The sequence below is a fragment of the Nicotiana sylvestris genome, chromosome 2 (genome assembly GCF_000393655.2).
Source record: "Nicotiana sylvestris chromosome 2, ASM39365v2, whole genome shotgun sequence".
Taxonomy (NCBI): Eukaryota; Viridiplantae; Streptophyta; class Magnoliopsida; order Solanales; family Solanaceae; genus Nicotiana; species Nicotiana sylvestris.
Window position 1 is genome coordinate 65,605,059 of NC_091058.1, and position 72,089 is coordinate 65,677,147.

At 39.0% G+C, this 72,089-nt stretch overlaps 1 protein-coding gene across 3 annotated transcripts; it reads left to right on the forward strand.

Annotated features, from left to right (window-relative positions):
* Positions 1–1,737: 1,737 nt before the first annotated feature.
* LOC104239746 (uncharacterized) lies at positions 1,738–14,326 on the forward strand. Of its 3 annotated transcripts, none has more exons than XM_009794466.2 (6): positions 1,738–1,864; positions 5,278–5,329; positions 7,268–7,400; positions 10,510–10,705; positions 11,296–11,315; positions 13,869–14,326. In XM_009794466.2, exons 3-6 carry the CDS (start codon positions 7,285–7,287, stop codon positions 13,897–13,899), a joined length of 363 nt encoding a protein of 120 aa, XP_009792768.1. In that variant the 5' UTR covers positions 1,738–1,864; positions 5,278–5,329; positions 7,268–7,284; the 3' UTR covers positions 13,900–14,326. The 3 variants fall into 3 exon arrangements, with proteins under 3 accessions (XP_009792768.1, XP_009792770.1, XP_070024044.1); XM_009794468.2 differs by having other exon boundaries at positions 1,820–1,902; XM_070167943.1 differs by lacking the exon at positions 1,738–1,864 and adding an exon at positions 2,335–2,353.
* Positions 14,327–72,089: the final 57,763 nt, after the last annotated feature.

Below are 72,089 nucleotides of genomic sequence, written 5' to 3' on the forward strand. Positions count from 1 at the left end.
AGGGAGTGCGTATGATTGAGATAAGTGATTCATTCGAGAAACATGTGAGTTGGAATGTGATAAAAGATTCACAATATTATACGGAGACAATGTTGCATGCATAGCCCAATTAAAGGAAGGATTTATAAAAGGAGATAGAACGAAAAATATTTCACCATAATTATTCTAGACACATGATCTTCAGAAAAATTGTGACATTGATGTGCATCAAATTAGTTAAAGTGACAATCCAGCATATTGTATTTACCAACTTCAACTTTTGAGAATATGGTATACAAGATTGGAATGCAGAGACTCAAATATTTAAAATAAGGTTTTCTTTAGGGGAGTAAAATGCGCGTTGTACTCTTTTTCCCTTACTAAGGTTTTTCCCACAGGGTTTTCCTTATAAGGTTTTTAATGAGGCAGCCAACAATGTATATTACTAAATATGTGTACTCTTTTTCCTTCACTGAATTTTTTCCTACGGAGTTTTTTCTAGTAAGGTTTTAATGAGACATAATATCTTTTAATGAACATCCAAGGGAGAGTGTTATGAATATATTACATTATGGATATTCACTTAGTACTCCGTTGTAAATAAGCTTCCTGAAGAAGCTTATCCATATGGGACTCCGCCGTAAATATGTTTATCTATTTAGTACTCTATTGGAAATAAGCCTTGAAGAAGCTTATCAATTCGGTACCCGGTTATGGATAAATATTACCCCCGGTCGAAGATGATTCATACCGGGTATAATAAGCTTATCCTTTCGATACTCGGTTATGGATAAACATTACTCCCGGTAGAAGATTATCTATACCGGGTATAATGAGCTTATCCTTTCAGTACTCCGTTATGGATAAGTATTACCCCCAATAGAAGATTATCTATACCTGGTATAATGAGCTTATCCTTTCAGTATTTCGTTATGAATAAACATTAATCTCAGTAGAAGATTATCCATATATGGTATAGTAGCAGCTTACACAACAACTTTCTTTCTTCTATAAATAGAGGAGATTTCAGTTTATTATGTACATCAGTTTGAATTCGAATAATATATCAGTTTCTCTATACTTGTCTTTACTTTACATTTTTTATTTTATAACAAAGAAGATATTTTGAAAGTTTTCTTAGAGAATTAGGAGAAAATAAAACTTCACAGGCATGAAGAGGGTGAAGGGTGGGCCAAAGTTTTTGTTTTTTTAGTAACAGTAGAAAAGTGGAGAGAAAGGAAATAGTTGTAGAAAAATAAAGAAAAAGAATAAAATGTTATAAATAGAATTTTATTTATGGTGAATGTCTATATTTAGAGAGATTGTAGGGTTCGTTACTTGGTGGCTAAGTCACCCTCTTCCTATAAAATAGAGGGTTCTACCCCATTGTAATTCATCCCATATCAATAAGAATTTCCTCGCTCTCTCCACTTTTCTCTCCAATACTCCTCTTCTTCTTTTATTATTTTATAACACGTTAACCAATTGAGTAGAAACTTTGGGATTAACATAATGATTGTCAATTATTCTATGAACTTCCTTCATGATTAAATTCTGGATTTAAGGTAAGTATTTTACTTTTCTCTTTCAAATTCTTGACATTCTATAATTTGATTTTAAATACAAGTAAAGACAGATAAATTTTGTTTTCAATTCTAATGGAGTTTGAAAGAAATTATAACCATCCAAAGTGGTAAAATTTTGATGTATGATCAATTTTGATTCCTCTTATTTTTTTCCTTGTTATTAATAAGGCAGAGCTTGGGGTCGTCAGGGGCATCTTGGGGAAGATGTGAAGGGTTATTCTGGGAAACTTGGAGGCGTATATCCCTCAAAAAAATCGCTGCCCTAACACAGCTGGGAAGTAAATTTCTTTTTCTCTCAGGTGATCTGCTTTTCCTTGCACTTCGGTGGATTATTGTGGTACTTATATTTCTTTCTTATCTTCTACTTGTTATCTTCTAAAATCGAACACATCAGAAAATCATAAAGTGAAATTTTAATTTGGAACTGATCTCACTGCCTTTTCTATTCTCTGGAATCAAACTTGACTGTAAAACCTAGCTTTGTAGCAAGAGGAAACAACGTAACTTTCTTAATCTAAAGTCTATTGTCACCCTTCTCTTGGACTTTTGGGTAACTATTTGATGTTAAGCTTGAATTTTTTCCTCCACTCTCTTTTTTTTTGCGTTCAAGATTTTATTGAAGAAGAATTGGGTAAAAGTCCTTAGGCAAAACTATTGTGTTTGATAAATTTCTTAAAAGAAACTAATTTTTCATTGAACTTCCAGATTTCTTTTCTGAAGGAGTAGGCTGGTTAGATATTTTTTTCCCAACTCACCGACATTCATGTTTGCAATTTCCAATAGATCTGGTAAATTATTTGCTATAGATTTTTCATGTTGTCTTATTTAGATATAAGAATTCGATAGCATCAAATTCATTTTACTTCACACCGGCCTCAAGTGGCCTGTCATTAGCTAATTCCAGTGCAATGTGAGAATAATTCTCTAGATGAACATTTATCATGAAAAAAAGTTACAAGTTCAACAATGGCTTGCTTTCGATTAAAATATCATACATGGTGAAAACATATTGTAATTTGGCAGCATATGACTGTATACTTTCTTCAGATCGATTACTTCAACTAAAATTAGTAGAAGTTAACTGAAGAGATTAGCTGCAAACGAGATAAAAACCTTATGAAATTATAGCTCATAGAGTCAATTGAATCATAAATGAATGAGAGAATACTGTTAAATCAGGAACAATTGAAAGAAATTTTCACAAAAAAAAATGTAGTTGCTGATAATGGAAGTAGGCTTGCTAAATAATTAAATACAATTTAAATATGCACACTTAGGATCATCTGCTCATTTAATACTCGAAAATTAATTTGTGAAATGAGCAATCCATGCCTAAACTTCTATAGCTAACAAGATAGATAAGTAGAGTTTGTGAAACTAATTACCTGGCTTGTTCTGCTTCTATGTAGGGTTCATTTTTTAGTTAGTCCATTTGTGGCTATCTAGGAAAACTTCAAACAATTTCTGCATCTTTGGATTAGAGGTCAACTTAAGAGTTTTTCCAAAATCCTTTAGAAGTGAACCTCTTTTTGATTAGTGAAATAAGTATTAGGTCTGGTTCTTGGATATGAACTTTCTGAGTAGCAAATTAGTAGTAGAATATCTTCTGCTTTATGTTGATCTCAGGTATCTGCTAAAAATAATTTATGCTTCTGAATGAAAATTAGTAGAATAATTGAGATAGGGCAGAAGTAGAAAATTTATTTCGCTGACTCTTTTGGTTTTCCTTTTTTTTTTTGAATTGCTATATATTACGCTTCATTTTAGGTCAGGATGTTTTAACATTGTGGCTGTTCATACAAGTAATTCTGTTTATTGTTCTTTTCTGTCCATTTGTTTGCTGCAATTTTTTGCAACTCAGTGGCACTCTTATGATGTATCGTCAATTTATGAGTAGTCTCTCTTTCAGGTTGTGTCTACAGATAGAAGTTGTATTTATTTTTTCTACTTTTTCCTTACCTTTTTCCTTATTTTTGCTGTAAAAACCATATATCTTTTGCCGTTCTTGTCTGCCATGATGAAGATATAGTATATACTACACATGAACAACTCATAAACATGCATGTGCGGTTATATCTGACTCATGCTGCAGAATATGCGATATTAATTCGAATTGTCAATATCGGACCATGTGAGAATACATGTTCCCGCAAATAAATTCCGACCACTACAACATTTGACCACCCCGGAACAATGTGGCCTAGACTAGTAAAAAGTGTGGCCTTTGATCAAAGGCTACACTTTTCGACTTTAGGCAACGCTTTATTTGGGGTGGCCAAAACAAGCGTAACCTTTGACCTAAGGGCATGCTTTTCAATTGTTTCCTTACAAGCCACGCTTAAAAGCGTGGCTTATTAGATAACAAAGACAACGCTTACTACACCCAATATGGCAACACTTTTATACCTTACAACTACACTCTGAAAGCGTGACCTTTGTTACCTTATAGGCCACACTTGTTAACCGTGGCTTCTAAAGGAACACTTACAAAGCGTAGTCTTTGCTTATATACATGGTAGACGTAGAAACATATGGTCACACTTCTAAAGCGTGGCTATTTTGGCTAAGGTATACAATTTATATATTTTTTTTTTTAAAATTTACATTTTGCATATATCCTGTAATTAGAGTTATTTCAAGCATATGCATTATTATCATATATTTTGATGATATAAAGAACTAAATGAGCTAATAAGTACCCAAAAAAAAATTCAAATTAATACACATAACAATAAAACAATGAGTCAAAATGCCCATTAACAATAAACTTTACAAAAGTGAATATATTCATATAGTATCATGAGTATTAGACAACCTAATTATCCAAAAATTCTTCGCATTCACATTAAGATCAAATTGACTTTCCTCCACCATTTCGAATTGCATCATCCACATTCTCCTATACATAAAAAGAAATAATAATCAAATAGAAACTAAACTTTGATCGTTCGTCAAGAAGAACAAAGACTAGGATAACAATAGTAGCACCTGTTTTGCATATTTCTTCTAACATATCAATAAAAATTGAATAATGAGTAACCATGCAATACAAGAAAACTTATAATTACCAGTTCACTTTTTTTTTTTTTTTGAGAAGGTAAATGTTATTAGCAGTTCACTTTATGAAAGCTTAGGAAGAGAAGAAGTCCATGTTTGGTTTTACTTTGATCTTTTATGTGGCTTTTGATCAGTGTGTTCAAAAGCTGATCCACATAATTGCATGTTATGTGAAAGTATTACTTCTTAACCTTTAGATCATATTTTCAAAGTAAGAACAGTGGAAACACAATTTTGTTGACAAAAGAAGATACTACTCAACTTATTCTTATCCTAATCAATAGAGGGTAAATAGTTTAGTTTCTTAGATATGGTGTTAAGAAAGAACCAGGCAACCAAAAGTCCACTCTCATCTGCAGGCCGTCTTGCAAACTGGCCATTAACAGTCGTCTCGAAGGACAATAGAGCAAAGACAACAATAAGTTGAAACTCGCCACATTTAGTGGCTAATCTTTCTATAGTTGCTAAAATTACTCTAAGATCTACATCACCTAATTCAAGACAAAATATTTCGACAATAAACTCAATACAAAGTAGAAAGCATTTAAGTTTGGTGGAAATGTGGAGTCTAAATACCTTTTCACGAATTGGACCATGGGTTGATCCAGAAGAGTGTGGAAGATTTTGGCCTCTTACAGCTGTGTGCTACTTGCAGGTGAATTGTGCGAGAAGAAAGACTTTAATCCCATCTCTACTCAGCTTTCAAGGTACCTCAGTTAAGCTTTCATATATTTGTACGATTGCTTATCTCCTTCTCTTTTCCCTTTTTGCTTGATAATGACTTCTCAACTTCTGAGATCTTGAAGTTCAACTGTGTAAATACTCAAGAATTTGAAAATTTTAACTTCTTATAATTCATTCTACCGAAATTAGTCAATTGAGTTGGGAATTTTTGAATTTAACTTTTCTACCGAAATTAGCCAATTGTGTATATAAATCTGAGTTGGGAAATTTTGAATTTAACTTTGTGTGAGATCCATTAATAAAAGTTTGAATCTTTTTGGCAAATTCTTAAAGTATTGTTGAATGAATGAATGAATGAATGAATCAACCATTCAAATCTGAGATAATTTGATTTGAACTGGGCGTGAGATGCACTGAAGAAGTTTGAATCTTTTGTAGGATAAAGTTTTGGTAAATTCTTGGGTTATGCTGATTGAATCAATCTGTCATTCTGACTCAGATAGTTTGAGTTGAACTGGGTGTGAGATGCACTGAAGAGAGTCTAAACCATTATGCATCCCATAGGATATTTTTCCCTGGTGAATTTTGCTGGTTGAATCAATCCTCGGTAGAAACTTTGAATCTTTATGCATTTATGGAAATCTTTTTGGTGAATACTTAAGTTATGTTCATAGAACCATATTAACTGAGATAGTTTGAATTGAACTGGATGTGAAATACATGGAAGAAAGTCGTCTTCTTTAAGCGTTTCTTGGAATTGTTTTGGTAAATTCTTAACTTCTGTTGATTGATTTGGTCCTCCTTGTAATTGAGATAGTGGGTAACCAACAATGTTAACAAAAGTCATTGCTCCGTCACTTAAGGTGATGATGCGAGGGTTTAGTGGTTCCTCGGTGAAGCCATGCATTTTAGAGAAGTTTGTGCTTCAAACAATAGCGCACTAAGGGGTTGTTTGGTAGGATGCATTAGATAAGTTAATGCATGCATTAGCTTTGTGTATTAATAATACATTGTTTGGTAGACATTTTGAACCTATGCATTAGTTATGCAAGTATTAGTTATACATCCTATTTGGTATTATCCTATGCATAACTAATGCATAAAAAACAATGGTATTAGCAATGCAATGGGTTTTAATGCATGCATTAGCTTAGTTAAAGACAAAATTGTCCTTCAAAATTTATGCTTGATTAAAATATGCTAGTTAGTATATTAATGCAAGTTCAAAATAATCCAAATAGTGAGAAATAAAATTATATCCCTAGTAAATAAATAAATACTTAGCATATTTTCTTTTATATAAATAAATATTTAATTTTATTTTACAATATAGGTAGACAAATAAAATAATTTTTTAAAACTTTTTCATATAAAAACATTTCTCAACATATGTTTCTTTTAAAAAGTTAGAGTGTGGACTAGTTTTGAGGGCATTTTTGTAAACAAACAATTCTTTTAGAAACTGTGCAATGCTTTAATACATCAAACCAAACACTGGATAAGAAATATGTCAGCATAACTAATACCATCATAACTAATGCAAACATAACTAATACCAGCATTACTAATACACCCTATTCAGCATTATTCTTATGCACCCTACCAAACGACTCCTAAGTGATTCTAACGAGAATCAGTCATTTATTTGAGTCTTATCTTTGAGGAGTTGGATTAATATCGACATTATTATATATTGCAAGTTGACATTTATAATTTAATTGCAATTTAATTTTGGTGTACAATTTACAGATGTTAATTTTTTTTTTTTTAATTTCCCGTAAATTGTGTGCTTCACTTATAAGTGTGGCTTTTCTTCTCGCTTTTCACTTCAAACCCCATGGTCCTTATTGCATTTTTGCACTTTTCACCATCACTGGTTCGAGTAACCAGAAAGTTCTATTCTTGTTTTGCTGTCTGCATCTAAGTTTCGCACTCTTATCGTTTTTGGCATTTTTTTGTAGAATTGCAGAAGGCCGTGATGTCGGGGCATGATAACTCAAATGGGTCTTCAGAAAAATCCAGCAGTGGTATGGATGATTTGCCAACTTTCAATGCTGAGAATATGCAAAACAACATGAAAGTTATTTTATACAGGTTGGTTGATACTATCTTTAGGTTCAGTGCAGTGTTTTATAGTCTCTTATGGTTTTACTATTTCTTGAAGATTTCAAATAGTTATAATTAGCTATTCTGGACGTACGTTAATACATACTATGTTGGTGGTCCTCAATCATGTGAGATTGATGTTAGCACAACTGGACTACTGGTTGAAGTTATATGCATTTGTGTTGGAATTAAATCCTTCACTGAGGCATTATTTGTATTCTTTTTCTTATAATCGAGAAATCCTCGAGGTCCAGTGGCGTAAGATTCGAAGCTCGGTGGATAATAGACCTCCCCCTTTACCCTTCTTCCCTTTACCTCTGCAACAGAGTTTGAACCCGTGACGCTTACCTAATCCACACATCACGCTTTGCGCTCTTACCACTAAACCAAAACTTTGGGGCTTATTGATTAACAGGAAGTATCTATGTTAAATTTGTTAATTTTGACCAAGATAATGTTTTAGAGCTCAAGTTCAAACATATGGACTTATTTTTAAGAAGCGCAAGAAGTCCAAGAAGCTCAAGATTGATTTCAAAAAGCCAAGATTCTTTCCTTTTTAAAATATGATTTATTGTTTCTTTACAATAAAGGATTTCTTGTTTCCTTTTATTGGTAGGTTTAGACTTTCTTTATTGTTTTCCTTTTAGAATAAGCATTTTTCCTTTTGTAGGATTTTAGTTCTTTTTCCTTGTAGAGTAGGAATTTTACTTTCCTTGTCTTTAGCTATTTGATTTCCTTATTAGAATATGAATTGTAGTCATCAAAGAAGAGACCCTAGACCTATATTAAAGGTTCTCATGCCTTGTAGAAGGAATTCACGTTTTTGAGATTTGTCTTTATTTGCAATAGAATGTTCTTCTCTATTTTATCTTCTTTATCCTTGTTTTTGTTCCAAGCATGGTGGTGATAGTCTTTATCAGTGTTATCAAAGGCGTGCATAAGCCCTAAAGCGAGGCTCAAAATATGTTGAACGCTTCGCCTCGCTTAGCGTGCGCTTTATTGTTGTCATTAAGGCTCTAAGCATACTTTTCTTGCCAATGAGCATAATCCTGAAAAGGCGATATTAAGCAATTGATATTTTACTTTATCGTAAATTTTCTTCAATTTCTTTGTCCTTATATTTGGTATTCATACTTATTAATATTAGTCTTGGACTACACTTACATATTTGTAGTTTTTCTCCATTTGCGCCTTTCTTCATTAAAGCCCACGCTTTATTTGCGCTTTGCGCATAAGGCCCTAATAGATCTTAGAGCTTTTTTGCGCTTTTCGCCTTTAATGACACTGGTCTTTATCTTGTTTTCAATTGCGTGTGGTGTTTCTTTACCACATTAATTAATTCCAAGTGGTGAATTTAGGAACTTTTTAGTTCTTGATCATTCAAGAACATGTTTCTTGATCTAAATTCGTTCATTTAATATCTTAGAATCAGAACTTTCACTGAACCGGTACAGCCTCAATATTTACTTGTTTTGAACGAATAAATAGTTTTTCTTGTAGTTCAGATCATCATCGTTCACCTCGTTTTTGAATCATCAGATTCCGAGTCCTAAAACTTGAGATACACCGTTTCTTGAAATCAGCCCATAAATCACGTTTTCGTTTCAAGATCTTGATCCTGCTCGATTGGTTCTTTGTTAACTCGAAGAATCGCATCAATTTGCTATCAGAGCTATAATTTGGAGGTCCAGGTTGACGAATTTATCTTGGCCAAGATTATGTTTTAGAGCTCACGTTCAAACATATGAACTTATTTTTAAAAAGCGCAAGAAGTCCAAGTAGCTCAAGATTGATTTCAAGATGCCAAAATTCTTTCCTTCTTAAAATAGGAATTATTATTTCTTTACAAGAAAGGATTTCTTGTTTTCTTTTCTTGGTAAGTTTAGTTTCTTTTCCTTGTAGAATAGGGATTCCTTGTCTTTAGCTATTTCATTTCCTTATTAGAAAAGGAATTGTAGTCATCAAAGAAGAGACCCTAGGCCGATATAAAGGGTTCTCATGCCTTGTAGAAGGAATTCATGTTTTTGAGATTTGCCCTAATTTGCAATAGAGTATTTTTTTCTATTTTGTCTTCTTTATCCTTGTGGTTCCAAGCAAGGTGGTGCTAGTCTTTATCTTGTTTTCAATTGTGTGTGTTGTTTTATTATCACGTTAATTGATTCCAAGTGGTGACTTTAGGAACATTTTAGTTCTTGATCATTCAAGAACACGTTTCTTGATCTAAATTCGTTTGTCTAATATCCTAGAATCAGAGCTTTCATTGAACCGGTACAACCTCAATGTTCACTTGTTTTGAACGAATAAATAGTCTTTTTTATAGTTCAGATCGTCATCGTTCATCTTGTTTTTGAATCATCAGATTCCGAGTCCTAAAACTTGAGATACGCTGTTTCCGGAAATCAGCCCATAAACCACGTTTTCATTTCAAGATCTTGAAATAATATCAAGATCTCAGTGCTAACGTCTTTTCATCTTTGAGCAATACTTGGAATGATTTTTCTGTATTATGGCTTTTTGGGTTGGGTTCCTTGAGTTTTTATTTTCCAGTGCACTAGACTATAGCTCGTTGCACCTAAGCAGAAAGGAAATATCTGTTACTCTTGTTAAGTGCCATGTGTTACTATAATGGCTTGAGTCAAATATCCGTTCCCTCAATCATCAAAGAAACAACCTAATACCCAACACCAAAAACTGGAGATTATAATGGTATTGATGAATGAATTTTACCTTTATAAGTTACAATAATCGATGAGAAGTAGTTTTTTGAATTATTTAAGAGTTTATACTGGTTTTCAATGCTAATGGAAGTCCTGGTACTATGCTTCTTATTTTGCTTCTACAACAAAACAATCCCAAGTTCATAAACTTATCATATATAAGAAAAACAAAACCAACCTTTTGTGCTGCAATTATCTATCAAGAAATGTCAATACTTGATTATTCAATTGGAACAAAAGGAAGAATGAAAATGTGAATGGAGACAGGCAGTTGATCATCTATGAACAAGTAAAGTTGGGTTCTTTTTGTCTTTCTGAGCTATTATGCTTTTTCCCTGTCATTGGACATTTTCAATTTATATTGAGCATTATGTTGTTAGCCGCACATTCATGGCAATCATTGGTGGTGTCATTGCCGGCATTCTGGGACTTACTAGCTTGACAGGCTTTATCTTTTATTTCCTTGTCATGGCAATAACTTCGGTAGCACTCACAGCAAAGGCCAAGTTTTCAATCCACTCCTACTTTGACAGCTGGAACAGAGTCATACTTGATGGATTTTTTGGCGGGCTTATGGTACCTCTTTGATTCGATACTTCTAATAAGATGTCTTCTTTGTGTATTTTCGTTTGTTCTAATACTTGATTAAGAATCAATTCATCTATTGCCTGCCCAACCACCCCTATGGGAGAAAATATTGTAAAATTTACTTTCATTTCAAAATCATAATTTTTTTTGAAAAGCCCTGATTAATTTACTTTACCCTGCCTTATTTTTTCTCCCTTATTACCCTTTTGGAAATTTTTCTCATTCATTTTCCCGGTTATGAATTCTTCCCAAATCTTTTCAACTTTTATTTCTTCAAATTTCTCTTGCAGTTAACCAATTACTGGATCATATTATCTGTATCTTAGTGATATTTTATTGGTTAGAATCATGTTTATCAGTATTCCTATAGATCTTCGTCAATTATTTGGGGAGATGAGATTGATTTCTATCTTGGTAGAGCCTATGTTGTACCTTCTTGTTTTAAGGTAGTATCCAGCATAAAAATTTCACTGCTTGATTGCTGAGAGGAATTTGCTGTCTTTGCATGACAATTTGAAATTTAAATTTAGCTTCATATGCTTAATTTGACACTGACTTGACGTTTCTGTTCTTTGCAGTCATTCGTGCTCTTCTGGACGTATCCTAATTTGTTGTAGTCTTTCGACAAATAGATTTATAAATTATTTTATTCCCTCTTGATAAAACTATCTGAAGGTATTTGGCTTATCATCTCCGCCCCAACATGTATGTCTTTTGCCAATATTCTCAAGTTTTACTTAAGTAACAAGATAGGGTGTAGAGATGACCATGCAGATGTTATCAGGTTATAGTTGGGAACATGTTATCCTCTACCTCCCCTCCTCTGCCCTAGGAAATAACCATATTCTGTCTTTTACCTTTGCTTCTTGGACAAATTGTTTTGGATAAGTTTAGTTGAGAAAAGAATTGTGGGAAACAAAAACATAACTGGATATTTTGTTAACATTTATAGTGCTCTCAAATTTTTTTGAGATGATAACAGTTTTATATATTCAAAAGGCACAAAGGCTGTGCTGGCCATAATTACAGGATGTTGTACCAAAATATACATCTAAAATTTCTATCCTATTACAGGGATCCTAGAACATCTATTATAGCTTCTGGATCCTCTGTATAATCCTGCTTACAGGGATCCTAGAACATCTATCCTATTACAGGGATCCTAGAACATCTATTATAGCTTCTGGATCCTCTGTATAATCCTGCTTACACCAAAATAAAACAACAAAGAGTCCATTTTTATCTTCTGAATTGAGCTGCCCTTGTCTCAAAACACCTTGAGTTCCTTTCTTTCCAAATAGACCACCATATGCAAGCAGGAATTAAATCCCATCTGTTCTTCTGAGCTGAGGGACTACTCCCCTTATTCCAACATGACAACATTTCCTTTGTGTTGTTTGGCATGACCCAGTGTACCCCTGCTAGTGCTAGAAATATATTCCAAACTTGTACTGTCACTGAACAATGTAAGAAAAGGTGATTAATAGTTTCTGCCTCCCTTCCACATAGATGACATCTGGAACAGAGTGGTAGACCCCTTTTCATCAGGTTATTTTCTGTTAAACAGGCCTTTCTAGCTACCAGCCAAACAAAACATGCCTCTTTATAAGGAGTCTTTACTTTCCAAATATGCTTCCAGGGCCAAAACTCAGTTATAACGTTAGTTTGATTGATCGCTTGATAAGAAGATCTAACAGAGAAACTACCTGACTTGTGTCCCAGCCCCCAAACCTTGTCATCATTCTGAGTGACACCTGTGAATTGATTGATTTTGTTGAAGAAGTCTGCAATTCTAATGATTTCCCATTCATTCAATAATCTCCTAAAGGTGAGATTCCACCCTTGGACAGACCAAACTTCATTGATGGTGGCCTTCTGTTACTGGTTTATAATGAAAATGTCTGGATACATTGTCTTCAAAGGTTGCTGCCCCATCCAATTATCTTGCCAGAAGAAGATTTTTTGCCCATTTCCCACTCTATGATTGATTTTATTGCTAAAAATCAGCCACAAATTTCTGATGGTCTTCCAAACACTTACTCCATAGACATTGTTCACTGCCTTAGTTTTCCAGGGTCCTTCCTCACCATATTTGTCTGTGATTACCCTCCTCCATAATGAGTGTTCTTCATTTGTGTATCTCTAGAGCCATTTCACGAGAAGGCTTTGATTTTGTTTCTTCAAATTTTTAACTCCCATGCCACCCTGTTTTTTGCTTAAGGTGACAGTTTTCCATTTAACTAAATGGAACCCTCTACTAACTTTGTTGCCTTGCCATAGAAAGTTTCTCCTTAAAAAAATCCATTCTTTTTTCTATCTTTGCCGGGATAGGAAACAATGACATCATATATGTAGGGAGAGCATCTAACACACTATTTATAAGCACTAATCTACCTCCTAATGAGAGGTATTGGCTTTTCCACCTAGCAAGCCTCTTCTCACATTTTTCCAGAACTCCGCTCCATATATCAATGGATTTACTTTTTGCCCCAGAGGCATTCCAAGATAAACAGTTGGGAGGGTACCTATTTCACCTCCAAGAATCTCAGCGAACTGCTGAATTTGTTGAGGTTCATTAACCGGATATATTAAACTTTTCCTCCAGTTTATGTGGAGTCCTGATATCCCTTCAAAAATTGTCTAGACTACTCTTAACATCCTTATCTGATCTGTCTCAGCATCACAAAGAATGATTGCGGTCGTCTGCATAAAGGAGATGAGTGATCTCCAAACTTCCCCCTTGTCTGTTGCTAACCTTGAATCCCCTGATCCAGTTGTTCTGTTGGGCTGTTTCAAGCATATTATTCAGCCCTTCCATAGCAATAATAAATAGGAAAGGAGATAACGGATCCCCCTGTCTTAGACCCCTGTATGATGGAAAGAAACCTTCTGGACTCCCGTTAACCAAACACTGAAAATCTTGCTGTGCTTATGCAAAATCTGATGCAGTTAATCCACTATAGCGCTCTCAATTTTTTTTTCATAGAAAATTATTTCTTAACCAACCAAATTGAAAAAACAAAGGAGAGGCCGTAGCGGTGCCAATATTTTCATTGCATTTCTTGTGTGGGTTTTATGTATCTTTACCATATCGTCCCTTGCATCGTGTTGCATCGTATATGCATTCCTGTAATTCCTTGACATGCAAAAGATTCGCATATGACATTGTGCATATATTCTGAGGATACCTTCCCATGCGAGATGAAGACCTTTGCTATCCCAAGAAGATGCTATAGACATTTTCAAGTTCAAAGTGGTGGGTATTCAAAGTTTGCACCCATGATATTTTCGTTCTATTAAGCTTGCAAGAAAGTTTTAGAGTTGGGAGTAGTTGAACATTTGATCTTGAGAAAAGTTTTTGGTCAGATAATTTATATTCAGGGTTTAAAAGCTCAAGTAATTGCATAAGCAGTTGAACATTCCATATCACTGCTGATCTAGTGATTTCCTTTCCCCTTCTACTACCCTGCCATAAAGCAGCTGTATTTTTTAATAAGAAAAGTTGCAAATTTAAGATGTTTTTCAAGAATGTAATTACATCAACATATATTACCTGGTATTTATCAATGGTATGTATCTCCACTGATGTGGAAATAGATTGCCAGATAAGATCTGCCTGAGAGTTGTAGGGTGTAATGATGCCTATATCTTCCTCCAATATACCTCTACTCAACAACCTACGCACTATCTGTAGGCCAAAATCATTATGCAGAAATTGTAGCTTAATATATTTCTTGTGATCCGATGCTAATGGTCATTAATGTTCACGAAAGAAGCAAGAGACATTCATACCTCAGCAATGATATTTACTTCCATTGGGTTATAGAGAGCTGGTAATCTTAGTGAAATCTAATTGTTCAGGTTCAACAATTGAGCCTTATACTGTTCTTAATAAGCACTACTATGGTTTACTTCCATTGGGTTATAGAGAGCTGGTAATCTTAGTGAAATCTAATTGTTCAGGTTCAACAATTGAGCCTTATACTGTTCTTAATAAGCACTACTATGGTTATACTTTTGACTACAGATTGGCTTTTGGAAAGGTAGAAAATATAGGTTTTGATTGGATTCCGCAGTCATGTGGTTTGTTCTTACTTTCCGATGCCAATAAATTTATGTATTGTACAAAAAGAATTGCAGTTTTTCAATGCATGATTGAATTGAGATGCAGCTAAGGAGAGAGGCCCTGTGAATTTCTACAATTAATTCAGGCTAAAATCGAGCTTTAGGGTGTGTTTGGTATGGAGAAAATGTTTTTCAATTTTGCTATATTTGGTTAGTTTTTTCATGGACTTATTTTCCTCCAATTGATTGGAGGAAAATAATTTGCCTACCAAAAGAAAGAAAATATTTTCATAACTCTTTTGCAACATTCCTTATCCTCCACCTTCCCTCAACCTCACCCCACCCTTACCCCCCACACTTAACCCCCACCTTAACTCCCACCTCTTGCCCCTAACTTTGCCATTGTCACCCCGACTTACTATCCTTCCTTGTCCTTATCCATTTGTGTCTTGTAGTGTTTGTCTAAATTATATATTTTTTAAAAGATACTTTCTGCCACCTAACCAAATACAAGAAAATCACTTATTTTTCAAAATAAAAATAAAAATTCAGAAGAATATTTTTTCCTTCATACCAAACATCCTTAGAATGCAATTTAATTCATATGAAGCCACGTGAGGCCCTCACAAGTGAAGCAAGGTTCAAGAATACAAGAAAAATATTGTACGAACATATTAATGCTTGTATAACATGGCCCGGGGGTACATAGACGTATGAATATTAAGGTGTGTTAAGAATGGAAGATGGAAATTTTGTTCTTAGAGCTAACAAAATGATCGTTAGTTGATTTTCATTTTTATATACCAAAAAACACTCTAGGTGATTCTAATACGTGAACCGTGGGGAGGGGGGCACCTTAATATAATTATTAGTATATAATAAACCTTTCGGTCTATTTTAATTGATTTTTTTGGTCTTTTTTTGTAGTTCATAATATTTAATTTTTTTTAATATCAAGAAGGAATTAACTTCTTTCTCCAAAATTATTTTTGGAGTAAAGAGTCTAAGAATATTTGTTATATCTCCCATGAACAAATTAAGGTTAATCAATTTTATTATTAATTAATGTTAAAAGTGAATTTTTTAATATGTATGAAAATAATCAAAAATTCAATTAAAGTGGACAAGAGAAAGTAGAAACTAACATTTAATGAACTTAGAATGTTGAAAGCAGTTATGGTGATATTCACCAAGCATTTCGGGCAAGGACGTGTCGCGTCCAAAGCAGCATCCAAAAGTGAGCTGCCAAGCATCAAAGCATGCAAAAGCAGTGAAGTGTAGATGTAGCGCCAACCTTCGTGTCCCGCAATCTATCTGCATAGAATAGGAGAATGCAAATTAATGTGATAATATTAATTATCACAATAAAAAATTAACAAGTATCAAATTTTAAGATAAAATTAATTAGATTAGTTAATAACTAATTGTTCTTTTTTTTTAATTTGAATTAAAAATAATTAAATACCATATATTTTTAAGAAAATTATTATATTATAAAAAATGTTGATAGGTTTTTTTATAAAATAATAAAAGGCTTATCTCTTTATACTTTTGATGTCTCGATCCAAATTTCATTTCAAATCGTGATAGCGCCCAACACCCTAGTTAGGCAAGCCAATCCTAACAACTAGTGAGTTCTCAATTATTTTATTTAAACGTTTCCAACATTCACTTAACTTATATTTAAACCAATCGAAAATCAACAATTGCATAACAATAGAAATGCAACCCCAAGATGATAGTCTACAGTGTGTGCCAGGAACTAGTGTCACAAGTACTAGGGCAACTAATAGAATATACAAAATACCGTTATCCTACTGCCTGAAACAGAATAGACAGTACATAACAGCAACAAAAGAAGAGAACTCCGGTATGCTGCTGAACGACTCAGGAGGGACAGCTCACTGTGAGATCTCGATCAGGAATCAGGAACGCACACCAGAGGGGTAACTAGATGCACCTGCCTCAGATCCTGTACAGTTAAGTACAGAAGCGTAGTATGAGTACATAAACAACATGTACCCAGCAAGTATCTAACATCGAAGAAGTAGTGACGAGGGATCGATTTGACACTTACTAAGGTCAATATCAATAATATATAAGGCTTACACAAAGCATGGTTAACATGATTATAATAACAATCTCAGAATAAAGGAGAAAACGATATATCAATTTCAGTCATGTCATATAACAATTTGTACTTCAAAGCATTTAAACAGAGTAAGTCATGGGCAAATTCCACATAAGTAGCATGCACACATTATGTCGAGGTCATACGACCCGATCCAACATAAAAGTAACTGCGCACTGCCAGAGGGTCGAATGGCGCGAACCATAGATACATCTATTTATATCGAGGCGATCGGCTTGATCCACAAATAGCAATTTTTATGAAGAAGGCACATAACAACACATTTATAGTCAAGTAAATTCATACAAGTTCCCAAGTAAGTGCGTACATTCATTTATATTTATTTTTCAACTCCTAACATGTCCTAAGTGATCTCATTAGAAACCAAGAACATAAGCATTTACAAGTATGACATGATACATGTCCTAAACTACCCGGATATTTAGCATGATAGTAGCTACGCACGGACTCTCGTCACCACGTGCGTACGTAGCCCCCACAGACAATCACATACATTTATTTAATTTACCTAGGGGTTTATTTCCTTCTTACGAGGTTAGAAAGGAGATTCACCTTGCTCCAAAGCTTAGTTTCATGTGTTCAATTAATCAATCGTTAGGCTTGATTTGGTTATAGCTGATATGGTTTGTAGTACAGATTGAAAGGGATCGGGGTAGGATGGTAATTTCAGTAGTTTCAGGGGTATTTTGGGATTTAAAATCTTAAAAAATGATTAATTTGAGTGCTTCGTCCACTAAGCACTAATAATATTAAAATAATACATTGTTTAATACATAGTGGGGGACAAGACATGTGGTAGTGAGAACTAATACATTTGTTTAATATAGTGGGGGACAAGACATTTGCTAGTGGGGAACAAGGCAGAGTGGGAAACAAGGCATGCAAGTGTGGGGAACAAAACATAATGGTATGAAAAGCTTAAAAAGGATTGATTAAAATATGTTGCCCATACCTGTTTTGGGTTATAAATAGGTTCGTTTCAAGACAGAAAGGGGGGGGGGCTGGTTTTTGGCAGAGGACAAATAATTGGTTTTCTCTTCCAGTTTTTCTTAGAGTCTAGGCTGGATTTTTAACATAAAAAGTTCAGTAATTCGAGAGTAAAAAACAGGCTGGTTTTTAATCCAAAAGGTTCAGTGTTTGGAGAGCTAAGAAACTGAAAAGTGGGTCTCTTCTTTTACTGCTGAATATCAGAACTAGTATTGTTGCTGTTTCATTGGTGTGCTGTTTGGTATTTCTGGGGTTTCAATTGGTTCTTCCTGAGTTTGCTATTGGTTATTGGCTACTGTTCTCATTGAGTGTTGCTGGAACTCTGTTGGTTCCTTCTTTTTTTAATCTGCCACTGGGTTGTTCTGTCACTGCATTGCTGTGTTATTACTGTTGCTGACTACTCCTTCATCTTCTTGTGTTTCCGTTATCCAGGTACATGTTCTACAGCTCTCAAATTTAAAGGAAAGGAAGTAAAGAGTTGTTGGAATGGATTTCTGAAAATAACTATTTCTTTGTGATTAATTTGATGTATAAACAGTAGTTCACTTGATATTTCATAGTATGTATTGGAATGATTTTGAAATGCATAAACTGGACTAATTGAATCTATTTCTACAAACATGGAATATCAATTGTAGTTAATCTTAGTTGGTGATTACTAGTTATGAAATATACTGTATTCAATTCTTTTGTTCAGTAGTCGTGAAACAGTGTCAAATAGTTTTATGTCACAAAACAAGTTCAAATAGTTTATGGAAATCATCATGTTAGTTTAATAGGTCTAATTCTGAAATCGCGAGTTCACTTGAGTAAATAACATCATTTTAAATAGTAATGTAAATAAGGTTATTAACTAATGTTAGTTCTCGAATGTTAGTGATTAATGTTAGCTTGATGTCAGTTTTAAGCATTGATGCATTTTTCAACAAATCGTAAAAAGAGCTCAAAAATGGCTTTATATTCCACATAGTTAACTCCAATAATCCAATTCATATAATAAAGCTAAAGTTGAACTGGTTCGAAATGGTAGCTGGTTTGTTAATATTTACAACGGCAGGCGGCAGATCTTAAGTTAGATAGCGGGTTCAAACTAGAAGGTGTTTCCTTTTGTTTGGACCCAGACTTGAAATTGAAGCTCGAACTTTTGGTGAGAGATTGACTGGGGCAGCTTTGGAATGGCATAATCGTTAAGATGTTGGTAAGTGGCCTACATTGGGTGACATGGCTCAAGATTTTATTCGATATTTTCAATACAAATCAGGCGTTACCTCAGACCGCTCTTCCATATCTAGAATGGAAAAGAAGCCGGAGGAAAGTTTTAGGGAGTTTGGGCTTAGATGGAGGGAGCAAACTGCTCAAGTCTGTACCCCGATTGGTGAAAAAGAAATGGTTGAGCTTTTCTTACAAGCCTAGGGGCCCACCTACTTCAGTCATTTGATCCCGGTCTTGGGTAAGCCTTTCAATGATGTGTTAAAAATGGGGGAGATGGTAGAAGAGGGAATCAAGTCAGGCAAAATCATGAGTTATTCGGCATTGAAAGATACTACGAAAAACATTCAGAACATCCTAGTAAGTTTGGGTGGAAGAAAGAGAAATAGAAAAGATGATCTGATGGGCCTTCCTGCTCAACACTTCCAGCCTCGACATCGTCCCCGTGGATATTCTTGTGCACCAGATGACCCTCGCCAATGCTACTTCTCTCCACAGAACTCCCAAAGTAATACATCACTTTCCCAGTACCCTGTCCACAATGCACCACCATATGCTCCACACCCATAAGGCCCGTGATAGCCCACACCACTTCCCCAAATGTCTTATCCGCCTCCACGAGCCTACCAAAACCCTCTTGGATGATATTTCCGTCCTAATCAAGCATTTAAGAATGAGACGTTGTAGAGAAATAAAACCTTCACTCCATTGGGAGAGTCATATGCCTGTCTGTTCCAGAGGCTAAGGAAATTGGACATGTTGAAGCCGATTCAGATAAAAATGTCAAACCCTCTTCCAAAGAAGTTTGATTTTTCTCAAAGGTGCGCATATTGCTCAGATGCCCCGGAGCATGACATAGAGAAGTGTTGGCATCTGAAGAAAGCAATTCAGAAGCTTATTGATGCAGGTGACATTGTCGTACAAAATCCAGATGCAGCAAACACTAACCAAGGGCCATCGCCTGTGCGTAATGAGACACATGTGGTGGGTATGATTTATTTTGAAAAGGGATATGAGAATTCTTCTGAGATCCTTGGAGGTCCATGCGCTACGAAGCTTTCAGCGCTATCAGAGGTTGATCCTAAGAACGAGCAGGCACAGGGAACCCAAAAGCAATTTGTTAAGAACAATGTGATGGAGATTTGTGAAGATCCTAGTATTGTTGATGCAGAAGTCAATGGCTAAGATGCTGAGTTTGGTGATTGGAAAGACGCTCTTTTCTTGTCTAGCCAGGGAGGAGTTTTGGTGGTTTATTTTGTTGTCATTTCTGTTGTCCGGGTTATTTCCAGGGTTGTAATCTGGATATTGTCTTGTAACTCAAACCTTTCTATCCTTTTATTTTGCCTAGTTGTTTAGTTGTAGCAGCTCGTTTAATGTTGTCTAGGTTTGTTCTAGGTTTGTAACCCCAGTTTAATTTGCTTGTTTTGTTGTTCAAATCCTTTCACCAGTTGTCTAATGCAATTTTCTTTTTTCTGTAACTGCTAGTCATTTTTGTTTAGTTCTCTTTTCTTTTATAGTTCTTTTCCTGTTGACTCTAGTAACATGACATGCATGCATAATTCTCAGCTTGGTTTTAAAAGTCAATTTAGTCATGAAGTAATGAAGCAATTTTGAAGATGTAGGGACATGCGAGGGGAAATAAGCAAAGGCATTTTGAGATCACTTCAAGCCCGAATTGTGTGAAACTGGAGCAGATAGAGCATAAAGAAACCCTATTAAAATGCATCATGCCGCATCGGGTCGAAGCTAAAGGCAAGTTTGCCCCAAATTTGCAGGGGCCGTTCGTGGTAATGAGAGTGAGAGTGTTGTCCAATGGTGCTTTGTATTTAACAGATGTAGAAGGCAAATGTGTAGAAATGGCTATCAATTCTGATGCGGTCAAAAGATATTATGTATGATTACTTTGGTTAAGTTGTGTTTGTTTGTACTTGGCATGTTTTGAAGATTGGAATGACGAAGGCATTTTGTTTTGCTATCTAAACACTTTATCCTCTGCTACCCTTTTTGAGCCTTATTTATTTCTTTTTCATACCCCTCTTTTGGAATCAGTAGTAAAGTTCAGAAATGCAAGTGCAAAATGTAAGTAAAGGACAAATAGAAAGAGAGAAAGAAAAGAATGAAGAGAGAAAGAAAAGAATGTAAAGAAAAAGAAAAAAAAAAGAAAAAGAGAGGAAAAAACAACAAAAAGAAAAACAAAAAGAAGAAAAGAAGAGAAAGAAAAAGAAAAGAAAAATCACAACAAACAAAGTAATTCCTATGTCATGAACTACATTCGACCTGATTCCTTTTAAGGATATGTAGGCAACATCACGGTTCGGTCTCATCAAAGTAAAAATTCAAACGTCCCCAAGCAAAGGAACTGGGGCAGAAGTTGTGATTGTTGTAAGAAATCTGATTCTGAAAGTTGTAATCTTAAACCCATTTGAATTGTTTTGAGCCTTTTGATACACTTTCTTTCTAATCCTATCCAAAAGCCCACATTACGATCCAAAAAAAGACCTTCCGATCAGTTTTCGAGAGATGCCAAGTCGAGCAAGTAAAGGTAATTCATATCAGGGACAATACTCCGGTCCAAACAAGGAAAACTGAAAAATGAGAGAGTCTTATTGGTGGAAATCCTCATAGGCACCGTAAGGCGATGAAAGTTGAGAGATATAAAAAACGAGAGAGTCTTATTGGTGAAAACCTTCATGGGCACCTTGAGACAACTGTAAGTTGAGAGAAAGAATAAAATTAGAGAGGCTTGATGGTGAAAACCCTTCAGGCACTACAAGTCGAATAAGGATTATGAATCAGATTGGATAATCAGAGCATTGAAGCCCAGTTTCACGGGTTAAGGGTACAACAAGAGTTGAACATCAGACTTGCTTGACAGAATAGGCCACAGATGCATGTCATGGTCATTAGAGTTGGTATCCACATCTGATAAGTTTCTACTTTGTAGTTTTCTTGGTAGGAATCATCTCTTTCCATTGTCCTTTACTCTGTTCCTTTTGTCTTGTTTACTTCCTCTTCCTGAGTCTGTTTGGTCAGAACAAGTGAGAAATGACTCCAAAATCTTCCACCAGCTTTCCAATTGCACCAAACGAGGTCTAGCCAACACATCAAAGTGTCATAAGTTAGGAAAGAACAACAAGCACACTTAGTTGGTAACAATCAACATGCTTTGGGATCCATATGAAATAAAAAGGTTTGGTACATATCAATTCATGAACAATGCAACAGATGGAGGGTGTTATGTGAATGGATCAAAGGTATTTTTGGTGAAACACAAAGGTTTAGTAAATGTCAGATCACGAGCAATGCAACAGATAGAGGGTATTGGGTCTGAACGGAGAAGAGGTACTTTCTGTGATAAGGATGATAGAGAAAATGGATAGTCAATAAACAAGCAAGGTCTTCAAAATGGAAATCAAGTTATCATGGGAAGTGAAGGAGTAATCTCCCTCAAAGCCAAGGCCACAAACCAACCACCGCATTTTAAACTAACAAGATTTTTCTTTGATTGAAACAGGGGCAGAAAATTTTGTTTGTTTTGGATAAACCCTCCATAAGGAAAATCAAGCACCAGACGGGTTTGACCGTAAATTCTAAGGACCCTCCTGGAAAATGGGACCTAATTTAAAATTCAAAACATTCATGAGTAGCAAAATCTAGCATAGATGTACCCCAAAGGAATATAAGTTGGCTTCAAAGTTTGCATGTTTAAGATAGGATTCAATTAGGAATTGTCAGGACCCTCCTGAATAATGGGACTTAGCTTTCAGACTTCCATTAGATAACAAGATTTAGCGTAAGCTCCGTTGTAGGGTAGTGTAACTCAGCCGTAAAAATTGTCACTCTTAGGATAATACTTGATTTTTGACTTTCAGGACCCTCCTGGATAATGGGATGTAGTTGTAAGACCTTCTTAGATAACAATACTTAGTGGAAGTCATACCTTTAGAAAACATAATTCAGCTTTTAAAACTGTCATTTAACTAGGAGTTTTCAGGACCCTCCTGGATAATGGGATCTAGCTTTCAAATTCTTAGTAATATTTGATAACATGATTCAGTTTAACACTCACAGATGTGCCCAGCTACCAAACTGGGGCAGAAAAGTTTCTTTGTTTTGTCTATTTTGTTGAAATCAGGCACCCACTTGGAGAGCACGGGAATACAGTTCAAGTTCAGCAATCAGACGCCCACCTGGAGAGCACGGGAATACAGTTCAAGTTCAGCAATCAGGGCCCACCTGGAGAGCATGGGAATACAGTTTAAGTTCAGCAATCGGGCGCCCACCTGGAGAGCACAGGAATACAGTTCAAGTTTAGAAATTAGGCTCCTACCTGGAGAGCACGGGAACACAGTTCAAGTTCAGCAATCAGGCGCCCACCTGGAGAGCACGGGAATACAGTTCAAGTTCAGCAATCAGGCGCCCACCTGGAGAGCACGGGAATACAGTTCAAGTTCAGCAATCAGGCGCCCACCTGGAGAGCACGGGAATACAGTTCAAGTTCAGCAATCAGGCGCCCACCTGGAGAGCATGGGAATACAGTTCAAGTTCAGCAATCAGGCGCCCGCCTAAAGAGCACGGGAATACAGTCAAAGTCTTGGCAATCAGGCGCCCACCTGGAAAGCAGGGGAATACAGATAAAATTTTGGCAATCAGGCAATCACCTGGAGAGAAAGGGAGAACAACACCAGTTTTAGGGAAGGGAAACAATTTAAGTGTCGATAATTAGGCGTCCACCTAGAGAAAAGGAAAACATCTCAGATTATAATTCGACTTCAGTAATCAGGCGTCCACCTGAAGAAAAGGGAAAGCATCTCAGATTACAATTCAAGTCAGCAACAAAAGAAGCTCGCGGCAAGAATGCGAGTCAACAGTCCGAGCTGATCAACAAAAGTTAGTCACAATAAAGAAAAAAAAGAGAAAGGCAAGAAGTTAATCCAAATGCAAAAGTTGATGAAAGATATGAGCTTCTCAAGACATGGTTGAGGTCACAAGCACTACATGTCCGGTCTTGATCTGAAAATCTGAAGAAGAACGAGCTAGCACTTGCAATTAGCAAGCGTCAAGGTTCAAATCCAAAGTCTGCATGAAGAACCATTCAAGGCTCAAGATCAAGCTTCAGAAGACTTATAGATAGGAATCTTGTAACTCATAGTTGACAGGCTTAGCCAGTCTTTTTCATCTTTTGATTTTTGATGTAATAGCAGGACTGCGGACCGGAACCCGGCAGAATGGCACCTCGACCGGCTCTCCACCTCGGCATACTCCATCATCTCACTCACCTCTGAACTACACGTGGCCTGATTCCTTTATAGCCAAGAATATATAGGCAACTCAGATACCAGGGCTCGATCACATTGCCTTTTTCTCAGTTTTAGTCTCTCCCAAATAAGGGTCAGGTCAAAAAACCTGTCTAGTCGTTCTTTGTCTGAAAACTCTTCGCGTTTCTAGTCAAAGAGGGACATCTGTAGACATGTGATTTTTGACCCTCCCCAATTTTTTTATATTTTAGCATGTAAATATTTAATTTAGGCATAATATCGCTATTTCAACTAATTCTTACTCTTTTACTTTATTTTATTACAAGAAAAATGAAAATTACAAAAAAATATTTTAGTTTATGTATTTTTCATAAATTAAAAAAAATACAAAAATAGTACCTTATTTTTATCTTTATATAATTTCGAAAACACAAAAATAGTTTCATGTTTAGTTTAATTAATTAGGATTAGCTTTGGCATTGTGTAGTATTTCTATCTTATTTTAAAAGGAGTCAATTAAGGTGTTAGACCAAAATTTTAAGAGTTTTAGAGCCCAATTCTTGGCCCAATATCCAATACCCATTAAGCCAATCCTAGGGACCCTTCTAAACTCTTCTTTGGAACAAAAAATAAATAAAAAAATCCTAAGGACTTAACACAAAAGACCTAGGGACTAATTGGCAAAATACACAAAATGTAAACCTAGACTCTAGACCTATAAGACCCTAAGGAGCTGCAATACACAGGGGGATACACAAAATAGATGCCCAAAAAATCTGAAGGAGCAAAATACACTATGAAAAAAGAGTCTGAAAAAAGCTGCGCAACTTTTCAACAAGGAAATGACCCCCACCCCCCGTCTCTATCTTCTCCAAACGACCACCATCAGTCATCTTCTTCAGCAGCATAAACCAACTACACATCCCCCACCCCATGTCTTCGTCCTCTTCAGACTGAAGTAATGCCATTGAAGACCAGAAAATAGACCCCCCTTCATCTTCTCCACCCTTCAAATCCCTCACCCTTAAAAGCAAAACCAGCAGCAGCTATGAGAAACACCAAAGACGAAGAACGCTCCTCCCCGCCAGACCACTACTCCTAGACCATTCCTAAGAAGCAACACCCGCAGAAAATCTGCCAAAAACGGACAGTGAATAGAGGGAATAACATAGAATAGAGACGGGATTTTAAGAGAAAAATTTGACGGAAATTGGGGTTATATTCTTGTGTTAGCGAGGAATCGTGTTTCGGAATGGACTGTGTAAAGATAAATCTCTACCTCTTCTTTTCAAATTTCAATTTTGGTTGCAATTTGGAGGTTGTTCACGGTGTTCAGGCTCAGGCTTTGAGGTGTCGATCGAGGTTTTCCGGACTTGTGCAATTTCAATCGAGGTCTTCCGGTCCGGGTTTCAATTCATATACCGCTATTGCTCGAGGTTCCAACCACAATTTCTGCTCATTTTTTGTGTCTTTGGTTTGGCTGTGCAGATGTGAATTCTGTTCGAAAGAAGAACAAGATTGCACTTCAGTCTTTCGCTTTCAGTCTCGATGTGTAATTTGAGTAGTTAAACTTACGTGATCTAATTTGAAAGGAATTCTCCATTGAGTAGAGATCATGTGTATAAGTTTATGTTTTAAAGGATTTAGAATTTCAAATCACCTAATCATCTTTTAGGATTGAACTAATTAATAAGAATTAATTGTAAATTCCATATTCAACCAGCAATTCGTGAGTTCTGATAAGACACTGCTTGCTTTTTCTTTTGTAAAATCCATTATCAAGGATGAGATTTTGACGTAAATAGATCAACATACCCAAAACGTTAATCAGAGTCAGTTAAGCATAGAGGTTTGAATGAACATTAATTAAAATTTGACATGTTCTCTTTGTTTATGTGCTTATGTTAAATTTACAAATCTATATGGTTAGGTATATGACATTCTTATTTTTAGGGTTCTTAAGTCTCCATTGTGTGTTGCTTGGTTCAGAAGGTTTAATTAGCTATGAAAATGACATGTTTGGTATGAATATCATTTCTTATTCCTGCAATGTTCCTCATGACTGTTTGATCAATAAGAAATACTTTCTTTAATAACAGATGTATTTATTTGAACACATTATGAACATTTGTAGTTTGTTTTTGTTGAGTAAAGCCCCTTTGGAATAATTTGAGGCATGCCATGCCAAATAAATTCCCAAAACACATGGCCCTCACTTAATTAATTTTTAATCCTTAGAAATCGAGGCGTGCCATTTAGCAAATTTTCCGTAGCCCTTGCAAAGTTGCAAATGTGTAGTTGCTTAGGCGCATCATTTTGATAATTTACCTTCCTAAACTCAGGTGCGCATTTATGTGACCCAAATCCAAATCTCAACAATGTTATATAAAATGTGTTGCGGACCGCGGGTGTTCTTATGTGGCGTGGTTCAAGACATATTTTTAATGATGTTGCAATCTTTCTTAAAAATGATTAAAAGCGGTTTTAAGTTAAAATGCATGAAGGTTAAAACATGTAATAAAATCAGATAATCAGGCCAATTATAACAGTTGAGCGACCGTGCTAGAACCACGGAACTCGGGAATGCCTAACACCTTCTCCTAGGTTAACATAATTCCTTACCCGGATTTTTGTGCGCGAACTGTAAAACAGAGTCAATCTTTTCCTCGATTTGGGATTTGAACCGGTGACTTGGGACACCATAAATTATCCCAAGTGGCGACTCTGAATCTTTAAATGAAATAATCCTGTTTCGATTGTCCTTTAGTTGGAAAAACTCCCTTATATACCCTTCTCGGGGGTGTAGGAAAAAAGGAGGTGTGACAGGTATACAAATAAGTTGTACGGAAAAGTAGGCATGCTTGCAGTTCAAGTAAAAGCTCAGTAGTAAGTAAATACAACATAACCAGTACATAGTATAAAGCTCAGGAAATCACTAAGTAACAATGCACAAATAGTATGATCAATGTTCTATATACTTCCACTCACAAGCGCTCAACCACTCGGTACTGTATATGGCCACTCGGCCCAGGGAAGATCCATCCTGGAATATATACACATCACTGACCGTAGTCATCCAGTACCCAGGAAGGCCATCCGGCCCCATGGAGAAGATCCATCTCCAAGTATCAATACTTCGGAAAAGATCCATGTTCAAGGAAAATCCATCTTTCAATATCATCAACTGCGCTCACTAGGGGTGTAAAGACTCCGGAAGGGATTCTCTTAGCCCAAGCGCTATATCAAGCCAACGAAGGCATGATAAATATCTCGCTGAGGCTTGCAGCCCGATCCCATACTGTCACTCAATATCAGGCTCTCAGTCTCACTCAGTTATTACTCTCAAATCTCACACACACGGGCTAAAAAATGTCATGATACTAGCTCGAACAATGATATGATATGTCAAATAGCAATAATCGAGATTGAGGCATGATATAATACGCATGAACAGGACTGAGTACAGAATATAAATGTATCTAATGATACGACAACAAGAAACGACCTCTCGGGTCTCAACAGTATTGGCGTGAAGCCTTAATATGATTATTAGCATGATTTGCAGCTCATTAACTAACTCACATAATTTCAACACAAATATCAGCATGAAAGATTCACTAAGCGGTGCCGTGGAATGACCCAGGCCGTAATTCTCACGGTGCACGCCCACACGCCCGTCACTTGGTATTTGCGTCACCTCAATAGTAATCATAGAACACATAGTTTGGGGTTTCGAACCCTCAGAGCCAAGTTTGGAAGTGTTACTTACCTCAAGCCAAGCCAAAATCTAGACCGCGACGCCTTTGCCTCTCGGTTCGGCCTCTAAATACCCTGAATCTAACCATAATCAGTATATAACCATCAATCTACACTAAAGGAATGAAACCCATACGAAAATTATCAATTTAACTCAAAAATCCTGAAATTGGCCAAACCCAACCCCCGGACCCAATCTCGGATTCCGATAAAATTAACAAAACTAGAATCCTTACACTCTCACGAGTTCATACATACCAAATACACCAAAATCCGACCACAAACGACCCCTCAAATCCCTAAATCAAAGTCTCCAATTCCAAGCCTTAATCTCCCAACTTTCTTCCCTAATTTTTCCACTAATACCATGATGAAACAATGGGAAAATGGCCACAAACACAAATAATAAGGCTTAAGAAGCTTACCCAACTGAAACCCTTCGATTCCCTTGAAAAATCACTGCCCTAGCTCTCTTCCCATCTTTAGAAATGGCAAAACTTAGCAAAATTCACGAAGGGGGCCTTTTTATACCTTCTGCCCAGTGATACCGCATCTGCGGGACCGCTTCTACGCCAATCCAACCGCTTCAACGGTTTTTCATTTAAATTCCCTGACCTCGTCTGCAACAAAATATCCTCACCTGCAGTCACGCAGGTGCGTCCCTTTCTCCGCATTTGCGACTTCTGCCTTCTTCACCTATGGCCGCATCTACGACTGATTCTCGCTTCTGCGATCATCACACTAGCGGTACCCTAACCGCAGGTGTGGTTATGACAGAACCTCAACAGCTTCAGCTGCAAACTCCAACTCCTAAACTTCCCGATAACTATACGAAATCATCCCGAGGCCCCCGGGACCTCAACCAAAAGTATGAAAAAGTCATATACCGCTATTCAAACTTATACCAATCTTCGGAACACTCAAAACAACGTTGAAACACCAAATCACACTCGGATTCAAGCCTAAGGATTCCAAAACTTCCGAATTCCGCAAACGATCAAAAAGTCTATCAAACCTCCTCTGAATGACCTGAAATTTTGCACACACGTCAAAAATGACACAACGGACCTACTCCAATTTTCAGAATTTCATTCCGACCTCGATATCAAAATTTCCACTACCAACCGGAAAGCGCCTAAATTCCAATTTCGCCAATTCAAGCCTAAACCTACCACGGACCTCCAAATTACATTCCGAACACATTTCTAAGTCCCAAATAACCTCACGAAGCTATCTGAATCATAAAAATGGAACTCCGAGATCGATTACTCACAAGTCAACTTTCGATTGACTTTTCCAACTAAAAGGCCAACTTAAGAGACTAAGTGTCTCATTCCTCTATAAAACCACACCGAACCCGAACCGAACAATCCGATACAACATAATACAACTAAAAAACACTTATAGAAGAATAAATGAGGGAAACAGAGCGGTAACTCATGAAATGACCGGCCGGGTCATTACATCCTCCCCCTCTTAAACAAACGTTCATCCTCGAACGAGTCAAGAAACTTACATGAAAATAGATGAGGATATCTGCTCCGCATATCTCGCTCGGTCTCCCAGGTAGCCTCCTCCACGGGTCGACCTCTCCACTACACTTTCACTGAAGCTATATCCTTTCATCTCAACTTTCGAACCTGACGCTCCAAAATAGCCATTGGCTCCACATCATAAGTCAAATCGCCGTCCAACTGAACCGTGCTGAAATCCAAAACATGAGACGTATCACCAATATACTTCCGGAGCATAGAAACATGAAATACCGGATGCACACTCGACAAGTTGGGTGGCAAAGCAAGCTCATAACCACCTCCCCAATCCTCTGGAGCACCTCAAAAGGACCAATGAATCGAGGATTCAATTTACCCTTCTTCCCAAATCTCATAACACCCTTCATGGGCGAAACATTCAGTAGAACCTTCTCCCTAACCATGTAGGACACATCACGAACCTTCCTGTCAGCATAACTCTTTTCCCTCGACTGCGCTGTACGAAACTGATCCTGAATCACCTTCACCTTGTCCAAAGCATCCTGCACCAAGTCTGTACCCAAAAGCCTAGCCTCGTCGGGCTCAAACCGGCCAACTGGAGATCTACACCATCTCCCATATAAAGCCTCATATGGAGCCATCTGAATGCTCAACTAATAATTGTTGTTGTAGGAAAACTCCACGAGTGGTACAAACTGATCCCATGAACCCCCAAAATTAATGACACAAGCGCGCAACATGTCCTCCAATATCTAAATAGTGTGCTTACACTGCCCTTCCATCTAAGGGTGAAAAGTTGTGCTCAACTCAACCCGAGTACCCAACTCTCTCTGTACGGCTCTCCAAAACTGCGAAGTAAACTGAGTAACCCTATCTAAAATGATAGAAACTGGGACACCATGCAAGCGAACAATCTCTCGATTATAAATCTCTGCTAACTGCTCTGAAGAATAGGTAGTACTCACAGGAATAAAGTGCGCGGACTTGGTCAGCTGATCCACAATCACCCAAATAGCATCGAACTTCTTCAAAGTTCATGGGAGTCTAACTACAAAGTCCATGGTGATCCACTCCCACTTCCACTCTGGAATATCTATCTGTTGAAGCAAGCCACCCGGCCTCTGATGCTCATATTTTACCTGCTAACAATTGAGACACCGAGCTACAAATCCCACAATATCCTTCTTCATTCTCCTCAACCAATAATGTTGTCTCAAATCCAGGTACATCTTCGCGGCACCCGAATGGAAGGAATACCGCGAGCTATGGGCTTCCTCTAGAATCAACTCCTAAAGTCCATCTACATTGGGCACACATACCCCGCCATGTATCCTCAAAACCCCATCATCACCAATAGTCACATCTTTGGCATCACCGTGCTGAACTTTGTCCTTAAGGACAAGCAAATAAGGATCATCATACTGGTGCTCTCGGATGCGATCAAATAAGGAAGACCGAGAAATCACACAAGCTAAGACCCGACTAAGCTCCAAAATATCTAACCTCACAAACTAATTGGCCAAAGCCTGAACATCTACTGCAAGAGGTGTCTCCCCAACTAAAATATACGCCAAACTCCCCATACTCACCGCCTTCCTACTCAAGGCATCGACCGCCACATTGGCCTTTCTCGGATGGCACAAGATAGTGATATCATAATCCTTTAGCATCTCCAACCATCTATGCTACCTCAAATTGAGATCCTTCTGCTTGAACAAGTGCTAGAGGCTACGATAATCAGTAAACACCTCACAAGACACACCATACAAATAATGCCTCCAAATCTTCAACATGTGAACAATGGCAGCCAACTCTAGATCATGAACAGGGTAGTTCTTCTCATGGGGCTTCAACTGACGAGAAGCATAAGCAATCACTCTCCCCTCCTGCATCAACACACACCTGATACCAACTTTCGAAGCATCGCAATACATTGAATAAGAACCTAAAGTTGATGGCAACACTAACACTGGATTTGTGGTTAAAGCAATCTTGAGCTTTTGAAAGCTTGCCTCTTACTCATCCGACCACATGAAAGGAGCACCCTTCTGAGTCAATTTGGTCAAGGGTGATGCTATAGATGAAAATACCTGAACGAACTGGCGATAATAACCCGCCAAACCAAGAAAGTTGTGAATCTCTATGGCTAAGGACGGTTTGGGCCAACTCTGAACTGCCTCTATCTTTTTTGGATCAACCTGGATACCCTCACTGGACACCATGTGCCCCAATAAAGCCACTGAACTTAGCCAAAACTCACATTTGGAGAACTTTACATAAAGTTTCTCCTCCCCCAATCTCTGCAACACAACTCTCAAATGCTCCACATGCTCCTCCTGACTACACGAATACACCAGAATATCATCAATGAACACAATGACAAATGAGTCGAGATAAGGCCGAAACACACTATTTATCAAATGCACGAACGCTAGTCAGCCCAAAAGACATCACAAGGAACTCATAATGACCATATCGGGTCCTGAAGGCTATCTTAAGAATGTCCGAGTCCCTGATCTTCAACTGGTGATACGCTAAACGAAGATCAATCTTAGAGAACACCCTCTCTCCCTGAAGTTGGTAGAACAAATCATCGATACGAGGAAAAGGATAATTGTTCTTGATTGTGACCTTTTTCAACTGCCTGTAATTAATGCATATCCTCATAGTGCCATCCTTCTTCTTCACAAATAGAATAGGCGCCCCCTATGGCGACACACTAGGACAAATAAATCCTTTATCAAGGAGTTCCTGAAGCTTCTCCTTCAACTCTTTCAACTCCGTTGGTGCCATACAATACGTGAAATGGAAATGGGCTGAGTGCCTGACACCAGATCAATACCAAAATCAATATTCCTGCCCGGTGGCATGCCCGACAGGTCTGCAGGAAACACATCCGGAAAGTCTCTCACTACCTGGACTTAGTCAATGGTAGGAGTCTCTACACTAACATCCTCACAAAGGCTAGATAAGAAAGACAACCCTTCCCAACCATCCGTTGGACCTTCAAAAATGAAATCACTCTACTGGGTACATAATCCGTCGAACCTCGCCACTCAATCTGTGGCAACCCCGGCATAGACAATGTCACTGTCTTAATATAACAGTCCAGAATAACACGACACGGTGATTGTCACACCTCCTTTTTAACCTACACCCCCTAAGGGTATAAGAGAGTTTTTCCAATTTAAGTGACAATCGAAACAGGATTTATTATTAAAAGATTCAGAGTCGCCACTTGAGATATTTATGGTGTCCTAGTCACCGGTTCCAATCCCGAATCGAGGAAAAGATTGACTCTGTTTAACAGTCTGCGAACATAGAAATCCGGGTAAGGAATTCTGTTAACCCGGGAGAAGGTGTTAGGCATTCCCGAGTTTCGTGATTCTAGCACGGTCGCTCAACTGTTATATTCAACTTAATTATCTGATTTTAATACATGCTAGCTTATGTGCCTTTTATTTACAAACTGCTTTTATCATTATTTTAAAATAATTGCAATGTCGCAAAAATGCGTCTCGAACCACGTCGCAATCAATGCACCCGTGGTTGTTAACACATTTTTGACGCCGTTGAGATTTGTATTTGGGTCGCATCGATGCGTACCCGAGTTTAAGAAGGTAATTTTATTAAAATCATGCTTAAAGAGTCTAACGTAATATTATTTTGAGGAAGGCCGTGAAATTCGCTAAATGGCCCATCCCGAAGTCTAAAGTTAATACAATATCTATTGAGGGCCCCGCAATTTGTGGTTTTATTCGGCGAGGCTCGTCTCATCAATTTAAAGACATCCTGAAGTGAACTATATTTACATTTTTGTTTGTCTCTAAAAATAAAGAAAAGATACTTCCTAATTAGCACGTCCATGTGTCCTTACTAAGATGCCCAGCTAATGGTTTAATGGAGACAACTTAGCCTCATTGAGGCTTGCAGCGTCTGGGCCTTTGGCACCTCATCATTCAAATCTGCCTGTGTTAGAAGGCATTGCCCAGACATGGGCCGCATTCAGACGAGAAGCATGGCCCAAGTAGCTCAATTAACGTGAGGCCCAACTCGGCTTACCACACGATTATTGAAATCTACTGAAATGAATTAAGCCAACACAGTTCACAATTCAATTGATGCTCAAATCACTAAATCCCACTACAACTTAGCAAATAGGCTAGCATGTACAAAGATTATTTAAAAAAAAAAACCTGTTTAACTCCTAATCTCTAATTAATACTTATTATCATGATCGAATTTGAACATACTTTGAATCTAATTTCAGCTATCAGTTTGGTTTGGACTTAAGGTCACTTTAACAACATATTTCAATCTGGTTTTTACGAACGCAGTCAGTCACTAACGTGAATGCACATCACAACTCAAATTAAATTTCCAATTCAAACTAATCATCAGTTCAAGCTACTTCTGATTTTCAAGATCTAAACAAAGAAATGCTAACATAAATCAAATGTTAACTACAGCTGATAACTATAAATTAACAGTCCATTACAAATATAAATTCAGTAAATACAAATCACTCTTAGCAAAACAGCACTCCAAATTACCACAGTTGATTACAAAAGCAAATGTTGAAATAACTGAAGATGCAACTGAAATTAAGCCTCCATTTCATTTCATTTCAATTGGAGGTTAACACGCATCTAGTTCAGGGCATGTACCTGGAATCATAACAAACAGTGAAGCAAAATGGGGGTCAGCTGAAACAAAAACACTCGAGCAGCAGCTCAGAAATCAATTTGAATCCCCAGCAGTAATCAATGGAGTGTAAAAAAAACAGTCCAACACAGATTCAAAACCCAGAAGTGCTTTAAAATTACGCAGAACTATCATATCTCTTCGAAGCCAACTCAAATGAAACCAAAACCATTTAAAATTCAACCAGAACTCCAGAATCCAAAGCACTCAAACTCAAACTATAAGATGCATTGTATTTACTAACAAAACTCGAAATCAGCCTAATACTCCATGGGACGGTATTGGTTTTTTTTGTTTTTTTTTTATTTTTGTCTATTTTTGTATTTTTGTATATTTGAATTCAAATGCTAATCTGAAATTTTGAGAAAGGGTGAGAGCTGTAGGTGGGAATTCGATGGCTAAAAAAAACCTTCCTTTATGAAGTAAAGGGCATGCCCTTTTATAAGCACCCATGAGGGCAGCCCTCAGATTTACAGTTTTCAATGTCAGTCCCTTACCTATTTAATCAATTAGTCCCTTATTTTCTAACTTGTTACCCAAGTAATCCCACTAAAATTATTAAAATCTACACTAAAGTACCACTCTAGAAGGCCCTAGAAGATTCTAGTTGCAACTACCATGTGCTGCCCAATCCTAAATGTCTAAACTACCCCTGAACTTAAACTAAAACTACAACTATAACCAAGACAGTTTCTTAAGCTCTGAATATACCCCAATTTAACTCTTGTTGAATCTATCGTTTGAACTCAGAATTAATGACCAAACTAACTACCAAACGACGACTAATTAAACTGAAACTAAATTAACTAGTAATTAACCTAAACTAAAGGAACACCAGAAATTAATTCAAACCAAACTTAGTAAAACTAATTAACAGATTATCAGCGGCTCAACTAAAAATCAAACTAAGATCAGGAATTGGAACATATTAAAATCAAACAAACAACTAGACTTAATCAAAACAAATCAGGACAAAAGATTAGAACAATATTGACAAAAATTAAAACGCAAATTAACCTAGACATTAACCATGGAATTAACACATGCAGAAAATCAGAAAAGGAAAAAGAATTGAAATAAAAGAAAATGCCAACAAGAACCCACTGACAACAAAGAGCTCCGGCCAGTGGTTGTTTCTCCAAATCCCCGAAATTTCTGACCCGTAATATCCCTAACCATGTGTTTTCATAAGAAAACACCTGATTAGGGTTGTTAGGGTCCGAAATCATGGAGACTTTACATTAGGGTTTTTGGTCGGAAACCTTCGATTTGATATTCGAGTTGTTCCAGGTAGATTCGAGAGATAGGGCTATGAGGGTTGGGTAGAGGAGGCCCAGGCGGTCACATGGTGTTAATTTGTGGTGATTGGGTCACTTTGGGTTTTGGCCGGAGAATCTTTGATCGAGGATTCGACGAGCTAGGGCGGGATTTGAAGGAAACGGTTGGTGGATTCATGATGAGGGAGAAGAGGAGGTCTCGTGGTGTTATTTTGGAGTGGTTTAGGAGTAGTGGCATTCACCGGAAAACCTTCAATCGAAGATTCGAAGGGTTCAAGTAAGATTCGAAGGAAAAGGCCGGTGGATTTGGACAGAGGAGGAGAAGGGGAGGTTGGGGTGTGAATTTGGTGGTGATTGGCGTCGGCGCCGCCATTGCCGGCGACGGAGAAATCAGGGCGGCGCAATTAGGGTTCGTGAGAGAGAGAGAGAAGGCTTGAGGAAGATGATGGGGTTTGAGAGAGAGGGGGGGTCTTTAAGACAGTTATATATTAAATGGGGTGTGCTTCTGGACCGTCTGATCAATCAACCTCGACGGTCCAGATTAACTGGGAACGAAACGACGTCGTTTGACCAAAGAGAAAGGGCGGACAGGGTAGGGGATTGGGCTTGGGTCAGTTTGGGTGAGATTCGAGGATTGGGCTAGGCTAAGATCATAAAATTGGCCCAATTTCGGGTATATAACAAAGCACCCCTTTTTTAGTTATTTCCTTTGTTTGTTTTCTTTTCTTCCATTTTATAATTTTGTATTGTTTTTTTCTGAATTTTATAAAGGTGCTAAAATAAAAATAAAAACTAAACTACAACTAATTAATGCCTAAAATTGTTTTAAAAATTATTTCGTAACGATTTCACAATTAAAGCAATAAAAATGCAAAAGTGAACTATTTTTGTTATTTTCTTCTTATTTTATTCCCAAAACAGTTTAACCCCTAATTAATACTAAAGTATGAAATTAAATCCTAAATGCAAATGCATATTTTTGTATATTTATATGAATTATCAGGCACATGTAAAAATGTAAACAATTAACAGAAAATAACACCAAAATTCACAAAAATTGTAAAAATAAGGAAAAGTCATTTTTATTTGAATTTTGTGGGAATAATTCATATATAGGGCAAAAATCACGTGCTCACAGCTGCCCTTCTTTGCTCAGAAACATGAAAAGTTTTCGGGGAAAAAGATAAGTGAGCAAATATGAGCGATTTTTGCCCGTTTGAATATTCCGTGTGAAGCATTTTTTGAAAAAGTTGACCGCACCCTGCTTCAGCGGTTGCCTACATATCCTGGGCTAAACAAGAATCAGGTCAGTGTAGTTCAGGAGTGTCTGGTAGCTGGGACTACCAGGAGCTATGATTTCATTGCGATTGTTGCTGCTACTGCTTGCTGACCTTCCTTATTACACCATGGCAAAATAAAAGAAGCTAAACTGAACTATGACCTATGAATTACAAAATCCTATCTAAATTCTTCAAACTTGTTGTTGTACTTACTCGTTGTCTTGTTGTCTTGTGTTTTCTTGGAAAAATCCCTTGTTGCCATTGCAAACTACAAACTGAGGTGTTGTTCCTTTCTTCAGATTGCTGAACTTGAATGTATTCCCTTGTCGTACGGGTGGGCTCCCGATTACTGAAACTTGAACTGTATGTCTCTGTTTTCCAGGCGGACTCCTGACTTCTGAATCTTGAAATTGAATGTATTCCTTTGTTATCCAGGCGGGCTCCTGACTGCTGAACTTGAACTTGAATGCATTCCTCTGTTATCCAGGCGGGCGCCTGACTGCTGAACTTGAACTTGAAAGTATTCCTCTGTTCTCCAGGCAGGCTCCTGACTTCACCAAAGACAAAACAAAGAATTTGAAATCTAAAACTTAAATTGCACTCCCTTGTTCTCCATGCGGGCTCCTGACTGCTGCGCTTGAAAGTATTCCCTGCTCTCCAGGCGGGCTCCTGACTTTAAACAGACAAAACAAAGAAAATTTTCTGCCCCAGTTTGGTGGCTGGGCAGATGTGATTGTAAAACTAAACCATATTACCAAGTATTACTAAGGATTTGAAAGCTAGGTCCCATTATTCAGGGGGTCCTGACAACTCTTGACTAAACGACGATTTAAAATCTAAGTTATATCTTCTACAGGTGTGACTTCTTCTAAATCATGCTATCTAAGAGGATCTTTAAACTACTCCCCATTATCTAGGAGGGTCCTGAAAATCAAAGGTCAAATTTTATCTTAAGGGTGACACCTTCATGTCTGAATTATACTACCCTACAACAGAGTTTAAGCTAAATGTTGTTATCTAATTGAAATCTTAAAGCTAAGTCCCATTATTCAGGAGGGTCTTGGAAACTCCTAATTGAATCCTTTCTTGAACATGCCGACTTCTAAGCTAACTTATATTTTTGGGATATATTTATGCTAGATTATGCTATTTCTGAACTTTAAACTAGGTCTCATTTTCCAGAAGGGTCCTGAAAATTAAAAAGCAAACCTTTTTGGTGACTGCCTTTCTCCACAAAGAGTTCCTCTGAAACAAACGAACTTTTCTGCCCCTGTTTTAATCAAAGAAAATTTGTCAATTCAAAAATGGTGGTTAGTTGGTGGCATTCTTGTTGGAGATCTTTCTGCTGCATTGTTTTGTTCCGACTGGCTTCCCGAACTGGCCTTGAATCGCTTGCCTTTCTTCTTGACTTTCAAACCCCTGACTCTGACAAACCGAGTGTTCTATACCCATGTTATTGTTTCACACCTCTAACCCCTTTTCTGAACTTTTGCACTTCCCACGACATTTCCCAATCATTCCACCGATGACACTTTTGGTGATTCCCTGTATTCCATTCATCACATTGTTTTTGACATGCTCTGACCACATCGCGCTTTACACTTTTCGGAATCTGGTAGTGAGTTTTGAAATCCCTTTCCACTTGCTTTGAAAAAACTGACATTGAAACATTTTAGACAGATAAAACCCCCAAAGAGAATGAAATGCAATGAGGTTACGAGTTAAGGATAAGAAGAATCCAAAACTGGATGACTGCTAAAAAGAAAAGGGGAAAGAAACTTATCTGACCAGAACAACCGGTACCAATCGTCATGACATGCATTTCGGACTAATCGGCCCAATCTGTCCAACTAACCAACTCTTGGTCACCACACTTTATTGCCCCAGAATTTCCATCACTTGATTACTTTATCCAAACCTTAGCCATGTTCATCCTATGGTGCCTCGAAACAATTTTCCATCAACAGACCTTTCTTCATTAATCATTTTTCAACTCACTTTCATCTCAAGGTGCCCGCGAGGGTTTTCACCAATAAGACTCTCTCATTTTATTCTTTCTCTCAACTCCCGTCGCCTTATGGTGCCTGTGCAGGTTTTCACCAATAAGACTCTCTCATTTTTATCTTTTTGCTTTTCTTGCTTGAACTAGAGTGTTGCCTCAGACATGAATTACCTTTACCTGCTTGACTTGGCATTTCTCAGAGACTGATTATAAGGTCTTTCTTTGGACCGTAATGTGAGCTTTGGACGGGGCTAGAAAGAAAGGGTATGAAAGGCACAAAATAATTTCAAAATGGGTTAAAATTATAACTTTCGAAATCAGATTTCTTACAACAACCACGACTTCTGCCCCAGTTTCTTGCTTGGGGACTTTTGAATTTTATTTTGGTATGACTGAACCTCAGAGAGGCTGCCTACGTACCCTTTCGGGATCAAGTCAAACGTAGTTCACGTCATGGAGACTACGTTGTTGTTTTTTTTCCTTTTCTGCTCTTCTTTTCTTCATTTTCTTTTTTTTTCTTTTTCTTCTTTTCACTTTCAATTTTCTTCTTCTTTTCTTTTCCTTCTTTTATTCCTTTCTTTTCACTTTTCTTTCTTTTTCTTTTTTTTTTCTTTTCATTTTCTTTTCTTCCGCACTCGCATTTCTTAATGGTGACATTGATTCCGAAAGAAGGATATGAAAGAAAATAAGTAAGGCTCAAAGGGGATGACAAGGGGTAAAAGTGTTTAGATAGCAGAACAAAACATCTTCGTCATTTCAATCTTTAAAATAAGCCAACTACAAATAAGTACAATCAAAATAAAGAAATCATACATAGTATCTCTTGACCGCATCGGAATTGATGGCCATTTCTACACATTTTCCTTCCACATCTGTCAAATATAATGCACCATTAGACAACACTCTGGTTATGACAAACGGTCCCTGCCAATTTGGAGCAAACTTTCCTTTTGCTTCTGCCCAATGAGGCAAAATACGTCTCAACACTAACTGTCCGACTTCAAACTTCCTCGGACGCACTTTCTTGTTGTACGCTCTTGCCATTCTTTGTTGGTATAGTTGACCATGACACACTGATGCCAATCTCTTCTCGTCAATCAAACTCAACTGCTCAAGGCGCTTTTCACCCATTCATCATCATCGATCTCAGCCTCTACTATGATTAGGAGAGACAGGATTTCCACTTCTGCGGGTATCACTCCTTCCGTTCCATACACCAAAGAGTAAGGAGTTGCCCCCACCGAGGTACGAACAGTGGTGCGGTATCCCAATAATGCAAAAGGCAGCTTTTCATGCCACTATCTAGATCCTTCCACCATTTTCCGGAGTATTTTCTTTATATTCTTATTGGCTGCCTCAACCGCACCATTTGCCTTAGGGCGGTATGGAGTAGAATGACGATGAGTAATCTTGAACTGCTCACATGTCTCCTTCATCAAATGACTATTAAGATTAGCCCCATTGTCTGTGATAATCACCTTCGGTATCCCAAACCGAAAAATAATGTTCGAATGCACAAAATCCACCACAGCTTTCTTGATCACAGACTTGAACGTCTTGGCTCCCACCCATTTGGTAAAATAATATATAGCTACCAGAATAAACCTGTGCCCATTTGACGCTACTGGATCAATTGGCCCAATAACATCCATGCCCCAGGCAACAAAAGGCCATGGTGTGGACATCGTATGTAGTTCAGATGGCGGAGAATGAATCAAGTCTCCATGCACTTGGCACTAATGACACTTACGTACGAAACTGATACAATCTCGTTCCATAGTAAGCCAATAGTAACCTGCCTGTATGATCTTCTTTGCCAAAACATATTCGCTTATATGCGGTCCACAAACTCCCGAATGTACCTCAGTCATGATAGATGTGGCCTACCTCACATCCATGCACCTCAACAACCCGAGGTCTGGAGTTCTTTTGTACAACACTCCTCCACTAAGGAAAAACCCGCTTGCCAACCGTCGAATTGTTCATTTCTGATCACTTGTGGCCTGTATCGGATACACACCCATCTTGATATATTACTTGATGTTATGAAACCACGGCTCACCGTCAAGTTCCTCTTCTACTACATTACAATAAGCGTGCTGATCGCGGACCTGAATCTGCAAAGGGTCCACGTAAGCCTTATTCGGATGGTGTAACATCGATGCCAGAGTAGCCAACGTATCGGCCACTTCATTATGAATCCTTGGAATGTGCTGGAACTCTATTGACTGAAACCACTGACAAAGCTCATGCAAACATTGTTGGTACGGTATAAGCTTTAAGTTCCGTGCTTCCCATTTTCCTTGAATTTGGTGTACCAGTAGGTCCGAGTCACCCATGACCAAGACTTCCTGGACACCCATATCTACAGCTAATCTCAACCCCAAGATACATGCCTCATATTCTGCCGTGTTTTTCGTACAATAAAAACAAAGTTGAGCTGTAACAGGGTAATGTTGCCCTGTTTCAGAAATAAGCACTGCTCCTATTCCCACGCCTTTCATGTTTGCAACCCCATCAAAGAAAAGTTTCCATCCTGGCTTCTCACCTTGTTCCAACTCTTCAACATGCATCACCTCTTCATCAGGGAAATAAGTCTTCAAAGGTTCATAATTTTCATAGATTCTCGGCCAGATGGTCCGCCAAAGCTTGTTCTTTTATCGTCGTCCGAGTCACGTAGACAATGTCAAACTCTGTGAGCAGGATATGCTACTTTGCGAGCCTCCCTGTGGGCATAGGCTTCTGAAATATATACTTTAACGGGTCCAAACGAGATATGAGGTAAGTAGTATAAGATGACAAATAGTGTTTCAGCTTCTATGCCACCCAAGTTAGGACGCAACATGTCCTTTCAAGATGAGTATACTTAACCTCGTAGGGTGTGAACTTCTTGCTGAGGTAAGAGATGGCCTGCTCCTTCCTTCCGGTGATATCATGTTGACTCAATACATAGCCGAACGAATTGTCCAGTACCGTTAAATATAGAATCAAAGGTCGTCCTGGTTCTGGCGGAACCAACATGGGTGGATTTGACAAATACCCCTTTATCTTATCAAACGCCTCCTGACATTCGTTTGTCCACTTGACCGCAGCGTCTTTCTTTAACAGCTTAAAGATAGGCTCACAAGTTGTCGTGAGCTGGGCGATGAATCTGCTGATATAATTCAATCTCTCCAACAAACTCATCACCTCGGTCTTATTCCTCGGAGGTGGCAATTCATGGATGGACTTGATTTTTGATGGATCCAGTTCAATACCCCAGCGGCTGACTACGAACCCCAACAACTTTCCAGACGGCACCCCGAACGCGCACTTTGTAGGATTAAGCTTGAGATTGTACCTGCGAAGCCTTTGGAAGAACTTTCTCAGATCCCTGACATGGTCAGATTGCTGTCTAGACTTTACAATCACATCGTCCACATACACCTCGATTTCCTTGTGTATCATATCATGGAATATTGTTGTCATTGCTCTCATATAAGTTGCCCCAGTATTTCTCAAACCAAACAGCATGACCCGATAACAGTATGTTCCCCATGGCGTGATGAATGCCGTCTTTTATGCATCTTCCTTGTCCATTAAAATCTGATGATAACCCGTGTAACAATCCACAAAAGAACCAATTTCATGTTTGGCACAATTATCAATCAATATGTGGATGTTCGGCAGCGGAAAATTGTCTTTTGGACTTGCCTTGTTAAGATCCCGATAATCGACACACACCCTGGTCTTGCCATCTTTCTTCGGCACAGGCACAACATTAGCTAACCAGGTGGGATACCGTGTAACCCGAATGACCTTCGCATTGAACTGCTTGGTGATCTCTTCTTTGATCTTTACACTTATGTCCATTTTGAACTTTCTCAGCTTCTGCTTGACAGGAGGGAATACCGGGTCAGTAGGTAATTTGTGAACCACTAAATTGGTACTTAGACCAGGCATATCATCATACGACCATGCAAAAACATCCTTGTACTCGAACAATGCTTTGATTATCCCCTCCTTGAGCTGTGGCTCCAGATGAACACTTATTTTAGTTTTACGAACATTGTCTGGGTCCCCTAGATTAACTGCTTCTGTGTCATTTAGGTTAGGTTTGGGTTTTTCTTCAAAGTGACTTAATTCTTTACTAACTTCCTCATAGGCCTTGTTATCATCATATTCCACCTCATCATGACACTTGATTTCTTGCACTATTATTTCTGAATTAGATTGGCTTTTAAATTTGGGCCGAAGATTCCTTATGCATGTCATGTCATCGATATCAACATAAAAAGAACTGTACAGAAAGAAAAAGAAAAGAAATGGAGACAAAATTAGGAATTAAGAAAGAAAAGGAATTGCATTTCATTGAATGTAAAGATAACAGGGTTTTAACTCATCCAAAATGCGTCTCGAACCACGTCGCAATCAATGCACCCGTGGTTGTTAACACATTTTTGACTCCGTTGAGATTTGGATTTGGGTCGCATCGATGCGCACTCGAGTTTAAGAAGGTAATTTTATTAAAATCGTGCTTAAAGAGTCTAATGTAATATTATTTTGAGGAAGGCCGTGAAATTCGCTAAATGGCTCATCCCGAAGTCTAAAGTTAATACAACATCTATTGAGGGCCCCGCAATTTATGGTTTTATTCGGCGAGGCTCGTCTCATCAATTTAAAGAAATCCTGAAGTGAACTATATTTCCATTTTTGTTTGTCTCTAAAAATAAAGAAAAGATACTTCCTAATTAGCACGTTCATGTGTCCTTACTAAGATGCCCAACTAATGGTTTAATGGAGACAACTTAGCCTCATTGAGGCTTGCAGCGTCTGGGCCTTTGGCACCTCATCATTCAATTCTGCCTATGTTAGAAGGCATTGCCCAGACATGGGCCGCATTCAGACGAGAAGCAGGCCCCAAGTAGCTCAATTAACGTGAGGCCCAACTCGGCTTACTACACGATTATTGAAATCTACTGAAATAAATTAAGCCAACACAGTTCACAATTCAATTGATGCTCAAATCACTAAATCCCATTACAACTCAGCAAATAGGCTAGCATGTACAAAGATTATTTAAAAAAAACCTGTTTAACTCCTAATCTCCAATTAATACTTATTATCATGATCGAATTTGAACATACTTTGAATCTAATTTTAGCTATCAGTTTGGTTTGGACTTAAGGTCACTTTAACAACGTATTTCAATCTGGTTTGTACGAACGTAGTCAGTCACTAACGTGAATGCACATCACAACTCAAATTAAATTTCCAATTCAAACTAATCACCAGTTCAAGCTACTTCTGATTTTCAAGATCTAAACAAAGAAATGCTAACATAAATCAAATGCTAACTACAGCTGATAACTATAAATTAACAGTCCATTACAAATATAAATTCAGTCAATTCAAATCACTCTTAGCAAAACAGCACTCCAAATTACCACAGTTGATTACAAAAGCAAATGTTGAAATAACTGAAGATGCAACTGAAATTAAGCCTCCATTTCATTTCATTTCAATTCGATGTTAACACGCATCGAGTTCAGGGCATGTACCTGGAATTAGAACAAATAGTGAAGCAAAATGGAGGTCAGCTGAAACAAAAACACTCGAGCAGCAGCTCAGAAATCAATTTGAATCCCCAACAGCAATCAATGGAGAGTAAAAAAATAGTCCAGCACAGATTCAAAACCTAGAAGTGCTTGAAAATTACGCAGAACTATCAGATCTCTTCGAAACCAACTCAAATGAAACTAAAACCATTTAAAATTCAACCAGAACTCCAGAATTCAAAGCACTCAAACTCAAACTAGAAGATGCATTGTATTTACTAACAAAACTCGAAATCAGCCTAATACTCCATGGGACAGTATTGTTTTTTTTTAGTTTTTTTGTATTTTTGTCTGTTTTTGTATTTTTATATATTTGAATTCAAATGCTAATCTGAAATTTTGAGAAAGGGTGAGAGCTGTAGGTGGGAATTCGATGGCTAAAAAAATCTTCCTTTATGAAGTAAAGGGCATGCCCTTTTATAAGCACCCATGAGGGCAGCCCTCAGATTTACAGTTTTCAATGTCAGTCCCTTACCTATTTAATCAATTAGTCCCTTATTTTCTAACTTGTTATCCAAGTAATCCCACTAAAATTATTGAAATCTACACTAAAGTACCACTCTAAAAGGCCCTAGAAGATTCTAGTTGCAACTACCATGTGTTGCCCAATCCTAAATGTCTAAACTACCCCTGAACTTAAACTAAAACTACAGCTATAACCAAGATAGTTTCTTAAGCTCTGAATATACCCCAATTTAACTCTTGTTGAATCTATCGTTTGAACTCAGAATTAATGACCAAACTAACTACCAAACGACGACTAATTAAACTGAAACTAAACTAACTAATAATTAACCTAAATTAAAGGAACACCAGAAATTAATTCAAACCAAACTTAGTAAAACTAATTAACAGATTATCACCGGCTCAACTAAAAATCAAACTAAGATCAGGAATTGGAACATATTTAAATCAAACAAACAACTAGACTTAATCAAAACAAATCAGGACACAAGATTAGAAGAATATTGACAAAAATTAAAATGCAAATTAAACTAGATATTAACCATGGAATTCACACATGCAGAAAATCAGAAAAGGAAAAAGAATTGAAATAAAAGAAAATGCCAGCAAGAACTCACTGACAACAAAGAGCTCCGGTCAGTGGTTGTTTCTCCAAATCCCCCAAAATTTCTGACCTGTAATATCCCTAACCAGAGTTTTCATAAGAAAACACCTGGTTAGAGTTGTTAGGGTCCGAAATCATGGAGACTTTGCATTAGGGTTTTTGGTCGGAAACCTTCGATTTGATATTCGAGATGTTCTAGGTAGATTCGAGAGATAGGGCTATGGGGGTTGGGTAGAGGAGGCCCACGCGGTCACATGGTGTTAATTTGGTGGTGATTGGGTTACTTTGGGTTTTGGCCGGAGAATCTTTGATCCAGGATTCGACGAGCTAGGGCGGGATTTGAAGGAAACGGGTGGTGGATTCATGATGAGGGAGAAGAGGAGGTCTCGTGGTGTTATTTTGGAGTGGTTTAGGAGTAGTGGCGTTCACCGGAAAACCTTCAATCAAAGATTCGAAGGGTTCAAGTAAGATTCGAAGGAAAAGGCCGGTGGATTTGGACAGAGGAGGAGAAGGGGAGGTTGGGGTGTGAATTTGGTGGTGATTGGCGTCGGCGCCGCCATTGCCGGCGACGGAGAAATCAGGGCGGCGCAATTTGGGTTCGTGAGAGAGAGAGAAGGCTTGAGGAAGATGATGGGGTCCGAGAGAGGGGGGTCTTTAAGACAGTTATATATTAAATGGGGTGTGCTTCTGGCCCGTCTGATCAATCAACCTCGACGGTCCAGATTAACTGGGAACGAAACGACGTCGTTTGACCAAAGAGAAAGGGCGAACCGGGTAGGGAATTGGGCCTGGGTCAGTTTGGGTGAGATTCGGGGATTGGGCTAGGCTAAGATCATAAAATTGGCCCAATTTCGGGTATATAACAAAGCACCCCCTTTTTAGTTATTTCCTTTGTTTGTTTTCTTTTCTTCCATTTTATAATTTTGTATTATTTTTTTCTGAATTTTATAAAGATGCTAAAATAAAAAATAAAAACTAAACTACAACTAAGTAATGCCTAAAATTGTTTTAAAAATTATTTCGTAACGATTTCACAATTAAAGCAATAAAAATGCAAAAGTGAACTATTTTTGTTATTTTCTTCTTATTTTATTCCCAAAACAGTTTAACCCCTAATTAATACTAAAGTATGAAATTAAATCCTAAATGCAATTGCATATTTTTGTATATTTATATGAATTATCAGGCACAAGTAAAAATGCAAACAATTAACACAAAATAACACCAAAATTTACAAAAATTGTAAAAATAAGGAAAAATCATTTTTATTTGAATTTTGTGGGAATAATTCATATATAGGGCAAAAATCACGTGCTCACAGCTGCCCTTCTTTGCTCGGAAACATGAAAAGTTTTCGGGGAAAAAGATAAGTGAGCAAATATGAGCGATTTTTGCCCGTTTGAATATTCCGTGTGAAGCATTTTTTGAAAAAGTTGACCGCACCCTGCTTCAGTGGTTGCCTACATATCCTGGGCTAAACAAGAATCAGGTCAGTGTAGTTCAGGAGTGTCTGGTAGCTGGGACTACCAGGAGCTATGATTTCACTGCGATTGTTGTTGCTACTGCTTGCTGACCTTCCTTATTACACCATGGCAAAATAAAAGAAGCTAAACTGAACTATGACCTATGAATTACAAAATCCTATCTAAATTCTTCAAACTTGTTGTTGTACTTCCTCGTTGTCTTGTTGTCTTGTGTTTTCTTGGAAAAATCCCTTGTTGCCATTGCAAACTACAAACTGAGGTGTTGTTCCTTTCTTCAGATTGCTGAACTTGAATGTATTCCCTTGTCGTACGGGTGGGCTCCCAATTACTGAAACTTGAACTGTATGTCTCTGTTTTTTTCCAGGCGGACTCCTGACTTCTGAATCTTGAAATTGAATGTATTCCTCTGTTATCCAGGTGGGCTCCTGACTGCTGAACTTGAACTTAAATGCATTCCTCTGTTATCCAGGCGGGCTCCTGACTGCTGAACTTGAACTTAAATGTATTTCTCTGTTCTCCAGGCGGGCTCCTGACTTCACCAAAGACAAAACAAAGAATTTGAAATCTAAAACTTAAATTGCACTCCCTTGTTCTCCAGGCGGGCTCCTGACTGTTGCGCTTGAAAGTATTCTCTGCTCTCTAGGCGAGTTCCTAACTTCAAACAGACAAAACAAATAAAATTTTCTGCCCCAGTTTGGTGGCTGGGCAGATGTGATTGTAAAACTAAACCATATTACCAAGTATTACTAAGGATTTGAAAGCTAGGTCCCATTATTCAGGGGGGTCCTGACAACTCTTGACTAAACGACGATTAAAATCTAAGTTATATCATCTACAGGTGTAACTTCTGCTAAATCATGCTATATAAGAGGATCTTTAAACTACTCCCCATTATCCAGGAGGGTCCTGAAAATCAAAGGTCAAATTTTATCTTAAGGGTGACACCTTCATGTCTGAATTATACTACCCTACAACAGAGTTTATGCTAAATGTTGTTATCTAATTGAAATCTTAAAGCTAAGTCCCATTATTCAGGAGGGTCGTGGAAACTCCTAATTGAATCCTTTCTTGAACATTTCGACTTATAAGCTAACTTATATTTTTGGGATACATTTATGCTAGATTATGTTATTTCTGAACTTTAAACTAGGTCTCATTTTCCAAGAGGGTCCTGAAAATTAAAAAGAAAACCTTTTTGGTGACTGCCTTTCTCCACAGAGAGTTCCTCTGAATCAAACGAACTTTTCTGCCCCTATTTTAATCAAAGAAAATTTGTCAATTCAAAAATGGTGGTTAGTTGGCGGCATTCTTGTTGGAGACCTTTCTGTTGTATTGTTTTGTTCCGACTGGCTTCCCAAACTGGCCTTGAATCGCTTGCCTTTCTTCTTGACTTTCAAACCCCTGACTCTGACAAACCGAGTGTTCTGTACCCATGTTGTTGTTTCACACCTCTAACCCCTTTTCTGAACTTTTGCACTTCCCACGACATTTCCCAATCATTCCACCGATGACACTTCCGGTGATTCCCTGTATTCCATTCATCACATTGTTTTTGACATGCTCTGACCACATCGCGCTTTACACTTTCCAGAATCTGGTAGTGAGTTTTGAAATCCCTTTCCACTTGCTTTGAACAAAACTAACATTGAAACATTTTAGACAGATAAAACCCCCAAAGAGAATGAAATGCAATGAGGTTACAAGTTAAGGATAAGAAGAATCCAAAACTGGATGACTGCTAAAAAGAAAAGGGGAAAGAAACTTATCTGACCGGAACAGCCGGTACCAATCGTCATGACATGCATTTCGGACTAATCGGCCCAATCTGTCCAACTAACCAACTCTTGGTCACTACCCTTTGTTGCCCCAGAATTTTCATCACTTGATTACTTTATCCAAACCTTAGCCATGTTCATCCTGTGGTGCCTCGAAACAATTTTCCATCAACAGACCTTTCTTAATTAATCATTTTTCAACTCACTTTCGCCTCAAGGTGCCCGCGAGGGTTTTCACCAATAAGACTCTCTCATTTTATTCTTTCTCTCAACTTTCGTCGCCTTACGGTGCCTATGCAGGTTTTTACCAATAAGACTCTCTCATTTTTATCTTTTTGCTTTTCTTGCTTGAACCAGAGTGTTGCCTCAGACATGAATTACCTTTACCTGCTTGACTTGGCATTTCTCAGAGACTGATCAGAAGGTCTTTCTTTGGACCGTAATGTGGGCTTTGGACGGGGCTAGAAAGAAAGGGTATGAAAGGCTCAAAATAATTTCAAAATGGATTAAAATTACAACTTTCGAAATCAGATTTCTTACAACAACCACGACTTCTGCCCCAGTTTCTTGCTTGGGGACTTTTGAATTTTATTTTGGTATGACTGAACCTCAGAGAGGCTGCCTACGTACCCTTTCGGGATCAAGTCAAACGTAGTTCACGTCATGGAGACTACGTTGTTGTTGTTTTTTTTATTTTCCGCTCTTCTTTTCCTTTCTTTTCTTCATTTTTTTTGTTTTTCTTCTTTTCACTTTCAATTTAATTCTTCTTTTCTTTTCCTTCTTTTATTCCTTTCTTTTCACTTTTCTTTCTTTTTCTTTTTTTTTTTCTTTTCATTTTCTTTTCTTCCGTACTCGCGTTTCTTAATGGTGACATTGATTCCGAAAGAGGGATATGAAAGAAAATAAGTAAGGCTCAAAGGGGATCACAAGGGGTAAAAGTGTTTAGATAGCAGAACAAAACGCCTTCGTCATTTCAATCTTTAAAATATGCCAACTACAAATAAGTACAATCAAAATAAAGAAATCATACATAGTATCTCTTGACCGCATCGGAATTGATGGACATTTCTACACATTTTCCTTCCACATTTGTCAGATATAATGCACCATTAGACAACACTCTGGTTACGACAAACGGTCCCTGCCAATTTGGAGCAAACTTTCCTTTTGCTTCTGCCCAAGGAGGCAAAATACATCTCAACACTAACTGCCCGACTTCAAACTTCCTCGGACGCACTTTCTTGTTGTATGCTCTTGCCATTCTTTGTTGGTACAGTTGACCATGACACACTGATGTCAATCTCTTCTCGTCAATCAAACTCAACTGCTCAAGTCAGCTTTTCACCCATCCACTTTTGCGGGTATCACTGCTTCCGTGCCATACACCAAAGAGTAAGGAGTTGCCCCCACCGAGGTACGAACAGTGGTGCGGTATCCCAATAATGCAAAAGGCAGCTTTTCATGCCACTGTCTAGATCCTTCCACCATTTTTCGGAGTATTTTCTTTATAGTCTTATTGGCTGCCTCAACCGCACCATTTGCCTTAGGGTGGTATGGAGTAGAATGACGATGAGTAATCTTGAACTGCTCACATGTCTCCTTCATCAAATGACTATTAAGATTAGCCCCATTGTCTGTGATAATCACTTTCGGTATCCCAAACCGACAAATAATGTTCGAATGCACAAAATCCACCACAGCTTTCTTGGTCACGGACTTGAACGTCTTGGCTTCCACCCATTTGGTAAAATAATCTATAGCTACCGGAATAAACCTGGGCCCATTTGACGTTGCTGGATCAATTGGCCCAATAACATCCATGCTCCAGACAACAAAAGGCCATGGTGTGGACATCGTATGTAGTTCTGATGGCAGCGAATAAATCAAGTCTCCATGCACTTGGCACTGATGACACTTACGTACAAAACTGATACAATCTCGTTCCATAGTAAGCCAATAGTAACCTGCCCGTATGATCTTTTTTGCCAAAACATATCCGCTCATATGCGGTCCACAGACTCCCGAATGTACCTCAGTCATGATAGATGTGGCCTGCCTCACATCCATGCACCTCAACAACCCGAGGTCTGGAGTTCTTTTGTACAACACTTCTCCACTAAGGAAAAACCCGCTTGCCAACCGTCGAATTGTTCGTTTTTGATCACCTGTGGCCTGTATCGGATACACACCCATCCTGATATATTCCTTGATGTCATGAAACCACGGCTCACCGTCAAATTCCTCTTCCACTACATTATAATAAGCATGCTGATCGCGGACCTGAATCTGCAAAGGGTCCACATAAGCCTTATCGGGATGGTGTAACATTGATGCCAGAGTAGCCAACGCATCGGCCACTTCATTATGAATCCTTGGAATGTGCTGGAACTCGATTGACTGAAACCGCTGACAAAGCTCATGCAAATATTGTCGGTACGGTATAAGCTTTAAGTCCCGTGTTTCCCATTTTCCTTGAATTTGGTGTACCAGTAGGTCCGAGTCACCCATGACCAAGACTTCCTGGACACCCATATCTACAGCTAATCTCAACCCCAAGATACATGCCTCATATTCTGCCATGTTGTTCGTACAATAAAAACGAAGTTGAGCTGTAACAGGGTAATGTTGCCCTGTTTCAGAAATAAGCACCGCTCCTATTCCCACACCTTTCATGTTTGCAGCCCCATCAAAGAAAAGTTTACATCCTGGCTTCTCACCTTGTTCCAACTCTTCAACATACATCACCTCTTCATCAGGGAAATAAGTCTTCAGAGGTTCATAATTTTCATCAACCGGATTCTCGGCTAGATGGTCCGCCAAAGCCTGTACTTTCATCACCATCTGAGTCACGTAGACAATGTCAAACTTTGTGACATGATATGCCACTTTGCGAGCCTCCCTGTGGGCATAGGCTTCTAAAATATATACTTTAACGGATTTGACAAATACCCCTTTATCTTATCAAATGCCTCCTGACATTCGTTTGTCCACTTGACCGCAGCGTCTTTCTTTAACAGCTTAAAGATAGGCTCACAAGTTGTCATGAGTTGGGCGATGAATCTGCTGATATAATTCATTCTCCCCAGCAAACTCATCACCTCGGTCTTGTTCCTTGGAGGTGGCAATTCATGGATGGCCTTGATTTTTGATGGATCCAGTTCAATACCCCGGCGGCTGACTACGAACCCCAACAACTTTCCAGACGGCACCCCGAACGCGCACTTTGCAGGATTAAGCTTGAGATTGTACCTGCGAAGCCTTTGGAAGAACTTTCTCAGATCCCTGACATGGTCAGATTGCTGTCTAGACTTTACAATCACATCGTCCACATATACCTTGATTTCCTTGTGTATCATATCATGGAATATTGTTGTCATTGCTCTCATATAAGTTGCCCCAGCATTTTTCAAACCAAACGGCATGACCCGATAACAGTATGTTCCCTATGGCGTGATGAATGTCGTCTTTTCTGCATCTTCCTTGTCCATTAAAATCTGATGATAACCCACGTAACAATCCACAAAAGAACCAATTTCATGTTTGGCACAATTATCATTCAATATGTGGATGTTCGGCAGCGGAAAATTGTCTTTTGGACTTGCCTTGTTAAGATCCCGATAATCGACACACACCCTGGTCTTGCCATCTTTCTTCGACATAGGCACAACATTAGCTAACCAGGTGGGATACTGTGTAACCCGAATGACCTTCGCATCGAACTGTTTGGTGATCTCTTCTTTGATCTTTACACTTATGTCCGTTTTGAACTTTCTCAGCTTCTGCTTGACAGGAGAGATTCCAGGTCAGTGGGTAATTTGTGAACCAGTAAATCGGTACTTAGACCAGGCATATCATCATACGACCATGCAAAAACATCCTTGTACTCAAACAATGCTTTGATTAGCCCCTCCTTGAGTTATGGCTCCAGATGAACACTTATTTTAGTTTCACGAACATTGTCTGGGTCCCCTAGATTAACTGCTTCTGTGTCATTTATGTTAGGTTTGGGTTTTTCTTCAAAGTGACTTAATTCTTTACTAACTTCCTCATAGGCCTTGTTATCATCATATTCCACCTCATCATGACACTTGATTTCTTGCACTATTATTTCTGAATTAGATTGGCTTTTAAATCTGGGCCAAAGATTCCTCATGCATGTCATGTCATCGATATCAGCATAAAAAGAACTGTACAAAAAGAAAAAGAAAAGAAATGGAGACAAAATTAGGAATTAAGAAAGAAAAGGAATTGCATTTCATTGAATGTAAAGATAAAAGGGTTTTAACTCATCCAGACGGACGGAACATAGCAACTGAATTACAAACCCTGGAATAATCCAGGTGAACAAAAAGAAAACAAAACCCACTACCGCAACTCCCTCCGAGATGGAAGAGGAGTGGCTTCCCAGTTGTTGACATTAGCACGTGGCCCGATGTACTGTATATCTGCTTTGCTCGACCCTTCCCCGACCTCAACCATGTTCACCTCAGCAAATACCTTCTCAAGCCCTTTCTCCAAGTTCCCATCCGTACCAATCAGTGGACCCGACACCTTTGCCAATAATTGCTTCCCGATACTTAGCCTGACGAAGGATCTGAACAGACGTGGAATTGGTTTGGGAAGAACCCAGCCTCTTTTCTTCATCCTGCGGGCTCGTCTTACATCCGCCGCCATAGGCTTGAACCCAGCACAAAGGTATCCAGATTCTTGGGCAAATAAACTGGCTGAACAATACCTTGCAAATCAGCACCCAACCCTTTGCCTGGTACAAACCCGTTTTTCAACATTTCAGAGGCTACCATGATAGTTGCAACTGTTATTCTAGGAACCGGGACGCTTTTCCCTTCAGGAACTTTTTCTACCGAGACTGTATCGAAAACCTGGTAAACCCACGGCCCCTTATCATCATCAGTCTCTATGAAGGGTACGATGGTATCACTTACAATGCTCATGTTGTCTTCCTCATGTACTACGATCTCTTGTCTATCCCACTCGAATTTAACCATCTGATGTAGTATAGAAGGCACTGCTTTGGCAGCGTGGATCCATGGTCGCCCCAACAAAAGATTATAAGACACTGCCACGTCTAACACCTGAAACTCCATGGTGAACTCAACCAGACCAATTGTCAATTCAAGTATGATGTCACCCACTGTGTCTGTACCACCACCATCAAACCCTCGAACGCAGATGTTATTCTTATGAATTCTGTCATCATCAACCTTCAACTTGTTCAATGTAGACAAAGGACGGATATTGGCACTGGACCCATTATCAATCAGTACTCGAGTGACTACCGAATCTTCTCATTTCACGGTCAAATAAAGAGCTTTATTATGTTTTGTACCCTCCACGGGCAATTCATCATCAGAAAATGTCACTCTGTCTACCTCAAAGATTTTGTTCGCAATTTTCTCCAAATGATTTACTGAAATTTTATCAGGGACATGAGCTTCGTTCAATATCTTCATTAGAGCCCGGCGATGTTCATCCGAGTGGATAAGCAATGAAAGCAACAAGATTTGGGCTGGCATTTTTCTTAGCTGCTCGACAATAGAATAGTCTTGCACTTTCAACTTTTTCAAAACCTCTTCTGCTTCTTCCTCCGTAATAGCCTTCTTAACTGGCGCTGGATTTTCCTTGGGAGCCCTAGCCCTTCTCAACTCTTCGGGGGCAAAACAACGTCCCGAGCGAGTTAAACCTTGTGTTTCACAGACTTCCTCTTTGATTTCCTTCCCCTTGTAGGTCACAACTACCTGTTCATACTTCCACGGGACGGTTTTACTGTCAATTACTGGTAAATGGGTTACTGGCTTTATAACAACTGTGTCTATGTGAGCCCCCTTAACGACTGCCGCAGGTGTGCTTGATACTCCCTGAACCACTACCTTGATCAGCTCTGGTTTCTTCACAACAACGGAAGATGCCTTCCCCATCACCACAACTGGCTTGTTGTCTATTCTTTTCAACTGAACCGCTAGTTTCACACTAGCTGACCTTTCATTCACTTTGGCTTCACTAGAACGGATCATCATGACTGTTTGTGAGGGCTTCTTAAGCTTTGCTCCCTTATGTATCAGTTCAATGATGTTTGCCTCATGATGCGCTGGCAACGGGTTCTGATTAATATTGGGTGCCTCCAGGGCCTGAACCTCGATCCTGTTTGTGTCAATAAGCTCTTGTACAACAGTTTTCAATTTCTAACATTTCTCAGTATCATGTTCGGAAGCCCCTGAACAATACTTACAGCTCACTAAATGGTCCAAATTTATAGGAAGGGGATTTGGCATTTTGGCCTCAACCGGGTTCAACAGGCCTACCTGTCTCAGTTTATGGAAAAGAGTGGTATAGGATTCTCCCAGCGGAGTGAATGTTTTCTATTTCTGCATCCTCTCGTTTCTGAAAGCCTGGTTTGGGCAGAAGCCGGATAATGGCTTATAAGCCCTCGGGTGTGGATATGTGTTTTGTGGAGCTGGGTATGTGTTTTAGGTAGCCGGCGCACGCCATTGCGCGTGAGCCGGAGGCTAGGTATAAGTTTGGGCATGATGGACAGAAAAGTGTGGCTCTGGTGGTGGATAATAGTGTTGAGGAGAGCCATATGGGGTATACGGGTAATTTTGGTGGTGGGGTATGGGTTGGTTGTAATAGGGTGAAGGGCTTCTAGACCTGGACCATACTCTGGATTCGACAGTTGCAACCTCTTCTTTCTTCTTCTTCCCAAGCACACCCCCAGTGCCGTTTTGAATGGCTTGGGTGGTTGCTTTGATTGCTGAATAGCTCATGATCTTATTGGATTTGAGTCCCTCCTCAACCATGCCTCCCATTTTCACGGCTTCATTAAAGGACTTGCCCACTGCTGACACCAAATGACCAAAATAGGTGGGCTCCAAAGCCTGCAAGAAATAATCAACCATTTCGCTCTCTTTCATCGGGGGGTCAACCCTCGCCGCTTGCTCTCTCCAACGGAACCCATATTCTTGAAAGCTCCCACCGGGCTTCTTCTCGATCTTTGTCAATGACAGTCGATCTGGGATGATTTCAAGATTGTATTGAAACTGACAGGCGAAGGCTTGGGCCAAGTTATCCCAAGTGTACCACCTTCTATGGTCTTGTCTAGTGTACCATTCCAACACCAATCCGCTCAAACTTTGGCTGAAATATGCCACCAGCAGTTCATCTCTCCCTTCTGCTCCTCTCATCTTGCTATAGAATCCCCTTAAATGTGCTACTGGGTCGCCATGCCCGTCGTACAAATCAAATTTAGGCATCTACCCGGCCGGTAACTGAACATCTGGGAACAGACATAAATCTTTATAGGCCACACTTACTTGGCCCCCTAACCCCCTCATGTCTCAGAATGATTGCTCCAGGTTTTTGACCTTTCTGATCATCTCCTCCTGCTCAGGGTTTTTGGGCGGTTTCTCGGTGCCTGCCGTGAGATCAAGATGAGAGGTATAAAAGTAGGGTTCTGGAACTTTGAAGGTAGGCTCAGGGGGATAATACTGGTTGTCGTGCATCTGTAACAGAGGTTCGCTGGGGGATCGGTGTAGGGTAGCAAGCGGAGGTGCTAAAAAATAAGAGTGATTGGTGGAGGAGGGTATGAGACTTGTTTGGATGGAGGAGCCTGTGATGTATGAGAAGTGGTGCCTTGGCATTGTTGATAGAGGGGAAATTCTGGAGATGAATTCACAGTGGGTGGCTCCTGAGGCTGAGCCAATAGTGGGATATAAGCGAGGTTATTGGGATAAACTGGTGGTGGATGCCCCTTTGCCCAGGCTTGGTACATTTCAGCCATCTGTTGTTTCAGTTTATACATTTCCTCCCTCATTGCATGAACGTCCATTTCTTCTACTTCTTTCGATGGGTCAACAATACTCGTATCAGATTCTGGGCCAGTCATGTTTGCTTTATCTTTAGACCGGGTGTTGTATGGATGAGTTGCCAGAATGCCAAACAACTAACCACCTACCTGGACTCACACATTTAGACAACAATTCCATTAGCAGTTAGGCTTTAACAGATTGGATAACCGCACATTAGGCATGAATGCATCTATACAGTTAACCATTTCTATTATGCATTTGTTCGACCACATGCGTCATCCCGGCATTTCCGTAGTTCCAACTGTAAGCTTTCTCTTTTCTTTTTGTTTACTTTTCTCTTTCTTTTCTCCTTTATTCTATTCCTTTCTTGTTTTTCCGCTCTTCTCTTTTCTTATTCTTTCTCCATCCTCTCTTGGTTTTCTTCTTTCTTTCTCTCTTCAATTGGTCATGGTCGAATCCTATGGATATTGCCTACGTATCATGACCCTGCACGAATCAGACCAGGCGTAGTTCGTGAAAATAAGTGCCAAAGGAACAAATTTTGGGGAATTTTCAAATTTTCATTACCACAACATTCTATTACAAACTAATCATTTTGAAATGGAAAATAACAGACTCCAACTAAACTCAAAATACAAACTCCAAGCATACTAGCATACTTGGACGCAAAAAGAAAATAGACTGACAAACAACAAACTTTAGAATGGAAAATACAGACTCGATCTATGAATACATTAGTGCTTCAAAAGTGGGTGCCCGCGAGGCATCGTTCGGCCTCGCCGCGGGCTTAGGTGCCGAATCCCTTTCAAGTTGCTCCAGCTCATACATGGTTCGCTTGACATAGATCATTACTGCCGAAAAGAAGGTAGCGCGGGTCATGTCTTCACATGCCCGACATCTCCTAAGGATGGCGTGGGCAATGGTCTCAATCCTGTCTCTTGTTCGACCCTTTTCTATAAGCAATCGCCTTACTTGATTATTGCGAGCCTCCAACACACGAGAATCCTGAATATGCTAATCCTGCAGCTGCTGTATTTCTACTTCCATTCGGTCCAGTAAATCATAGCAGTGTCCACTTTTGGTCTTAAAATCTTTAGCTTGCTTAGCGGCTTTATCCTCAAGGGTGACCACTTTTCTTTTCAGACTAGCAATGGTCTTTTCATAATCCTTTTTTAATTGTTGCATGTAGTGGGTGCGTTCTTCTGTTCTTTTTACCCACTGTGCCCGGAGTCCCGCTATGGTGCCTTCGAATTTTTCCATCTCATCCCGGCACTCACTGATTTCCTTTTTCAACCCCTTTATCAACCGCTCGTCCGACCGGCTCCTTTGTTGGTTATTGGCAACTATCCTCATTTGCTGGATTTGGGCCCTAAGCGCCTCGTTTTCTTGGGCCAACCTGTTCTTTTCTCCCTGATCAGCAGCAACTTGCACACTGTTCTCAAATTTCAGAGCTCCAATCTGTTGTTTCAGCTTGCCGATATTAGCCTGATAGCCTTTTTCTTTTGCTAGCCAATCCCATTATTCTTGTGATGACTCCGTGAAATCCTGGATGTGGAGTCTTTTAGCTGGCCTCTAATGCTCAAGTTCTCTTCTGTACCATGCGAGGTATTCTGGCGACATTTCTCCTTTGGCCCGATCCTGCACACAAGTATCTGCTTGTAGATATTGACATTCATTCCAAATCTTGCGGACTATTGCTTCGGGAAACTGTCCGTTAGGGCTAATCTCAATTACTTGAGCACTAAGATCTTCCTCTCATGGCACTGTTTGGCATCTTCCGAGTTGTCTCAGAACCCGACATGAAGCATAAGGTTGGATGCTCTTAAGTCCCATCAAAAGAAAATGTGACCTAGCTGCTAGCATGTATATGATTTCTTTAACAGGCAATCATCCCAACGTCCATTGTATCTGACTGTCCGTGAGAGTACGAAAGTATGATATCCACGCTGTTACTCCTTCAGGGAAACTAACCCCGTCAATCCTTGTGTAAAACTCTCCTATACAGGTTTTGTCAGACGAGTCATAACTCAAGAGCTGAAAACGGTGGCAGAGATGCTCGGCCATCCACATTTGCAACAACAAGTTACACCCCTCAAAAAAGTTGCCTCCGGCTTTGCAGGCAGTGAGAGCTCGAAAAATGTCAGACACGATCATAGGCGCAAGAGTGCTTGCATCTTGAGTAAGCAAGGTACTAACGACCCCGGCTACTTTTATATCAATATTCTCATCTTTCCTTGGGAACACCAAGAGGCCTAAAAAGGTTATCATGAAAGCCACCCGTCTGTGCTCATCCCATTTTTTACGGTTATTTTTACTGCATAGCTTGATGTCCGTCTTGTTAAATCCTCCCACGTGGTCGTACCTGTCGTATATGAAGCGCAGAGTGCAGAAGCCTTTTGCCAAATCTGGATTATGGACTGTCCTGGGTATCTTTAATGAGACTAAAAACTGATGCACCGTGAGGGCTCTTGGAGCAACCAGATATTTTCCTCTTAACGAAACCTCAGCATTTCCGATGTACCCGGCGATTTCCTCCAGAGTTGGGGTGAGCTCAAAATCTGAGAAGTAGAAGACATTGTGCGACGGGTCCCAACAAGTGACCAATGCTCTTATAATATCACCCCGAGGCTTGATTTCTAATAAACCCGTGAGGCCTTTCAGATATTTCTTGACTTCGTCTTGTCCTTCTTTGCTTAAATCGTTCCACCATAGCCGCAACTCGAAAGGGATTTTAGTCATTATTGAGAACGGTTCATTTTACATCGTGCTCATCCTGCACATTTATTAAAGTGTTTTAAGTAAAAACAAAACTTTTATTTGACTCAAAACAAAATTAACTATTTCACTTTCTCAAATTTAAAATGAAAGACTCGGCTTTCGAACACGGCCTTTCAGCACTCCCAAGGACGAAGATTTTAAGGCTGTGAGAGTCAACCGGTCAAAAATCAAAATTAACCAAAAATGGCTGTCTTGCAAAGTCAGCCTTCCGGCGTCCATTTTGGGAACGTTCGGCTGTTTTTGATGAAAACGGCATCACCCGACTTATTTATGCCAAAATTTAAACGTAAATATTTTTGGTTATTTTTGCAAAGGGGAAGTTGGACCCGATGAGGGTTGCCTACGTATCCCACACCTTGTGAGAATCAAACCGGCGTAGTTCGAGCAAAGAAACTAACTATATTTTGAAAACAAGACCCTTTTTTTCATTTTCCATGGCAAGACAAACTATTTTTCCCTTTCTGTATTTTGAAAACAAGACAAAATAACAACTTTTTTTTCTTTTTCATTTTCGTCAAACAAGAAACAACCTATTTTTCCCAAACCAAAATAAAGACTCTTTTTCCTTTTCCTTTTCAACAAACAGTTTTCCAAAAATAAAAACTCTTTTTCTATTTTTCTTTTGCTTTTAGTAAAACAGACTAATAAAGCATTTTTCTTATCATTTTCTCAAAATTTCGGCAGAGTTTCACCGGTATTTGGTCATTGATTTTTCTAAAATAATCATTTAACCCCCTAACTGTTATTTCTCTCTTTCCTCTTTTCCTCTTTTTCTCAATTTTCCAATATTCCCGAGATTCAAAAGCCGGTCAACATACTGGTTCGAAACAAATATATGTACAAAACAAATAGGATGCATCAGGATGGTCTTTTCATTTTAGGTTGCTAGCCCTAGACGGACCCAACCCCCGTGTTGAGTCCCCTAAGTCAAATGCAGCATGATGCAATTAAGCGCTCCTACCGGGGATCTGGCATGAAGTCAAGTTATTCTCGGTTCAAATCCTAGGTATGTGTTATAAACAGTGCACTCGAGCGGATCAACTCGAGTCGAGGAGGGGGCAGCGTACCGGGGACCCGCGAGATCGTCCGACTTTGCAACTTATTCGAGCCTCTTTTTTATTTCAGGGTATGACACTAATAGAATAGGGAGTCTCAACCAGTAAACACATCCCCGGAGGTGAAGAGAGAAGGGTGTCGGCACAGTTTATATACAGTTCAAATGATATCAAAGCAGTAACATTTAGCATATTCAGCACAGAACATGTAGGAAAATCAAATATAACAAAATACAACAATTTATCTGAGCTCGAATTCTGAACCCTGAACAAGAGATTCTGGGTTCATTCCCCAGCAGAGTCGCCAGAGCTGTCACACCTCCTTTTTCACCTACACCCCAGGGTATAAGGGAGTTTTTCCAATTTAAGTGACAATCGAAACGGAATTTATTATTAAAAGATTCAGAGTCGCCACTTGAGAGATTTATGGTGACCCAAGTCATCGGTTCCAATCCCGAATCGAGGAAAAGATTGACTCTGTTTAACAGTCTGCGAACACAGAAATCCGGGTAAGGAATTCTGTTAACCCGGAGAAGGTGTTAGGCATTCCTGAGTTCCGTGGTTCTAACACGGTCGCTCAATTGTTATATTCAGCTTAATTATCTGATTTTAATACATGCTAGCTTATGTGCCTTTTATTTACAAACTGCTTTTATCATTATTTTAAAATAATTGCAACGTCGCGAAAATGCGTCTCGAACCACATCGCAATCAATGCACCCGTGGTTGTTAACACATTTTTGACTCCGTTGAGATTTGGATTTGGGTCGCATCGATGTGCACCCGAGTTTAAGAAGGTAATTTTATTAAAATCGTGCTTAAAGAGTCTAACGTAATATTATTTTGAGGAAGGCCGTGAAATTCGTTAAATGGCCCATCCCGAAATCTAAAGTTAATACAATATCTATTGAGGGCCCCGCAATTTGTGGTTTTATTCGGCGAGGCTCGTCTCATCAATTTAAAGACATCCTGAAGTGAACTATATTTCCATTTTTGTTTGTCTCTAAAAATAAAGAAAAGATACTTCCTAGTTAGCACGTCCATGTGTCCTTACTAAGATGCCCAACTAATGGTTTAATGGAGACAACTTAGCCTCATTGAGGCTTGCAGCGTCTGGGCCTTTGGCACCTCATCATTCAATTCTGCCTGTGTTAGAAGGCATTGCCCAGACATGGGCCGCATTCAGACGAGAAGCAGGCCCCAAGTAGCTCAATTAACGTGAGGCCCAACTCGGCTTACTAGAAGATTATTGAAATCTACTGAAATGAATTAAGCCAACACGGTTCACAATTTAATTGATGCTCAAATCACTAAATCCCACTACAACTCAGCAAATAGGCTAGCATGTACAAAGATTATTTAAAAAAAAACCTGTTTAACTCCTAATCTCCAATTAATACTTATTATCATGATCGAATTTGAACATACTTTGAATCTAATTTCAGCTATCAGTTTGGTTTGGACTTAAGGTCACTTTAACAGCGTATTTCAATCTGGTTTTGTACGAACGCAGTCAGTCACTAACGTGAATGCACATCATAGCTCAAATTAAATTTCCAATTCAAACTAATCATTAGTTCAAGCTACTTCTGATTTTCAAGATCTAAACAAAGAAATGCTAACATAAATCAAATGCTAACTACAGCTGATAACTATAAATTAACAGTCCATTACAAATATAAATTCAGTCAATTCAAATCACTCTTAGCAAAACAGCACTCCAAATTACCACAGTTGATTACAAAAGCAAATGTTGAAATAACTGAAGATGCAACTGAAATTAAGCCTCCATTTCATTTCATTTCAATTGGATGTTAACACGCATCGAGTCCAGGGCATGTACCTGGAATTAGAACAAACAGTGAAGCAAAATGGAGGTCAGCTGAAACAAAAACACTCGAGCAACAGCTCAGAAATCAATTTGAATCCCCAGCAGCAATCAATGGAGTGTAAAAAAATAGTCCAGCACAGATTCAAAACCTAGAAGTGCTTGAAAATTACGCAGAACTATCAGATCTCTTCGAAACCAACTCAAATGAAACCAAAACCATTTAAAATTCAACCAGAACTCCAGAATCCAAAGCACTCAAACTCAAACTAGAAGATGCATTGTATTTACTAACAAAACTCAAAATCGGCCTAATACTCCATGGGACGGTATTGGTTTTTTTTTGGTTTTTTGTATTTTTGTCTGTTTTGTATTTTTTTATATTTGAATTCAATTGCTAATCTGAAATTTTGAGAAAGGGTGGAGCTGTAGGTGGGAATTCGATGGCTAAAAAAACCTTCCTTTATGAAGTAAAGGGCATGCCCTTTTATAAGCACCCATGAGGGCAGCCCTCAGATTTTCAGTTTTCAATGTCAGTCTCTTACCTATTTAATCAATTAGTCCCTTATTTTCTAACTTGTTACCCAAGTAATCCCATTAAAATTATTGAAATCTACACTAAAGTACCACTCTAGAAGGCCCTAGAAGATTCTAGTTGCAACTACCATGTGCTGCCCAATCCTAAATGTCTAAACTACCCCTGAACTTAAACTAAAACTACACCTATAACCAAGACAGTTTCTTAAGCTCTGAATATACCCCAATTTAACTCTTGTTGAATCTATCGTATGAACTCAGAATTAATGACCAAACTAACTACGAAACGACGACTAATTAAACTGAAACTGAACTAACTAGTAATTAACCTAAACTAAAGGAACACCAAAAATTAATTCAAACCAAACTTAGTAAAACTAATTAACAGATTATCAACGGCTCAACTAAAAATCAAACTAAGATCAGGAATTGGAACATATTAAAATCAAACAAACAACTTGACTTAATCAAAACAAATCAGGACACAAGATTAGAACAATATTGACAAAAATTAAAACGCAAATTAAACTAGACATTAACCATGGAATTCACACATGTAGAAAATCAGAAAAGGAAAAAGAATTGAAATAAAAGAATATGCCAACAAGAACTCACTAACAACAAAGAGCTCCGGCCAGTGGTTGTTTCTCCAAATCCCCCAAAATTTCTGACCCATAATATCCCTAACCATGTGTTTTCATAAGAAAACACCTGGTTAGGGTTGTTAGGGTTCGAAATCATGGAGACTTTGCATTAGGGTTTTTGGTCAGAAACCTTCGATTTGATATTCGAGCTGTTCTAGGTAGATTCGAGAGATAGGGCTATGGGGGTTGGGTAGAGGAGGCACAGGAGGTCACATGGTGTTAATTTGGTGGTGATTGGGTTACTTTAGGTTTTGGCCGGAGAATCTTTGATCGAGGATTCGACGAGCTAGGGCGGGATTTGAAGGAAACGGGTGGTGGATTCATGATGAGGGAGAACATGAGGTCTCGTGGTGTTATTTTGGAGAGGTTTAAGAGTAGTGGCGTTCACCGGGAAACCTTCAATCAAAGATTCGAAGGGTTCAAGTAAAATTCAAAGGAAAAGGCCGATGGATTTGGATAGAGGAGGAGAAGAGGATGTTGGGGTATGAATTTGGTGGTGATTGGCGTCGGCGCCGCCATTGCCGGCGACGGAGAAATCAGGGTGGCGCAATTAGGGTTCGTGAGAGAGAGAGAAGGCTTGAGGAAGATGATGGGGTCCGAAAGAGGGGGGTCTTTAAGGCAGTTATATATTAAATGGGGTGTGCTTCTGGACCATCTGATTAATCAACCTCGACGGTCCAAATTAACTAGGAACGAAACGACGTCGTTTGACCAAAGAGAAAGGGCGAACCGGGTAGGGAATTGGGCCTGGGTCAGTTTGGGTGAGATTCGGGGATTGGGCTAGGCTAAGATCATAAAATTGGCCCAATTTCGGGTATATAACAAAGCACCCCCTTTTTAGTTATTTCCTTTGTTTGTTTTCTTTTCTTCCATTTTATAATTTTGTATTATTTTTTTCTGAATTTTATAAAGATGCTAAAATAAAAAATAAAAACTAAACTACAACTAATTAATGCCTAAAATTGTTTTAAAAATTATTTCGTAACGATTTCACAATTAAAGCAATAAAAATGTAAAAGTGAACTATTTTTGTTATTTTCTTCTTATTTTATTCCCAAAACAATTTAACCCCTAATTAATACTAAAGTATGAAATTAAATCCTAAATGCAAATGCATATTTTTGTATTTTTACATGAATTTTCAGGCACAAGTAAAAATGCAAACAATTAACAGAAAATAATACCAAAATTCACAAAAATTGTAAAAATAAGGAAAAGTCATTTTTATTTGAATTTTGTGGGAATAATTCATATATAGGGCAAAAATCACGTGTTCACAGTGATAACCAATCCACTCCCAATATCACGTCAAAATCAACCATCCTAGCAACATGAGATCCACTCGGGTATCAAAACCCCTAATAGTCACTACACACAACCGATATACACGGTCCACAACAATAGTATAACCCACAGAAGTAGATACATCAATAGATAAAATAAGAGACTCGTAGGCATATCTAAATAATGGGCAAAATATGATGTCACATATGAAAGAGTGGAACCGGAATCAAATAATACAGAGGCATCTCTGTGGCAGACTGAGATAATACATGTAATCATAGCATCTAAAGCAATAGCATCTATTCTGGCTGGGAGGGCATAGAAATGGTCCTGACCACCACCTGATCGACCTCCCCCTCTAGGGCGACCCCTAGCTGATTGACCTACACCTCGAGATAGATAAGCAAGGAGGGAAGTGGGAAAGTAACTGGTGTTGAAGTCGAAGGCTGACTCCTCTACTAGGACATACCTCCTGTAAGATGGGGATAGAACCTCTTGATATGACCCAAATCTCCACACTCGAAGCAACCCCTCGTAGCAAGTGGCGGTGAGGACTAATGGTGCCTGAGTCGAACTCTGAGTTGCAAGGGCACTGAGAGACGAGTGACCCTGATGTGAACTATGAGAACCATGGCCAGATGACCCACCACAGTGACCTGAATGGGCTGGCTGAGCATTTCTGAATAGACGGCCCCTGTCGTGCTCAAGTTGACCTCTCGAAGGAACACCACTGAAGCTACCAAATCCCAGAAACCTCTTGACCTCCCTCTCATCCCGCTCATAGCGATGAACTGACTCAATATATCTAGCAATGTCAACCACCTCCTCAAAAGGAGCGCCAAATACTCTATCTATGGTCAGAAAAATCTTTAGCTAATAATTGAGGCCATCAACAAATCTCCTGATCCTCTCCCTATCTGTAGGAACTAGCTAGATAGAATGACTGGCCAACTCGGAGAATCTCATCTCATACTGCGACATGGTCATATCCCTCTGACGCAGCTGCTCGAACTGCCTGTGTAGCTCCTCTCTACTGAAATAGAGAATGGAGAACTGATGCCAGGTAAGGGGCGGTGTACCTACGCCTCTCATAAGCCTCCCACCAAGTAAAGGCAGCTCCAGAAAACTGAAAAGTAGTGAATGAGACCCCACTAGTCTCCAGAATACCCGCTATACGTAACATCCTCTAACATTTATCCAAGAAACCCTGGGCATCCTCGCCATCTACAGCACTAAAGGTAGGAGGCTGAAGTCTACCAAACCTCTCCAATCGACGTTGCTCATCATCAGGCATAACTAGAACCACAAAATCCTGATCAGGTGCAACCAGCTGGGCTAGTGGTGCCTCCGGTGTCTGGAGTCCCTGAACAACCTGCTCGGGTGTAAGGGCGGCGAGAGTCTGAGTGCCTCCCTCGGCCTGAGAAGTAGCTGTCGTAGTAGAAACTGCGACTGCCTGAGAAGACTAGTGCACACAGTCAGAATCTAAGCCAAGGTCTCCTGGAGACCTGGAATAACAATAGGCACAGTCGGTGCTTGAGCTGGTGCTGCTGGAGCATCCCCCGCTGGAGCCTGATCATGAATTGGGGCGATGGGTGGATCTGTAGTGCAGCCCTAGCTACTGTACGGGCTACATCCCTACCCCTACCACGGCCTTGACCACGTCCTCTGCCTTTAGTGGCCCCAACTGGAGGTACTGGTGGTCGTCTGTCCGGACCGATAGCACGTGTCCTCACCATCTGTAAGAGAATAGAATAACAGAAGTTTAGTACCAGAATCAACAGATTCGCACGACAAGAATTCAAGAATGTAATTTTTTCCTAAAGGTTCTGCAGCCTCCCAAGGATAAGTACAGACGTCTCCGTACCATTCCGCAAGACTCTACTAAACATGCTCATGACCCGTGAGACCTATGTAACCTAGGCTCTGATACCAACTTGTCACGACCTAAAAATCGGCCCGGACGTGATGGCGCCTATCGTGGAACTAGGCCAGCCAACCTTTTTCAAAATACTCCATATTTCATTTAAAAACTTAAGAAAACAACATTTTTAACATAAATCCAATAAAAGGTAAAAGTAAAAATCAAAACAAGCGGAAAGAATGTACAAGCCCGACCTCTGGTGTCACTAAGTCATGAGCAAAATACTACATCTGTTCGAAATAAACAAGACTACATGGTCTGAGAATATCCAACAAAAATACTACAAGGAAGATAAAGAAGGATAAGGCGGAACTGCGGTAACTAGGCAGCTACCTCGCAATCTCCAAAGAAGAGTCCCCAACTGGTATGATCACCAACCGCTACCGTGCCCCGAGATACCTGGATCTGCACACAGAGGTGTAGGGGGTAACGTGAGTACATCAACTCAAAAAGTAGCAAGTCCAAACTATGGACTGATGGTAGTGACTATCCAAACCTCAATAGGTATACAAATAAGCTGTACAGAAAAGTAGACATGCTTGCAGTTCAAGTAAAAGCTCAGCAATAAGTAAATACAACATGACCAGTACAGATTATAAAACTCAGGAAATCACGAAGTAACAATGCACAAATAGTATGATCAATGTTCCGTTACCTCCACTCACAAGCGCTCAACCACTCGTTACTATATATGGCTTCCCGGCCTAGGGAAGATCCATCCCGAAATATATACACATCACTGACCATAGTCATCTAGTACCGAGGAAGGCCATCCGACCCCATGGAGAAGATCCATCTCCAGGTATCAATACTTTAGACAAGATCCATCCCTCAACATCATCAACTGCGCTCACTGGGGTGTAAAGACTCCGGAGGGGCTTATCTTAGCCCAAGCGTTATATCAAGCCAACGAAGGCATGATCAATATCTCGCTGCGGCGTGCAGCCCGATCCCATATTGTTACTCAATATCAGGCTCTCGGTCTCACTCAGTCATTACTCTCTAGTCTCACACACACGAGCTCAAAAATGTCATAATACTAGCTCGAACAATGATATGATATGTCAAATAGCAATAATCAAGACTGAGGCGTGATATAATATGCATGAACAGGACTGAGTATAAATATAAATGAATTTAATGACATGACAGCAAGAAACGACCTCTCGGGTCTCAACAGTGTTGGCGTAAAGCCTTAACATGATTATTATCATAATTTGCAGCTCATTAACTAACTCACATAATTTCAACACAGATATCAACATAAAAGAGTCACTAAGTGGTGCCATGGAATGACTCAGGCCGCAATTCTCACGGTGCATGCCCACACATCCGTCACTTGGCATTTGCATCACCTCAATAGTAATCATAGAACACATAGTTCAGGGTTTCGAACCCTCAAAACCAAGTTTGGAAGTGTTACTTACCTCAAGCCAAGCCAAACTCTAGCCCGCGATGCCTTTGACTCTAGATTCGGCCTCCAAATGCCCCGAATCTAACCAAAATCAGCATATAACCATCAATATATGCTAAAGGAATGAAACCCATACGAAAATTATCAATTTAACTAAAAAATCTCTAAATTGGTCAAACCCGAGCCCTGGACCCACGTCTCGGATTTCGATAAAATTAAAAAAAAAACTAGAATCCTTACACTCTCATGAGTTCATACATACCAAATACTCCAAAATCCGACAACAAACGACCCCTCAAATCCCTAAATCAAAGTCTCCAATTCCAAGCCCTAATTTCCTAGCTTTCTTTCCTAATTTTTCCACTAATAACGTGATTAACAATGGAAAAATGGCTACAAACACAAATAATAAGGCTTAAGAAGCTTATCTAACTGAAACCCTTCGATTCCCTTGAAAAATCACTGCCTTAGATCTCTTCTCGTCTTCAAAAATGGCAAAACTTAGCAAAATTCGCGAAGGAGGATTTTTTTATTCCTTTTGCCTAGCGATACCGCACCTGCGGGAATGCTTCTGCGCCTATCCAACCGCTTTTGCGGTTTTTCATTTAAATTCCCTGACCGCGCCTGCGATGAAATACCTGCACCTGCGGTCACGCAGGTGCATCCCTTTCTCCACATCTGCGACTTCTGCCTTCTTCACATGTGGCTGCATCTGTGGTTGATTCTCTCTTCTACGTTCATCGCACCTGCTGTCCCCTAACCGCAGGTGCGGTTATGACAGAACCTCAGCAGCTTCAGCTGCAAACTCCAACTCCCAAACTTTCCGATAACTATCCGAAATCAACCCGAGGCCCCCGGGACCTCAACCAAAATTACGAACAAGTCATATACCACTATTCAAACTTATACCAATCTTCAGAACACTCAAAACAATGCCAAAACACCAAATCACCCTCGGATTCAAGCCTAAGGATTCCAAAACTTCCGAATTCCGCAAACAATCAAAAAGTCTATCAAACCTCCTCTGAATGACTTGAAATTTTGCACGCACGTCACAAATGACACAATGGACTTACTCCAATTTTTGGAATTCCATTCCGACCCCGATATCAAAATTTCCACTACCAACTGGAAAGCGCCAAAATTCCAATTTTGCCGATTCAAGCCTAAACCTACCACGGAACTCCAAATTACATTCCGAACATATTCCTAAGTCCCAAATCACCTCACGAAGCTATCCAAATCATAAAAATTGAACTCCGAGATTGATTACTCACAAGTCAACTTCTGGTTGACTTTTCCAACTAAAAGGCCAACTTAAGAGACTAAGTGTCTCATTCCTCTACAAAACCACTACGAACCCGAACCGAACAATCTGATACCACGTAATACAACTGAACAACACATAAAGAAGAAAAAATGGGAGAAATAGAGCGGTAACTCATGAAACGACCGGTCGGGTCGTTACAATTTGAATGTCGGGGTTTTTATTTGTCATGACCCAATTTCATAATAGGCCGTGATGGAACCTAACGCCATCGCTAGGCAAGCCTACTATGAACTATCCACGTGATTTCCTCTTTTTAACATAGTTTTTTAAGTAATTAAACTTTCCTCAAATTAAAAGATTTGAGAAGTAATGGATTTAAAATAAATAACACGATAACAATGGAATGCAATCATAATCATAGGATGAAAAACCAAAATCACAAGTCTACTAGTGTGTGCCAAGACCTGGTGTCACAAGTGTATGAGCATCTAGCAGAATATACAAAAGAATACTAGTCTACTGATCGAAGAGAAATAGACAGAAAATATAATCAAAACAAAGACTCCGGCTGCTGCAGATTAGGCTCAGAAGGCAGCTCACCATGGAGCCTCAAGTAGTAGTCAAGCGTCCGCGCCGAACTGATATCCAGATGCACCTGCCTCAGATCCCGCACATTTAAGTGCAAAAGTATAGCGTGAGTACATAAACAACATGTACCTAGTAAGTATCTAGTCTAACCTCGAAGAAGTAGTGACGAGGGGTCGACTTCGACACTTACTATGGGCCAACAATGTAATAATATGAAAATCTAGCTAAACATGATAGATATACATAGCAATAGAACTCGGAGTAAGAAATAAATAAACAATCCTTTCGCCGCTAGTAAGAAACGAATAATTCCCCCCATTTAAGCACGTAAATTCTCAAGCCAATAAATAAATAGCATATACAAAGGGACTTCAAAATATTAATATCACGCACGAATTATGCCGAAGACGTACGACCCGATCCAAATATACATATATATAATTGTGTGCACTGCCAAGGGTCGAACGACATGAACCATATATGCTTCTATTAACCTGCCGAGGCAAACGGCCCGCTCCCATAAGAGTAGTGGAAAAGTTACCTCACTCGCGGAATATACTTGCAATGCAGTTAAATATAAATTTCTCAAGTTAACCATAACATCCCTCAATTCTTTTCAAAATAAAGAAATTCAACTTGAAACTTTTAAAATCTGTAAATCCTCAACCTCAGCTCCATTCAAAACAATTAACAAACATAATCAAGTAACAGGGTCCACAAAGCATGGTGTGGGCTTAAAACTACCCGGACATAAGCATGAATAGTAGCTACATACTGACTCTCATCACCTCGTGCGTACGTAGCCCCCACAAATAGCAACACATATTAATTAGGTTCACCTATGGGGTTAATTTCCTCTTACAAGGTTAGAAAAGAGACTTACCTCGCCTCAATGCCTACTTTCCGGTCCAAGATGTGCCCAAACACTCAATTTGGCGCCAAATAACTCACAACTGGTCAAATGTTATTTAAAATAATTAATACATGCTTATAAGTTCATATCCTAGCTATCAAAGTGATTTCCCAAACCTATTTGCAAAAATCCAAAAATTCACCCCCAAGCCCACGTGCCCGGATTCCAGAAATTTTTGAAGAAATTTGTTACACATAACCTCATGGACTCAAATATATGATTTTTACTAAATTTCATAACAAATTTCGTGGTTAAATCTCATTTTTATCAAAAACCTAGGTTTTCACCTAAACCCATAATTTTCACTAATTTACATGTTATAATCTACCCTTAAACTATGTATTTAACTCACAATTGGTAGAAATCACTGACCTCCAAGTGCTAGGTAAAAACACATCTCAGAAAGCTCCAAATTTTGTCCAAAGAGTGAGAGCAATGTGTTATAAATGGCTTAAGTCCCTTATTAAATGAACCCTTCGGCCTAGTGATTTTTGCACCTGCAGTGCCTTGGCCGCTCCTGTGGAAAAATCCTCGTAGGTGCGCATTTCCTTACCTGGCCAAGCTCCGCATATGCGGACAAAAATGTATCGTTTCTGCGTGCCTTCCGCCCCTACAACCATTGTTCTCGCACCTACGGTCATGCAGGTGCGCCAAAACTTCCGCACATGTGGATGGCGGGGTTTCCCTCACAGGTTCGCTTCTGCGGCTTGTGGCTCGCACCTGCAGTGGTTCAAGTGCAGGTGCGATTATGACGGCAGCTGGGAGCTTCAGTTATGGCTCCCAAGTTCCAACTTGGTTCGAGCCTCGTCCGATTAGAACCTGGGGCCCCCTCCCCCCTCCCTCGAACATACCAAAAAGTGTGGAATCGTAAAATGGACTCGTTCGAACTCTCGGAATGCATCAAACAACGCTAAAACTAAGAATCACACCCCAAATCAATTGAATCAAAAATATGAACTTCAAGTTCTTCAATTTACTCTCAATGCTCTGAAACGTACTTAAACTACTCGGAATGACTCCAAATTTTGCGTGCAAGTCTTAAATGATATTACGGAACTATTATCGGTCTCAAAATTTCATTCAGACCTTGATATCATCAAAACCTACCCCAAACCAAATTTAAAGAACATCTAAAACCTTCAAGGAACCAACTTTCACTATTAGGCGCCAAAATGCTCTCGGGTCATCCAAAACCTGATCTGAGCATAT

Bases quoted from the DNA above. Each gene is read 5' to 3' on its own strand.
- LOC104239746 (XM_009794466.2), top strand. From the start codon at position 7,285: ATGTCGGGGCATGATAACTCAAATGGGTCTTCAGAAAAATCCAGCAGT. The intron at 7,401-10,509 runs GTTGGTTGATAC...TTATGTTGTTAG, and splicing joins ATGAAAGTTATTTTATACAG to CCGCACATTCATGGCAATCA. The intron at 10,706-11,295 runs GTACCTCTTTGA...TGTTCTTTGCAG, and splicing joins GATTTTTTGGCGGGCTTATG to TCATTCGTGCTCTTCTGGAC.